Source organism: Tachyglossus aculeatus, chromosome 17 (assembly GCF_015852505.1).
Source record: "Tachyglossus aculeatus isolate mTacAcu1 chromosome 17, mTacAcu1.pri, whole genome shotgun sequence".
NCBI lineage: Eukaryota > Metazoa > Chordata > Mammalia > Monotremata > Tachyglossidae > Tachyglossus > Tachyglossus aculeatus.
This window is the reverse complement of record NC_052082.1, coordinates 48,608,791-48,671,827: the sequence shown is the minus strand read 5'-3', so window position 1 is coordinate 48,671,827 and position 63,037 is coordinate 48,608,791. Positions and strand designations below refer to the sequence as shown.

Genomic DNA, 63,037 nt, shown 5'->3' with positions numbered 1-63,037 from the left:
CGTCTCTATATGTTGCCGGCTTGGACTTCCCGAGCGCTTAGTACAGTGCTCTGCATGCAGTAAGAGCTCAATAAATGTGATTGAATGAATGAATGATGGCATGCCTGAGCCGTGTGAATCTCTGGGTATGAATGATGAGAGTGTGTGCCAGGAGAGCCGTACGTGCCGGGGGCGGGGGCCGGTGGGAGAGGCGAGAAGGGGGAGGGGGTCAGCCTGAAGTCACCCCCTGACTCATGCCAAGTGCGGTGACTTCTCCCCTCCCCTGGCTGGCTTGGCTGCCCTGCTCGGGGGGTTTCTGATAGGGAGATCCTGACTGAGGGACCCCACTTGCCGCCCTGCCCTGCCCTGGCCGGGGGCTTCCTTTCCATTAGAGCCCTTGGACATGACCACTGGCCAGTCCTCCCCCAGCCTGGGAGCCATTCCTACCTTCATGCACCATGAGGGGCTCAGACAAATTCAACTGCAGCAGGAGGGATCGGTGGGGACGCAGTGAAGGACTCACCGACCCTCAGAGTGGCAAGGGGGATTCCTGGAGAGGGCTAATGTTGGGGTTGGCATCCCAACTGGGAGAGAATTTGGAGTTAGGACAGCTGGGGCTTGGAAACGAATGGTTGGAGGGCTTGTTGAGCGTGTATGGTGCTGTGGCGGTGGTGGAAATCCTCCCTGGAGTCTAAGCTCAATCCCTCCTGCTTCAGGGGCTTGCTTGGGAGGTGGCCTCCATGGCCCTGAGGAAGAAACAGGGCTTGGTTGGGTGGCCCTGTATCTTAGGGGTGAAGCCAGAGGCGGGAAGCCAGGCCCTCAGCTGAGCCTCCCTTTCCCTCCCTCCCTCCCTCCTTAAAGCATCTCTTCTCCAGTGAGGATGGGATCTACCTAGGGAGGTTCCGTGATCCATTCCCCAGCTTCAGGCTCAGCCCCGGGACCCCCCCCCACCTCCCCTATCCCCTCTGCTCATGACTCAGAAATCTTCAAAGACAAGATCGGTCACTGGGTCAATTCAGGAAGTGCCTCCTGCGGCGGCGGCTTCACCTCAATCCCTCCTCCACCTCATCCTCGGCCGCCTGGGAGGACACCAGACCAGAGGGGCACAGAACCCCTAAGTCTGAAAGGTGCAGGGCATAGAAAGTTGCCCACAAAGGCTGAGGATGGGGTGGTCCTGAGGAGGGAGGAAGGGACCGCCCTGGGCCCACTGGGACACCTTTCACCCAGGCGAGGTCGCCGCCACAGGGCTCCAGCTGATTCAGTGCGCACGGTGGCAGCAGCCGACTTCTCTCCCCGCAAATCGTTCGCTCGCCCAAGAGACTCTCCGTTTCTTCCAAACCCCAGTGCCACGGGGAGGGCTGCCGTGGCATCTGGGCACAGGAAGGGACAGCCCCTTCTCTGACCATGTGGCAGAGCCCTGCTCCAGTTCCAACCGGTTCTACCAGCCCGGCATTGGGCACAGGAGGCTGGGGGAGGGGGCCCGGTAATGGTGAGCCAGTCTGAGCTGGCAAGGAAGCCGATGCGGGGCAGGTTTTATGTAAATGGGCAGGGAGTGCTCTGGGAACTGAAGGACTGATTTTCCCAAAGGCAGGCAGGGACTGGCAGCTCCCAATTAGCAGTGGTGGAGTGATGTCAGCCTTGTTTCCCTTGGGTGGCGGCACCTCCTGCAGTGCCCTGGCAACAGTGCCAGGCGATTACCTGCTCCCCACGTGGTGGTGCCAGCCGGGGACCCTGGCACGAGGGGTGGGAGAGCTGGGAGGGGAGAAGCGGGCTCCTTCTGAGGAGATGGGGAGGCTCGAGCCAGCAGCAGGCGGATGAGATGGTTCAAGCTGGAGGAGGATTGTGGGTCTCCGATGCCCAGAACTGCCTCCAGTTTCCCATCCTCCGGCCCGTAAGGGGACTCCAAGTTCGAACCGCCTCCTCCCAGCAGTCCAGGCAATTTCCCGTGATGCCATGCTTCCGGACGGAGCTTCCAGGAACGGGCCTTCCAGGGATTGGCGATGGCACGGGCCGTCACTGGGGCGGGAAGGCCGCCAGCCAGTCGCCATGACCTCTCCCGTCTCACTGCTTAGAATAAATCTGGGCTACCTCATGGGCAAATGCCCCAAGTCCCTCGGGGGTGGGTTAACCCCGGGAACAGCCTCGATAGGAAGAGTGGAGTAGCCACCTTTCCAGTGGCCCTGCTTCCCTCCTTCCCTCTGCTGCGTTCTGGGGCAGAACCCACCCATCAGCCTTTCCATTTCCCCATCCAGGCTTCCGGAGTGGAGCCATCCTGGGCCTGGCCCCAGGGAATTCTAGGCCAGGGAGGGAACACAGGGCTGCCTGGTTTCTGCCCCTGGCTGAGCTGGGAGCACCCTCTTGGGGAAAGACTCCAGGAAGGCCCACAGGACACAAGGGGAGAGGGGGCTACTGGGACCTATTTCCCTCTTCTCTTCCCCTCCTAAATACACTCCCTCTCCTGCCAGCTGAACTGCAGGGGCCGGGGGTGGCACAGGGGAGCGGGGGGCCCTGGGGGTGGAGATGCCAGTGGTAGCAGGCTCCTGTATTTCCCTGGCCAACCCTTCCGGCTCCTGTGTGTCGATCGGACAGCCAGTGGTACTTGTTGACAGCCTACTGTGTGCAGAGCATGATTGTAGGGAGAGTACAGGAGAGTTCGTAGATATAATCCCTGCACCCGAGGAGCTTTCGATCTGATGATTGCAATGTGTAACGTGTATTGATGTGTCTTCCCCTCGTCCCCCAAGCTGTGAGCTTGGGATCTCAGGACCCCGACAAGAAGTTGTCTGTGACCCGGGCCCACCCTAAGCCAGCCAAAGCCCCCCCGAGTCCTGGCCCACGCTACCCTGATCCTCAGAACTCTTCATCTTCCCACCCAACTCTGCCCTTGACTCATCCCTGTAGACAAAACCACCATCCTTCCTGTCTCACAAGCCCGTAACCTGGGTGTCATCCTCGATTCGTATCTCTAAATCAACCAGTATATTCACAGGATCGTCAAATCCTTTACAGCATCTTGAAAATCTGTCTTTTCCTCTCCATTCAAACTATTGTCACACTGAACTGATGTGCTGTCTTTCCTGGTTTGACTACTGCATCAGCCTCCTTGTTGACCTCCCTGCCTCCAGTCTCTCCCAACTCCAGTCCAAATTTCACCCTGCTTCCTGGATCATTTTTCAGAAAAACCATTCAGTCCACGTCTCCCACTCCTCAAAAGCCTCCAGTATCTACCCATCTACCCTCCTCATCAAACAGAAACTCCTCACCGTCGGCTTTAAGACACCAACTCTTCCTTTCCCATCTGACCCCGCTGTTTTTTTACAGTCCGGTCCGCAAACTTCTCTCCTGTAATGCCAACCTTCTCAATGACCCTTGATCTCATTTGTCTCACTCCTTTCCCGTCTATATCTGACAGACCACCCTTCTCCCCACCTCTGAATCCCTCCTAACATCACAACTCGAGAAGTAGCGTGGCCTAATGGAAAAAGCACGGGCCTGTCTGGGAGCGAAAGGACCTGGGTTCTAATCCTGACTCCGCCATTTCCCTGCTTTGTGACCTTGGGCAAATCACTTAACTTCTCTTTGCTTGTTTCCACATTGCCCTGACAGATAAGGAATTAGCCGCAGCAGCTACTTTCCATCGCATCCCTGCTCCTTGCTCCTGTCCTTCTCTACAGCTTCCCACAGGAAAGGGTCCCTGGAAGCCACTCCTGGGCCCGCAGGCCCTGCAGGAGAAGGGAATCTCATCCCAGAAAGCAGCTGGAGAAACTGGCCCTACCCCCTGGGAACAGGCCCATAATCTCCAGCAAATAAATTGAGTGTTTGGTCAAGGATTAACTGTCTGGGGCTTAATGGATAGAAACCCTACATTGTCCCAGGGATCAACTGCCTGCTAAGATGGGAGCCCTGCCCATCGGGATCTGGTCTGACTGGGAAGACAGTGCCCCGCTGCTGGCCAGCTTCCCGGCTTCCAGACCAGGCTATCTTCCAGGGACTTGGAGGCCCCGGGGGCCAATCCTGGGGCTCTGGACCCACCTCGTTGAGGAGAAGATGCTTTGTGGGCTAGTCGCTCCAGGAGAGAGGCCTTGGGCAAGGAAGACCAAGGCATCCTGGGGCCTACCTTGCCCTCACTGAAGGAAAGACGCTTCCACACCCAAAGCTCAAAAGACTGCGAGCACTTAAAGCCTGTGTCTGTGGCCTCAGCTGAATGCCCCCGCCAGCTGGGTTCAGTGCTCTGAAAGGAGAGGGTGATCATTAAATGCCAATGACCATGACAGTGAGACGGGCAGCATCATCCAATGGTGGCTCAGGGGATTGGGCATCCAGAGATCTGGATTCTGATCCTGGTGGGACCTAAAGCAAGTCCCATTTCCTCTCTTCAAGGGAAGACCCTACCCTGTCCCTCCTGAGGTAGGGCCCAGGCTGGGGTAGGGAGCTGCCAAGCTGTTTTTCCTTTAGAAGGAAGTTACAGGCCCCTAGCCATCGAATCTTCAACCCATCCAGATGATAGGATCTGTCATTTGATTAACGGGAAGGCCAGATGAGGAGGAGCAGGGGAGACAAACTCCTTGCCTTTCTGTGGCCTTCCTAGCCAGGCCTGTGGGAGAAAACTCCTTGCCTATCTGTGGCCTCCCTAGCCAGGCCTGTGGGAGAAAACACCTTGCCTTCCTGTGGCCTTCCTAGCCAGGACTATGGGAGAAAACTCCTTGCCTTTCTAGCCAGGATTGTGGGAGACAAACTCCTTGCCTTCCTGTGGCCTTCCTAGCCAGGCCTGTGAGAGGCAAACTCCTTGCCTTCCTGTGACCTTCCTAGCCAGGCCTGTGGGAGAAAACTCCTTGCCTTCCTGTGGCCTTCCTAGCCAGGCCTATGGGAGAAAACTCCTTGCCTTACTCCTGTGAGAGGCAAACTCCTTGCCTTCCTGTGTCCTTCCTAACCAGGCCTGTGGGAGACAAACTCCTTGCCTTCCTGTGGCCTTCCTAGCCAGGCCTGTGAGAGGCAAACTCCTTGCCTTTCTGTGGCCTTCCTAGCCAGGCCTGTGGGAGAAAACTCCTTGCCTTTCTCCTGTGAGAGGCAAACTCCTTGCCTTCCTGTGACCTTCCTAGCCAGGCCTGTGGGAGAAAACTCCTAGCCAGGCCTGTGGGAGAAAACTCCTAGCCAGGTCTGTGGGAGAAAATTCCTTGCCTTCCTGTGGCCTTCCTAGCCAGGCCTGGGGGAGAAAACTACTTGTCTATCTGTGGCCTTCCTAGCCAGGCCTGTGGGAGAAAACTCCTTGCCTATCTGTGGCCTTCCTAGCCAGGCCTGTGGGAGAAAACTCCTTGCCTATCTGTGGCCTTCATAGCAGGCATGTGGGAGACAAACTCCTTGCCTTCCTGTGGCCTTCCTAGCCAGGCCTGTGGGAGAAAACTCCTTGCCTATCTGTGGCCTTCATAGCAGGCATGTGGGAGACAAATTCCTTGCCTTCCTGTGGCCTTCCTAGCCAGGCCTGTGGGAGAAAACTCCTTGCCTATCTGTGGCCTGCCTAGCCAGGCCAATGGGAGAAAACTCCTTGCCTATCTGTGGCCTTCCTAGCCAGGCCTGTGGGAGACAACTCCTTGCCTATCTGTGGCCTTCATAGCAGGCATGTGGGAGACAAACTCCTTGCCTTCCTGTGGCCTTCCTAGCCAGGCCTGTGGGAGAAAACTCCTTGCCTATCTGTGACCATCCTAGCCAGGCCTGGGGGAGAAAATTCCTTGCCTTCCTGTGGCCTTCCTAGCCAGGCCTGTGGGAGAAAACTCCTTGCCTATCTGTGGCCTTCCTAGCCAGGCCAATGGGAGAAAATTCCTTGCCTTTCTGCTGTGAGAGGCAAACTCCTTGCCTTCCTGTGACCTTCCTAGCCAGGCCTGTGGGAGACAAACTCCTTGCCTTTCTGTGGCTTTCCTAGCCAGGCCTGTGGGAGCCAAAATGTAGGGAGGCAGCCCCCTCTAGTGCTCCTTGGAGCCCGTGCCAGCTCCACAGTCCACCCAAGGGAGTCCATCCTCAGCCTTGACAACGGGAGGGATGCCAGTCAGAGAGGCAGAGGGCTTCCGTGATCAGCGACGACACGGGCGGCTAACTTCTCCTCCGCAGGGGCCTGAACACCTGTCTCCCGGTATTGACATCTGTCTACTTGCTTTGTTTTGTTGCCTGTCTCCCCCTTCTAGACCGTGAGCCCGTTGTTGGGTAGGGACCGTCTCTATATGTTGCCGATTAGTACTGCCCAAGCGCTTAGTACAGTGCTCTGCACACAGTAAGCGCTCAATAAATACGATTGAATGAATGAATGTGAGCCTGTTGTTGGGTAGGGACTGTCTCTATATATTCCCGGCTTGTACTTCCCAAGCGCTTAGTACAGTGCTCTGCACACAGTAAGTGCTCAATAAATACGATTGAAAGAATGAATGTGAGCCCGTTGTTGGGTAGGGACTGTATATATTGCCGGCTTGTACTTCCCAAGCGCTTAGTACAGTGCTCTGCACACAGTAAGTGCTCAAAAAATACAACTGAATGCATGAATGAAGAAAAGGGACCAGGCGGAGCTAACAGCAGGAAGGATTAAGATTAGACGTAAGGAAGAAGTACCCAGAGGTGGGTTGGGGCCTCTAAGATGATAATAATAATAATGGTATTTGTTAAATCTTTAATTTCACAAATTCGTCAGGCCCCAAGCCATGCGGTGGCCTTGGAAGAGGTCGCTCCATTGGAGGCCTGGGCTGGGCCGGCCCCCGGGCCCCGAGGAACGTCCGGGCTTCCTCCCCGTCCGGTCGCGGGCCCCCTGAGTTTTCAATAAATACAGTGCAAAGGATGGGGGTGGAGCCAGTGGTGTCTCTCGCCATCCAGAAGGGGCCGAAGTGCTGCCCGCAGAGGGCACAGGCACAGCGGACACCTGTCACGCCGGGACCGAGCGAGCTAAAGGCCTCCACCTCCCCCCACCCCACGTTGTGGGCTGGCCAAAAGTCAGTGGGTCCTCTTCAGTCCACTGTCAGGCACACACGCACAGATACACGCACACACAAACGCACACGACCCCAGCACTCCACCGCAATGCCCTCTGACCCTTAAGAGGTTCCCACATACTCACACTCACCTAGCCACTCTCCCCTCCTCACACCCAAACATGCAAACAGACACATCATGCGCCCTGGGATGTGCTCACACACAACACACACACACAAAATATCACCTACCCTCCACTTGCCCTTCACCTCCTCCCATCCCACCATTAACAAATGCCAGGCGGGCAAGCAGACCACTCTCGGGGCAACCAACCGGCACTCCCTCCTCTCCGGGGCTCAGTCTGGGCCGACTGGGATGCGCGGGTGGTCTTCCGGATCCTACATCCCGACTCCAGGGGCCAGCCCACTGAGGGGCTAGAAATGTCCGGCGCCATTGAGTTCAGCTCTGTGGGCGGGCCAGGGTGATGGGGGTGGGGATAAGGGCACCGTTCCCTGGACCGCCGTGGCCGGAGCCAGGAGGGCACAGAGAGAGCCGGGGGCCGAGTCTCCTCGGTGCCCGCTTCAACGCTACAAGGTCGAGTTGGTTCCATTGTTAAAGCATTGAGCTGTGCCGTTGTTCATGGCCCAGGATGGAAACGAGTCCAGGCTGAAGATGGGGTAAGCCCAGCTATTGATGGCCAGGGAGATTACCAGCACGCCGAGGATGTTCAGCAGGAAGCCTGCCTTGGCCTGGACAGAGAGAGAGAAAAGCCAAGGTGGGATTTGGGGGGACAGGCCTTAAGCGGGCTCCAACTCTAGGGTGGTCCATCCCTCTAACTCAGGATGCGTAATGGCCCCGACACTCCCCAGTTTCGGTCGGGGAAGTAAACGTCGCCCCCAACCCGTCTTGATAGTCAGGAAGTCTCTATTACGTATCACCCAAATCCCTGCAGCTGCACTGACGGACCCTTCCTTCTTCTCCTAACTCCAGGGGAGAAGAACAGCTGGTCCGTCCTATAATAGGATTTCCCAGACGTGAGAACGGTTATTAAGGCATCCCTCAACCTTCTCTTCTCCAGGCTAAACAGCTCCGAATCCTTTGACCTTTTCATACGGGTCATATTTTCCAACCCTTTAATCACGGCCTCTGAAGTCTGTCCAAGTTGTCCCCGGATTTGACGGGAGCTGGGGCTCTAATGAAGGCCGGATTTGAGCGCCATGTGTCAGGGTTCACCCCAGAGTGATATTGGCTCTTCTACCCGCTCCCCGGAAGCCCCAGGGGTCTGAAACTTTCCCCAGAGCCCTGGGGCAGGGAGGAGTGGAGGGGGAGAGGGAGGGGAAGGTGAACCAGGGTCTGCTTACCATGTCGGATACCTTGAGCTGCCCAAAGGAGAAGACGATGGCATTGGGTGGCGTGGCCACAGGCAGCATGAAGGCCAGGGAAGCGGAGAGGGTGCAGGGCAGCATGACGTAGAGAGGATTGAGACAGATGGCTTGGGACTGCAAATCAGAGGAGGAAGAGGTGAGCAGAGCAACTGCGGGGGCTCTCCTCTCCTCCTCCATGACGGACCCCTGCAACTCCTGCAGCACCTAGGCCGGCCCGGCTGAGTCAGACAGTGGTCCCAGACGCACCGTGTGACCCCGGGAGAGCCCTCGGCCTCCACTTCCTCCCTCTGAAGTCGAATGACCGCAGTGACCTGACCCCTGGACTGCCGGCTGGGCAGGGCGGACCATAAACTGGTGCTCAAAGGCCCGACGGATGCCACAGGGCAGCGGGGTCAGGGCTGCCGTCAAAGCCGGTTGAGAAATCAGGTCTGGCTGCTTTGAGCTGGGGGGTGGCAGGGGAGGAGGGGGCAAGGATCGGCCAGGGTGGCTCGCTCCGTCGTGTGTACTTTCTCTCTGTGAACTCGCCCAGCCTGGCGGGTGAGCGACAGACGGGGGAGGCTGGCATCCTGCGGCCTGCAGCCATCCGGCTGCACCGGGCCCTAGGGCACAGGCTGGCAGTGAGGTCCCCCAGTCAGGCACCAAGTGGTGGCCACTGGTTCCATCCCCTTGGCCAGTATACAGACTTCTAGACTGTGAGCCCGTTGTTGGGCAGGGACCGTCTCTATATGTCCCCGACTTGTACTTCCCAAGCGGTTAGTACAGTGCTCTGTACACAGTAAGCGCTCGATAAATAGGAATGAATGAATGACTGAATGAAATGCCAGTTTGTCCTAACCACGCACATCCCCTACCACCAGCATAGGCATGCGATGGGCATCACCAGCTCGTACAGATGGTATTTATTAAGTACTTACTACATGCCAGGCACTGCTCTAAGTGCTGGGGTGGATACAAGCCAATTGGGATGGACACAGTCCCCGTCCCACTTTGGGCTCACAGTCTCAATCCCCATTTTACGGTGAGGTAACTGAGGCACAGAGGAGTGAAGTGAAATGCCCAAGGTCACGCAGCAGCGGTGTGGCTTAAGGGATAGACCACAGGCCTGGGAGTTAGAAGGACCTGGGTTCTGATCCTGGCCCTGCCACGTGTCTGCTGTATCACCTTGGGCAAGTCACTTCACTTCTCCCCCCACACCTCCTGCTTCTAGACTGTGAGCCCGTTGCTGGGTAGGGACCGTCTCTATATGTCGCCAACTTATAATAATAATAATAATAATGATGGCATTTATTAAGCGCTTACTATGTGCAAAGCACTGTTCTAAGCGCTGGGGAAGTTACAAGGTGATCAGTTTGTCCCACGGGGGGCTCACAGTCTTCATCCCCATTTTACAGATGAGGTAACTGAAGCGCTTAGTACAGTGCTCTGCACCCAGTAAACACTCAATAAATACGATTGAATGAATGAATGAATGAAATCCCTGGGCATCAGTCACCTCATCTGTAAAATGGGGTTCCCCTAGGAGAAGCAGCGTGGCTCAGTGGAAAGAGCATGGGCTTTGGAGTCAGAAGTCATGGGTTCAAATCCCGGCTCCGCCAATTGTCAGCTGTGTGACTTTGGGCAAGTCACTTCACTTCTCTGGGCCTCAGTGCCTTCATTTGTTAAATGGGGATGAAGACTGTGAGCCCCCTGTGGGACAACCTGATCACCTTGTAACCTCCCCAGCGCTTAGAACAGTGCTTTGCACATAGTAAGCGCTTAATAAATGCCATTATTATTATTATTACAAACAAGGGGTGGGGTCAGCCCTGAAGGAACTCCCCAGGGGCTCCCTGGCCTCCTCAGAGGGGCTGCTTGGCCATGAGTTCTTAGATGGGCCAAGAGCCTCAGTTTCTCCTGCCATAGAAACCCAGGGGAGTCAGCCCAGAGGGGAGTAACAAGCTCAGAATTGGCCAGAAACAGTACAGGCCTGGGAGTTGGGGACTTGGGTTCAAATCCCAGCCTTGCCACGGGCTGCTGCATGACCTTGGACAAGTCACCTATCTGGTCTTTGTCTCAATTTCCTCATGTGTAAAATTAATACACATTAATACACTCTTCTAGACTGTGAGCCCGCTGTTGGGTAGGGACCGTCTCTGTATGTTGCCAACTTGTACTTCCCAAGCGCTTAGTACAGTGCTCTGCACACAGTAAGCGCTCAATAAATACGACTGAATGAATGAATGAATAATACCTGTTCTTAATAATAATAATAATAATGATGGCATTTATTAAGCGCTTACTATGTGCAAAGCACTGTTCTAAGCACTGGGGGGGATACAAGGTGATCAGTTTGTCCCACGGGGTGCTCACAGTCAATCCCCATTTTACAGATGAGGGAACTGAGGCACAGAGAAGTGAAGTGACTTGCCCAAAGTCACACAGCTGACAATTGGCGGAGCTGCCCTTCCCCTTTCATTCATTCATTCATTCAATCGTATTTATTGAGCGCTTACTGTGTGCAGAGCACTGTACTAAGCGTTTGGGAAGTACAAATTGGCAACATATAGAGACGGTCCCTACCCAACAGTGGGCTCACAGTCTAGATGGTCTAGACTAGTCTAGTTCCCCTTAGATGGTGAACCCCATCTGCCTCAATAATAATAATAATGATTGCATTTATTAAGCGCTTACTAAGTGCAGAGCACCGTTCTAAGCGCTGGGGAGGTTACAAGGGGATCAGGTTGTCCCACAGGGAGCTCACAGTCTTAATCCCCATTTTACAGATGAGGGAACTGAGGCCCAGAGAAGTGAAGTGACTTTGCCCAAAGTCACAGAGCTGACAAGTGGCGGAGCCGGGATTTGAACCCATGACCACTGACTCCAAAGCCCGGGCTCTTTCCACCGAGCCACGCTGTTTCTGCTTAATACAGTGCCTGGTGCTTAGCAATCACTTAAGAAATATTATCGTTATTATTATTAGGAACTTGAGGGAGCCCGGAGAGGACGGACAAGTCTCGGTGGGATGGAGGCGGGGCGGGGACGCTTACCAAGGAGGCCAGGATGGGGAGGAAAAGAGTGGTGGTGGCCACGTTACTGGTGCACTCGGTGAAGGTGGCCACGAGGAGACACAGGATCAGGGCGATGGACGATGGGGAGATGTTCTGCAGGGGTGTCAGCTTGTTTCCCAGCCAGAGCGACAGGCCAGATGCCTGGATAAATACGACATGGGGCGAGGGGAGGGAAATATAGGAAAGGTCAGCATTCCTACTTCCAGACTCAACAGTCCGGGGACTGCCCCGGAGTCTTCCCTGGACAGGGCCGGGACAAGGAACAGAGCTTGGGCTGGGCCAGGGTGACCTATCCAACCTGTAATAGAACCCATGAAGTTCCTAAACCTTTAGGGAACGTTACAGATAATAATAATAATAATGATGGCATTTATTAAGCGCTTACTATAAGCAAAGCACTGTTCTAAGCGCTGGGGAGGTTACAAAGTGATCAGGTTGTCCTATGGGGGGCTCACAGTCTTAGTCCCCATTTTACAGATGAGGTAACTGAGGCCCAGAGACGTGAAGTGACTTGCCCAAAGTCACACAGCTGACAATCAGTGGAGCCGGGATTCGAACCCCTGACCTCTGACTCCAAAGCCCGGGCTCTTTCCACTGAGCCACGCTGCTTCCCCAGATCCCACGGGGAGCTGGCGAGGACCCCTGAACGCGAGAGGAGCCTCCCTAAAGGAATTGTTTCTGTCCAGGAGAGTCCAGCAAGCTTCCCCGGCCCCGAGAAGCACAGCATGGCTTAGAGGAAAGAGCCCAGGTGCTTAGTCCAGGGCTCTGCATTCATTCATTGTTGCCAACTTGTACTTCCCAAGCGCTTAGTCCAGTGCTCTGCACACAGTAAGCTCTCAATAAATACGATTGAATGAAGGAATGAACGAATAGGGAAGACTGACTCTGGGTGCGAATCCAGCACCCCCGGATAGCCGCGGGGAAAACAACCTGGGAACCGAGGCAGGCCTGCGAGCCTCCCGGCAACGTGGGCCGTTAACCCGGAAGAGACCTCGAGAGGTCAAGCAGTCCATCCCCCTGCCTTCTGCCTCTTCCTTTAAAATTCCCTCTGCCGGAATGGAAGCCCGTTCCTTCTTCCCCCATCCAGGTTCCTCCGGTTCCAGTCCCGATCAGGCCCACCCAGGGGTACTCACCTCACTGCCCTTGGCCAAGGCAAAGCCCCCACCCAGCAGCAGTACAATGTTCCAGGGCATCTTGTCGTTCACCATCTTCCAGTTGAGCAGCGCTTGGGGAGCCCGGCTTTTCTCCCGGCTTCCTGGTCACCGAGAAGAGAACTGAAGCCCCCATCCCGAGCCCCTTCCGCCTCTCTCCCAGGCAGGGAGGACAAGGCGGGAATTCTGACCCTTTGGGAGCCACCTCGGGTAAATCACTGCAGTTCCCTGCCTCCTCCCTCTCAAACAACCGGTGGGAGGGGGCAACGGCTTCCTCTCCCTCTCCTCCCCCTCCCCATCCAGCGTGGCTCAGTGGAAAGAGCCCGGGCTTTGCAGTCAGAGGTCATGGGTTCAAATCCCGGCTCCGTCAACCGTCAGCTGTGTGACTTTGGGCAAGTCACTTCACTTCTCTGGGCCTCAGTTACCTCATCTGGAAAATGGGGATGAAGACTGTGAGCCCCCCGTGGGGCAACCTGATCACCTTGTATCCTCCCCAGCACTTAGAACAGTGCCTTGCATATAGTAAGCACTTAATAAATGCCATTATTATTATTATTATTATTATTATTATCCCCCCTGCCTTACCTCCTTCCACTCCCCATAGCACCTGTATATATGTATATATGTTTGTACGGATTTATTACTCTATTTTATTTTGTTAATATGTTTTGTTTTGTTGTCCATCTCCCCCTTCTAGACTGTGAGCCTGCTGTTGGGTAGGAACCGTCTCTAGATGTTGCCGACTTGGACTTCCCAAGCGCTTAGTACGGTGCTCTGCACACAGTAAGCGCTCAATAAATACTACTGAATGAATGAATGAATGAATGTGAGCCCGCTGTTGGGTAGGGACCGTCTCTAGATGTTGCCGACTTGGACTTCCCAAGCGCTTAGTACGGTGCTCTGCACACAGTAAGCGCTCAATGAATACTACTGAATGAATGAATGAATGTGAGCCTGCTGTTGGGTAGGGACCGTCTCTAGATGTTGCCGACTTGGACTTCCCAAGCGCTTAGTCCAGTGTTCTGCACATAGTAAGTGCTCAATAAATACTACTGAATGAATGAGTGAATGCGAGCCTGCTGTTGGGTAGGGACTGTCTCTAGATGTTGCCGACTTGGACTTTCCAAGCGCTTAGTATGGTGCTCTGCACACAGTGAGCGCTCAATAAATACTATTGATTGAATGAATGAATGAAAGGGGAACTGAAACCACCCCTCCAGGACCAGTGCCCCCCGGGGCCGGAAAAGAGACTCAGGAGACTCAAAGCATTAGGTGGGTTGGGTCCCACTAAAGTTTCACCCAACTAGTCAGGGAAGCAAGCTTGGAGAAGCAGTGTGGACTAGTGGAAAGCGCCGGGGTGTTCTCATCCCAACTCTGCCACCAGCCTGCTGTGTGACCTTGGGCAAGTCATTTAACTTCCCTGGGCCTCAGTTTCCTCCTGTATCAGATGGGGATTCAATGCCCCAGACTGAGCCCCCTCCTTCCTCTCCCCCTACCCCTGCCTTACCTCCTTCCCCTCCCCACAGCACCTGTATATATGTATATATGTTTGTACGGATTTATTACTCTATTTTACTTGTACATATTTATTCTATTTATTTTATTAGGTTTCTATGTTTTGTTTTGTTGTCTGTCTCCCCCTTCTAGACTGTGAGCCCACTGTTGGGTAGAGATCGGCTCTAGTATTCAATAGTATTCAATAAATACTATTGAATGAATGAATGAATGTGAGTCCGCTGTTGGGTAGGGACCATCTCTAGATGTTGCCGACTTGGACTTCCCAAGCGCTTAGTACAGTGCTCTGCACACAGTAAGCAGCGTGGCTCAGTGGAAAGAGCCCGGGCTTTGGAGTCAGAGGTCATGGGTTCAAATCCCGGCTCTGCCACTGGTCAGCTGTGTGACTTTGGGCAAGTCACACAGCACCTGTATATATATATATATATTTGTACGTATTTATTACTCTATTCATTTTACTTGTACATATCTATTCTATTAATTTTATTTTGTTAATATGTTTTGTTTTGTTCTCTGTCTCCCCCTTCTAGACTGTGAGCCCGCTGTTGGGTAGGGACCGTCTCTAGATGTTGCCCACTTGTACTTCCCAAGCGCTGAGCCCAGTGCTCTGCACACAGTAAGCACTCAATAAATACGATTGATTGATTGATTGAAGTCACTTCACTTCTCTGGGCCTCAGTTCCCTCATCTGTAAAATGGGGATTAAGCCGTGAGCCTTACGTAGGACAACTTGATCACCTTGTATCCCCCCGCAGTGCTTAGAACAGTGCTCTGCACATAGTAAGTGCTTAACAAATGCCATAATTATTATTATTATTATTATTATAAGTGCCATTGATTGATTGATTGGTTGACGCGGAAACAGACTGGCTGTCAGGGTGGCCACTCCCGGCCCCCCACCCTCCGACCCCAGATAGACAGCTGCTTACCCTCCTGCTGTCTTCTCCGGGTCCTACTACATAGACAGCACGGGATCTCTGATGGCACGATGAAGAGGATGACGCCGATGAAGATGGCCACGGTGGCATCAGTGGCCATGCTGCAGGAAAGAGTGGCATGGGGGGGGGGGGGTTTCAACCCAGGGGTCTCGCTTAGTACAGTGCTCTGCACACAGTAAGCGCTCACTATATGTTGCCAACTTGTACTTCCCAAGCACTTAGTACAGTGCTCTGCACACAGTAAGCGCTCAATAAATACGAATGAATGAATGAATGAATGGGGAGGGGAGGTGGCACCGTGCATCGGCTCAGTTCTGGAACTGCTAAGCCTTGAGAGAGTACTGATTGTTTGTACGTTCATTCAGTCGTATTTATTGAGCTCTTACTTTGCGCAAAGCACTGTACTAAGTGCTTGGGAGGGCCCAATATGTAAACGTAAACAGACACGTCAACAGTGGAATTTATCGAGCACTTACTATGGGCAGAGTACTATACTAAGAGCTTTAGGAAGGCATTCATTCATTCGATCGTATTTATTGAGCTCTTACTTTGCATAAAGCACTGTACTAAGTGCTTGAGTGGCCCCAATATAACCATAAACAGACACGTCAACAGTGGAATTTATTGAGCACTTACTATGGGCAGAGTGCTATACTCAGAGCTTTGGGAAAGCATTCATTTATTCGATAGTATTTATTGATCTCGTACTTTGCTCAAAGCACTGTACTAAGTGCTTGGGAGGGCTCAATGTAACCATAAACAGACACATCAACAGAGGAATTTATCGAGCACTTCCTATGGGCAGAGTGCTATACTAAGAGCTTTGGGAAGGCATTCATTTATTCGATAGTATTTATTGAGCTCTTTCTTTGCGCAAAGCACTGTACTAAGTGCTTGGGAGGGCCCAATATGTAGCCATAAACAGACACGTCAACAGTGGAATTTATCGAGCACTTACTATGGGCAGAGTGTTATACTAAGGGCTTTGGGAAAGCATTCATTCATTTGATTGTATTTATTGAGCTCTTATTTTGTGCAAAGCACTGTACTAAGTGCTTGGGAGGGCCCAATGTAACCATAAACAGACACGTCAACAGTGGAATTTACCAAGCACTAACTATGGGCAGAGTGTTATACTAAGAGCTTTGGGAAAGCAGCATGGCTCAGTGGAAAGAGCCGGGGCTTTGGAGTCAGAGGTCATGGGTTCAAATCCCGCTCCGCCACTTGTCAGCTGTGTGACTTTGGGCAAGTCACTTAACTTCTCTGGGCCTCGGTTACCTCATCTGTAAAATGGGAATGAAGACTGTGAGCCCCACGTGGGACAACCTCATCACCTTGTAACCTCCCCAGTGCTTAGAACAGTGCTTTGCACATAGTAAGTGCTTAATAAATGCCATCATTATTATTATTATTTGTTTTGATAGTATTTATTGAGCTCTTACTTTGCGCAAAGCACTGTACTAAGTGCTTGGGAGGGCCCAATATAACCATAAACAGACATGTCAACAGTGGAATTTATTGAGCACTTAATATGGGCAGAGTGGTATACTAAGAGCTTTGGGAAAGCATTCGTTTATTTGATAGTATTTACTGAGCTCTTACTTTGCGCAAAGCACTGTACTAAGTGCTTGGGAGGGCCCAATATAACCATAAACAGACATGTCAACAGTGGAATTTATTGAGCACTTAATATGGGCAGAGTGGTATACTGAGAGCTTTGGGAAAGCATTCATTCATTTGATAGTATTTATTGAGCTCTTACTTTGTGCAAAGTACTTTGTGCATACAGCAAGCGCTCAATAAATACCATGGATTGATTGATGGTGGGATGGCCCCCAGGACAAGAATCAGATGATTTAGGAAAGCAGCCCGGCCTAATGGAAACCTGGGAGTCCAGAGACTTGGATTCTAATCCTAGGTCTGCCGCTTGCTTGCCGTATGACTGAGGGCAAGTCTCTTCACTTCTCTGTGCCTCAGTTCCTCCTCCGTAAAATGGGGCTTGAATACCTGTCCTCCCTCTTCCTTTGAATGTAAGGCCCATGTGGATAGGGACTGAATCTGATCTGCGGATAATATATCTACTGCAGTGTTTACTACAGTTCTTGGCACATACTAAGTGCTTAGCAAATACCACACTTATTATTATAATTACTCAGGAAGCAGTCTGGAAGAATCTTGGAACGTGGGAAGCCAGCTCACATTATTTGTCCAATCCTCTGCATCAAGGAAAATGGCTCAGTGGAAAGAGCAGAGGTTTTGGAGTCGGGTCATGAGTTCAAATCATGACTCCGCCAAATAGCTGTGTGACTTTGGGCAAGTCACTTCACTTCTCTGTGCCTCAGTTACCTCATCTGTAATATGGGGATGAAGACTGTGAGCCCCCCATGGGACAACCTGATCACCTTGTAACCTCCCCAGTGCTTAGAACAGTGCTTGGCACATAGTAAGCGCTTAATAAATGCCATTTTTCCCCCCTTCTAGACTGTGAGCCCATTGTTGGGTAGGGACCATCTCTATATGTTGCCAACTTGGACTTCCCAAGCGCTTAGTACAGTGTTCTGCACACAGTAAGCGTTCAATAGATATGATTGAATGAATGAATGTTGAAAGGCCCTCCAATCCAATCCCTCTCCCGCCTGTCCGCGGAGCAGGATGAAATACTGCTTTCAGATACCTTTTTCAGGGTCTCACGGAAAGGAAGTTGTTCCCAATCTCTAACCTCAATCCCCGCTGCTCCTGCTGTCCCTGCTCCTATCTACTTGTCTGGAAATGGAGGCAAGCCATGTCTGATCCCTCCCCGAACTCCCGGGCCATCCCTGCCCCTGTCTCCCCACTGAGTCCCCCACCCGGGGTCGGGGGAACCAGCCTCTTACCTCTCCCCTTTCTCGTTGGGGAAGGCCACGGTGCCCCAGCCGGGAATGAAGCCGGGCTCACGGGTGAACCACAGTAGCACCAAAAGGACGAAGATGATGGTGATGGCCACCTCAGCGAAGGTCATGGGGCCCAGCATCCTCTGCTCCTCCTTGATGATGCGGAAGGCAGCCCGCTCCCTCTCCTTCTCTCTGCCGCCGCAGCTGAAATTCTTCCGGAAACTGTGGGGGAAAGGTGGCAAACCGCCGCTTTGAGGGAGAGACCTCCCTCCCTGCCCCGTATTCCGGCACCGGGTTTGTCTCCGGGCCCAGTGTGGGATGGCCAGTCCGCTGGTGGACCCGGGGAATGGCCGGTCCCTCCTGGTTCAGGTTGTAGCTTCCCCATTCATTCAATCGCATTTATTGAGCGCTTACTGTGTGCAGAGCACTGTACTAAGCGCTTGGGAAGTACAACTTCCCCACCCCGGAGCTCCAGAGGCTGGAGGTGTCCTGAGGGCCCCACCCCGAGGTCCGCCCTGCCCACTGGGGACTCCAAGTTGGCATCCTGCCCGGCTAGACTGTAGGCTCTGGAGGCAGGGATCACATCTACTTGCTCTGCTGTACTCTCAAGAACTCAGCACAGAGTAAGCATTCAATCTATCCATCAGTCTATCAGTGGAATTTATCGAGCACTTACTATGGGCAGAGTGCTATACTAAGAGCTTTGGGAAAGCATTCATTCATTCGATCGTATTTATTGAGCTCTTACTTTGTGCAAAGCACTGTACAAAGTGCTTGGGGGGGGCCCAATATAACCATAAACAGACACGTCAACAGCAGAATTTATCGAGCACTTACTATGGGCAGAGTGCTATACTAAGAGCTTTGGGAAAGCATTCATTCATTCAGTCATTTATTGAGCTCTTACTTTGCGCAAAGCACTGTATAAAGTGCTTGGGAAGGCCCAATAAAACCATAAACAGACACGTCAACAGTGGAATTTATCGAGCACTTACTATGGGCAGAGTGCTATACTAAGAGCTTTGGGAAAGCATTCATTCATTCAGTCATTTATTGAGCTCTTACTTTGCGCAAAGCACTGTATAAAGTGCTTGGGAAGGCCCAATAAAACCATAAACAGACACGTCAACAGTGGAATTTATCGAGCACTTACTATGGGCAGAGTGCTATACTAAGAGCTTTGGGAAAGCATTCATTCATTCAGTCATTTATTGAGCTCTTACTTTGTGCAAAGCACTGTACTAAGTGCTTGGGAGGGCCCAATGTAACCATAAACAGACACGTCAACAGTGGAATTTATCGAGCACTTACTATGGGCAGAGTGCTATACTAAGAGCTTTGGGAAGGCATTCATTCATTCGATTGTATTTATTGAGCTCTTACTTTGCACAAAGCACTGTACTAAGTGCTTGGGAGGGCCCAATATGTAACCAGAAACAGATACGTCAACAGTGGAATTTATCGAGCACTTAGTATGGGCAGAGTGCTATACTAAGAGCTTTGGGAAGGCATTCATTCATTTGATTGTACTTATTGAGCTCTTACTTTGTGCAAAGCACTGTACAAAGTGCTTGGGAGGGCCCAATATAATCATAAACAGACACGTCAACAGTGGAATTTATCGAGCACTTACTATGGTCAGAGTGCTATACTAAGAGCTTTGGGAAGGCATTCATTCATTTGATCATATTTATTGAGCTCTTACTTTGTGCAAAGCACTGTACTAAGTGCTTGAGAGGGCTCAATGTAACTATAAACAGACACATCAACAGTGGAATTTATCGAGCACTTACTATGGGTAGAGTGCTATACTAAGAGCTTTGGGAAAACATTCATTCATTCGATCGTATTTATTGAGCTCTTACTTTGTGCAAAGCACCGTACTAAGTGCTTGGGAGGGCCCAATATGTAACCAGAAACAGATACGTCAACAGTGGAATTTATCGAGCACTTACTATGGGCAGAGTGCTATACTAAGAGCTTTGGGAAGGCATTCATTCATTTGATCATATTTATTGAGCTCTTTGTGCAAAGCACTGTACTAAGTGCTTGGGAGGGCTCAATGTAACTATAAACAGACACATCAACAGTGGAATTTATCGAGCACTTACTATGGGCAGAGTGCTATACTAAGAGCTTTGGGAAAGTATTCATTCTTTCAATCGTATTTATTGAGCTCTTACTTTTTGCAAAGCACTGTACAAAGTGCTTGGGAGGGCCCAATATGTAACCAGAAACAGATACGTCAACAGTGGAATTTATTGAGCACTTACTATGGGCAGAGTGCTATACTAAGAGCTTTGGGAAAGTATTCATTCTTTCAATCGTATTTATTGAGCTCTTACTTTGTGCAAAGCATTGTACTAAGTGCTTGGGAGGGCCCAATATAACCATGAACAGACACATTCCCTGACCACAATGAGCTTACAGCCTAGAGGGGGAGGCAGGAATTAATATTAATAAATAAATACATTAGGTATAATTCTATTTATTCTGACAGTTTTGACACCTGTTTACGTTTGGTTTTGTTGTCTGCCTCCCCCTTCTAGACTGTGAGCCCGTTGTTGGGTAGGGACCGTCTCTCTATGTTGCCGACTTGTTCTTCCCAAGCGCTTAGAACAGTGCTCTGCACACGGTAAGCGCTCAGTAAATACGATTGAATGAATGAATGAACGAATATGCGCAACAACGATAATGGGAAGGGTTGCGGACTATGGCAGAGGATAGGACGTTCTGGGGAGGGTATATCCATGGAGTCGCTATGAATTGGAACCGATTGACGGTAATTAATAATAATAATAAGAAGAAGAATAATAATAATAACATAAGTGCCATGGTGCTAGGAGTGGAGAATATATATATGGGAGTTGAAACGGACTGTCCCTGCCCCTTCCCCGTTCTCTTGGCTCCAAACCCAGCCAGTCTCCTCCTGCCTCGACCAGGCTCCCTGTGACTGGGCTAAACTCCAGGGACTACGGTGTGTGTGTTTTGGAGGGAAAAGTGAGGGAAGAGGGAGGTTGAAGAAGCTTACTTGACTCCCAGAAAGAGGACCTGAATCCAGATCCAGGCGAGCAGGAGTAGGATGATCATGGTGGGGAAAGCAAAGATGAACCAGGAAGCAAAATTCACCACATTGGAGTTGTCTGGAAAGATCCTGCGGAGGTGAGTACAGGGTCACTGAACCCCAGTAAAACACATCCTATTTGCCCTCTCACAAAAATGGCACCCGGATCCCCGACCGGATTTTCCAAGGGAGAAAGGATTTTGCCATCCTGCTTCGCTCCTCTGCCCTGAGGCTTCCCTTCACTTGCCAATGGGCGGTTCATCCTCTCCAGTTGTTCTCCAGTGATTTCAATGAACAGTAACCAAGCTCTCTGAGGGATAAAGGCTGAGCAGGTGGGAAAGCCTCAGCCCTCCCCAGTGCGCCTCTACTACGCTGGGGAACGTCCTTTGAAGGCGTGTGGGCGACTAGCTAGACTGCGAGGTGATGGCAGAAGAGACAGTGCTCTTGTGCATCAGTTTTCCTTTATCGCGGGGTTTGTGAGGAACTAGGGGGCCTGTCGGCTCTCAGGGATGCTCCCTCCGCCATCCCCGGACCGGCACCGAACCGGGAGTAAAGGCAAACATTGCAGCCCTGAGTTACATACGAGGAATCCCAAGGACTCACAACATCTCTTTGTGGAAAACTGCAAAACCCAAAGCATTTGTCGGGGGACCCCATGACTCCCCAACTTGCTCCAGAGCTTTCTCATTCCCCTCCCAGATCCCCATAAACATGGATTTGGCTCCTGACCCTTGCAATTCGGAGACAGAGGCTGGGCATTTAAAAAAAATGGAAAAAAAATACAGATGAAGGCATCCGGGGCCTGTGTCCACTCCAGACAGGGGAATGATCAGCTGAAAACTGGACAAATGATCCTCTCCTTCCCCCAGTAAGGGATGCAGACCCCAAATTATGGGAAATCTGAGCATGCCACCATCTTTAGCAAGCAGTTCCACCAACTCTGCAGGCCGCCAAAAATTAATGAGGCCAAAATCGATTTGGACGTCCAAATTGCCGCTCACACAATGCCCCCAACACAGCCCCTCGTGTCTGCCAGTCTGTTGTGGCAGGGTTGGACACCTCACAGGCCTGAGCTGTCTCTTCCTTGCGTGCCTTAGGCCTAGAAGATATTATATTGTTCAGTGGGCTCCTGGAAGTGAAGTGGGGGGGCATGGCCAGTGACCCCCGTGGGGAGCTGCGGGGAGATGGCTCGTACTTACGAGTTAATTTGCCCCTGAAGCACCAGGTTGGGCGTGGTGCCCGTCAGCGTGGCGATGCCCCCAATGCTGGCGGCGTAACAGACGCAGAGGCTTATCCCCTGGGAGAAGCGGTAATGCTCTTCTTTTTTCTGTCGCTGTTGCAGCTGCAGTTGCTGCTGCAGCTGGGAACTGGAGTTGAGGGGGGCTGGCACGAAGCCATTATCTGGGGGAAGAGAGTGGGAGCATATTGTGGGCAGGAAATACGTCTGAATATTGTGGGGCTGTACTCTTCCAAGTGCTTAGTATAGTGCTCGGCAAACGGTGAGCCCTCATTAAATACGACGGACTGGCCGACTGACCGGCTGAGAAGGCGGTCAAGTTACGATGAGCCTGAGGAGGCCCACGGTTCTTCACGAACTCCTTCCCCTTCTTCCTGAGTCTGAAAGCAGACAGAGAAGAGCCCTGAAAGACCAGGCGGGGAGGGCAGCAGCCGCTGGGGGAGGCTGGACTCCTCGGTTGCCGCCACCTTCGCTGGCCTGTGGAGTTCTCTGCTCTCTGGGGAGGCGGTGTGGCCTAGTGGCAAGAACACAGCCCTGGCTGGGCGTCAGAAGACTGGGGTTCTGGTCATGGATCAGCTGCTTGCGTACCGTGAGACCTTGTCCAAGTCACTTAAACGCCTCTGGGCCTCAGTTTCCTCATCTGTCAAATGGGTATTCATACCTGCTCTCCCTCCTACTTAGACCATGAGCCCCGGGTGGGGCCGGTCCTGATTGCCTTGCCTCTATCCCAGTGTTTAGTACAGTGTCTGGTATGTAGCAAGTGCTTAACAGACACCATGATTATTAATGGTTACGGTTACTAGGTCTCTCCCTAGTGGGAGGTTCTCTCAATCAATCAATCGTATTTATTGAGCACTTACTGTGTGCAGAGCACTGTACTAAGCGCTTGAGGCCTGTTTCTGCAAATTCCTGTTGGCCTGCCGCCCATCTTGGTTCATCCCGGCCCCTCTGCCATCTGTCTTAACGTCCTCTTTTCAGGCCTCGGTCCCCCTGGACCCCTGTCCCCCTGCTCACACCCGCCCCGGGACGTGCTGCCCATGCTGCCCCTCACTTTGCCTCTGGCCTCTGGTCCTTCCGTCACCTCCCCCTCTGGCATGGGACAACCTGGTAACTGCTCGTCAGGGCCGGGACGCCCCAGAGAGACGGCGGGCCATTTTCCTGGTGAGCCGGCGGGGAGCTTGCTTTTTTTTTTTAAGATGGCATTTGTGAAGCACCTGCTATTCGTCCAACACTGTCCTAAGCGTCAACCTGGGGACATCCCCGGTGGGCCGAATAGGGTAGAATCCCAGGCACCGGTGCCCTCGTTCTCATCCTCATCACCTTGCTTGGGGGCTCCTTTCTCCGGGGTGGGCTCTACCGGCTCCTGGAGCTCGAAGGAGTGGTTGACGGTCCCCTCTTCGGCCTCCCCGCTGTTGGAATTATAGAGCTGGTCCAGCACCGCGTGAGCGATGGGCACCATCATGGCCGTGGTGGCTGTGTTGCTGATCCACATGGACAGGAAGGCCGTGACGACCATGAAACCCAGGATCAGCCTGCGGGACGGACGAGGAGCCATCACTGGGAGGTCCTGGCTTCATCGTCGACGTCTTCCCGCCCAAGGCCCCCCGCCGCCCCCAATTCCGGCCCGCCGCCTACACTCACAGGGCAGGGCGCACCCCGATGATGAGAAGAACCTGGAGGGCGATGCGTTTATGGAGGTTCCATTGCTCCACCGCCGTGGCCACTAGCAGCCCCCCAATGAAGAGCATGTTGGTGTCCTTTAGGTACTCCATACACACCTGCAGGACCGGGACAGGTTGGAAAGGCTGGTCAGAGGACAGCACCCCCAAGCCAGGCCTGCACCCCGAAGTCCCCCGGCTCCAGACCTCAGCCTCGTCCGCCTTCTAGGATTCTGGACCCACGTTGGCCGCAGGAACCGAGAATCCGGCTATCCCTCTGTTTGTCTTCTAGCAAAAATGGTGGCAGTGGGGTAATTTTGAACCGTAAGACCCGGGGCAAGCGAAAGACAGGGACCGTACCTAATCTCTTTAGCTTGTGTCTATCCCAGTGCTTAGCACAGAAGACGGCACATAGGAAGGAATTAATACCATCATTATGATGACGTTGTGATTTTATGTCACAGTTTTGGCTTCAGGCTCTCCCCCATTGACCCGGAGGGATTAACAGAGGGAGAAGCAGGGTGATTTTTCTCCTTGGATCCTCCCTGGGGAAAGGGTGGGCTGGCTGGCTGGCGTGGCCAGAGAAGCAACGTGGCTCAGTGGAAAGAGCCCGGGCTTGGGAGTCAGAGGTCGTGGGTTCGAATCCCTGCTCCGCCACTTGTCAGCTGTGTGACCTTGGGCAAGCCACTTAAGTTCTCTGGTTCCTCACTTCCCTCATCTGTAAAATGGGGATTAAGACTGTGAGCACCACGTGCGACAACCTGATCACCTTGTATTCCTCCAGTGCTTAGAACAGTGCCTTGCACATAGTAAGCGCTTAGCAAATACCATCATCATTATTATTATTATTATTATGGCTACCAGGCTGGCAAAGGAGCTGTGAGGCTGAACTGGGAGTGAGCGACAATTCCCAGGAACAGAAGGGCAGAGGGATGGAGCTGATTTCACCCTCAGGGAGAGGCCCCTCAATCCCCAGGGTCCTGCCTCCCCCCCCACATCGTGGCTGCCCGGGTCCCAGGATGGCACCATGCGGCCAGCGGGCCACTCACCTTTTCGGACTCCATGATGCCCATGAGAGGGAAGAGGATCACGGGGAGCAGGGCGGTGATGGCCAGGGGCAGGGCCTCGGTACACCAGAAAAGGGCCATGATGATGATGACGTAGGCGCATCGGGCTTCCTGCAATGGGGAGAGATTGTTCCAAATCATCAGCATAAAAATGATGGTATTTGTGAAGTGCTTACTATGTGCCAGGCACTGTTCTAAGCACTGGGGTGGAAGGCCCCAGCCTCCGCCTGTCCGGTTCGTCCGCCTGTCCACCCCCAGTCTCTTCTAGACTGTGAGCCCGTTGTTGGGTAGGGACCCTCTCTATATGTCACCAACTTGTACTTCCCAAGCGCTTAGTACAGTGCTCTGCATACAGTAAGTGCTTAATACGATTGAATGAATCAATCAATCATGAATGAATGAATTCAAGAGGCTTCTCCCAAGGACCTGGGGAAGAGGATCCAGTTGCCAGGGAATCAATTAAAGAGAGGCAGCGTGGCTCAGTGGAAAGAGCCCGGGCTTTGGAGTCAGAGGTCATGGGTTCAAATCCCGGCTCCACCACTTGTCAGCTGGGTGACTTTGGGCAAGTCATTTAACTTCTCTGGGCCTCAGTTACCTCATCTGTAAAATGGGGATTAAGACTGTGAGCCCCACCTGATCACCTTGTAACTTCCCCAGTGCTTAGAACAGTGCTTTTCACATAACACTTAATAAATGCCATTATTATTATTATTATTATTATTATTGTTATTGCTATTATTATTATTATTCTAGACTGTGAGCCCGTTGCTGGGTAGGGACCTTCTCTATATGTCGCCAACTTGTACTTTCCAAGCGATTAGTACAGTGCTCTGCACACAGTAAGTGCTCAATAAATATGATTGAATGAATGAATTCAAGAGGCTTCTCCCAAGGGCCTGGGGAAGAGGACCCAGTTGCCAGGGAATCAATTAATTAAAAAGAAGCAGCGTGGCTCAGTGGAAAGAGCCCGGGCTTTGGAGTCAGAGGTCATGGGTTCAAATTCCGGCTCTGCCAATTGTCAGCTGTGTGACTTTGGGCAAGTCACTTCACTTCTCTGGACCCCAGTTATCTCATCTGTAAAATGGGGATTAAGACTGTGAGCCCCCCTGGGACAACCTGATCACCTTGTAACCTCACCAGCACTTAGAACAGTGCTTTGCACATAGTAAGCACTTAATAAATGCCATTATTATTATTATTATTATTATTATTAAACGGTTCTATAAACACTTGAGAGTTTGCATTCCCTGCCCCCAAGGGAGCTTTCAAGACTAGAAAGGGAGCTTCCAGCCTAGAAGAATTCATTAATGCAGTCAATTCATTCAATCGTATTTATTGAGCGCTTACTGTGTGCAGAGCACTGTACTAAGCGCTTGGAAAGTACGATTCGGCTACAAAATAGAGACAATCCCTACCCAACAACGGGCTCACAGTCTAGAAGCCGGGAGACAGACAAAGAATGGATTGGTACCCAGGGCCAAACCAAAGAGGACGGTACTTCTGGGGTCTGGAGAGCTCGGGGCAGCGTGAGAAACAGTGTGGTTTAGTGGATAGAGCCCGGGATGAACTTGGGAGTCAGGAGGTCATGGGTTCTAATCCTGACTCCTCCACATGCCTGCTGCGTGACCTTGGGCAAGTCGCTTCACTTCTCTTTGTCTCAGTTACCTCATCTGGAAAATGGGGATGAGAGTGTGAGTCCCATGTGGGACAGGGACTGTAACAAACTCAATTAAGTTGTATCTACCCCAGTGCTTAGAGCAGTACTTGGCACATAGGGAGCGCTTAACAAGTACCCTAATTATCATTATTATTAAGAGGCAGGGGGACAGAGAGGGGAGGGGCCGGTCCTAAGAAGAAAAGAACATTTTAGATAAAAATCATGGCTGGAGGCGTGTATGTGTGGTGGGGGGGTTGGCTTAAATGACCTTCCTGCCCTTCGATTCCATGACTGTATGAAAGAAATCCAGGCTGGAGAACACTGGGAAAGCAGGAAGCAGGAGCTGGGTAGGAAAGAGCAGAGACAGGGAATAATAATAATAACAGTAAGCGCTCGATAAATACGATTGATTTTAATAATAGCGAGGGCATTTATTAAGCGAATATATATTTATATGTTTATTTTACTTGTACATATTCACTATTCTATTTATTTTATTTTGTTAATACGTTTTGTTGTGTTGTCTGTCTCCCCCTTCCAGACTGTAAGCCCATTGTTGGGTAGGGACCGTCTCTATATATTGCCGACTTGGACTTCCCAAGCTCTTAGTACAGTGCTCTGCACACAGTAAGCGCTCAATAAATACGATTGAATGAATGAATGAATAATAATAATGATAATGGCATTTATTAAGCGCTTACTATGGGAATACCAAAGGGTCTCAGGGTGCGGAAGCTGAGGGTCATTCGGAGGGAGAGATTTTCAGTCTCGGTGGGAGCGAGTGCAGTGGGCAGCTGGAGTTTGGGGTCTGAGAAATTGTCCAGTGGAAGGAAAAATCAATAGGAATTTACCACCCCCTACCCTGCCCCATCCAGAGCTGGAGCTGAGGAGAGAAGGGCCCCCCAAAACCCAGGGAAGGAGCGCGGTCGAGTGGGTCCAGGAGGCCTTCCCAGACTGAGCCCCCTCCTTCCTCTCCCCCTCCTCCCCCTCTCCATCCCCCCACCGCCTTACCTCCTTCCCTTCCCCACAGCACCTGTATATATGTATATATGTTTTTACGTATTTATTACTCTATTTTACTTGTACATATTCTATTTATTTTATTTTGTTAATATGTTTTGTTTTGATCTCCGTCTCCCCCTTCTAGACTGTGAGCCCACTGTTGGGTAGGGACCGTCTCTCTATGTTGCCAACTTGTACTTCCCAAGCGCTGAGTACAGTGCTCTGCACACAGTAAGCGCTCAATAAATACGACTGAATGAACGCTGTCCATCCCAGCGCAGTGTGGCTCAATGGAAAGAGCCCAGGATTTGGAGTCAGAGGTCATGGGTTCAAATCCCAGCTCCGCCAATTGTCAGCTGCGTGACTGGGCAAGTCACTTCACTTCTCGGTGCCTCGGTTACCTCATCTGTTAAAGGGGTATTAAGATTGTGAGCCCCCCGCGGGACAACCTGATCACCTGGTAACCTCCCCAGTGCTTAGAACAGTGCTTTGCGCATAGTAAGCGCTTAATAAATGCCATTATTGATAAGCAGCGTGGCTCAGTGGAGAAGAGCCCGGGCTTTGGAGTCAGAGGTCATGGGTTCAAATCCCGGCTCTGCCAAATGTCAGCTGTGTGACTTTGGGCAAGTCACTTAACTTCTCCGGGCCTTAGTTCCCTCATCTGTGAAATGGGGATGAAGACTGTGAGCCCCCCGTGGGACAACCTGATCACCTTGTAACCTCCCCAGCGCTTAGAACAGTGCTTCGCACATAGTAAGTGCTTAATAAATGCCATCATTATTATTATTATTATGAATGAATGAATGGGAAGAGCCGGGCCTGGGATCCAGAGGACCTGAGTTCCAACCCCGGCCCTGTCCCTTGACTACTCTGTGACCTTAGTCACTTCTCTTCTCTATGCCTCAGTTTCCTTGACTGCAAAATGGGGATTCCAGGCTTGTTCCCCATGTGGGACAGGGACTATACCGGCCTGCTTAACTTGTACGTACCCCAGTGCTTAGAACAGTGCTTGACACATAGTGAGTGCTTAAAAAATACCATTAAAAAAAAACAACGGGGTGAGTCCAGGAGAGACAGAGGACCACACTGAAGCCCTGACCCTGATCCACCCCTGGGCTGCCAACGTCAGCTCCACCTCCCGAGAAGGGCAACGACCAGACCCCGGGAGCGAGGAACCCACGGACGCACTGGGCCTTTGTTGTCCATCTGTCCGTGTCTCCGCGCACGACCAACGCCATTGTCCGAGGGCGGCTGACATCACCCGGGCCCGCGTGACGGCACTGAGGAGGCTGAGACCGGGCTGGAGACGCAAGGGGAGCAGGGCCAGCAGGGTGGGGATTAGTCAAGGGGTGAGATTGACCAAACAAGAACTGAGCAACGCTGTGCCAAGGCGCTGGTCCTAATAATAATAATAATAATAATCATGGTATTTGTTAGGTACAGTCATTCATTCATTCGATTGTATTTATTCATTCAATCATTCATTCAGTCGTATTTATTGAGCACTTACTGTGTGCAGAGCACTGTACTAAGCGCTTGGGAAGTACAAGTCGGCAACATCAATCAACCAATCAATCGTATTTATTGAGCGCTTACTGTGTGCAGAGCACTGTACTAAGCGCTTGGGAAGTACAAGTCGGCAACATCAATCAACCAATCAATCGTATTTATTGAGCGCTTACTGTGTGCAGAGCACTGTACTAAGCGCTTGGGAAGTACAAGTCAGCAACATCAATCAATCAATCAATCGTATTTATTGAGCGCTTACTGTGTGCAGAGCGCTGTACTAAGCGCTTGGGAAGTACAAGTCAGCAACATATAGAAATGGTCCCTACCCAACAACAGGCTCACAGTCTAGAAGGGGGAGACAGACAACAAAACATTAATAATAATAATAATGGCATTTATTAAGTGCTTACTATGTGCAAAGCACTGTTCTAAGCGCTGGGGAGGTTACAAGGTGATCAGGTTGTCCCACGGGGGGCTCACAGTCTTCATCCCCATTTTACAGATGAGAGAACTGAGGCCCAGAGAAGTGAAGTGACTTGTTCAAAGTCACCCAGCTGACAATTGGTGGAGCTGGGATTTGAACCCCTGACCTCTGACTCCAAAGTCCGGGCTCTTTCCACTGAGCCACGCTGCTTCCCTAAGTACTGTTCTAAGTGCTGGAGTAGATACAAGGTTATCGGTTGGACACAATCCCTGTCCCACATGGGGGTCCCAGTCTTACTCTCCATTCTACAGATGAGGGAACTGAGGCACAGAATTAATTAATAATGGTATTTGTTAGGTGCTTACTATGTGCAAAGCACTGTTCTAAGCGCTGGGGAGGTTACAAGGTGATCAGGTTGCCCCACGGGGGACTCACAGTTTTAATCCCCATTTTACAGACGAGGTAACTGAGGCCCAGAGAAGTGAAGTGACTTGCACAGCAGACAAGTGGCGGAGCCGGGATTAGACCTCACGACCTTCCGACTTCCAAGCCCGTACTTCATTCATTCACTCGTATTTATTGAGAGCTTACTGTGTGCAGAGCACTGTACTAAGCTCTTGGAAAGTCCAAGTTGGCAACATATAGAGACGGTCCCTACCCAACAGTGGGCTCACAGTCTAGAAGGGACTTCTATCCACTGGGCCATGCTGCTTCTGTTCCCGGTCCTGCCTCCCACCCACCCCCGGATCTTGGTTAGGAAGACCCAAAAGGAGCTGGTTGAAGCAGTGTGGCTCAGTGGAAAGAGCCCGGGCTTTGGAGTCAGAGGTCAGGGGTTCAAATCCTGGCTCCACCAATTGTCAGCTGTGTGACTTTGGGCAAGTCACTTCACTTCTCTGAGCCCCCTCCTTCCTCTCCCCCTCCTCCCCGTCTCCACCCCCCCGCCTTACCTCCTTCCCTTCCCCACCGCACCTGTATATATGTATGTACGTATTTATTACTCTATTTATTTATTTATTTTACTTGTACATATCTATTCTATTTATTTTATTTGGTTAATATGTTTGGTTTTGTTCTCCGTCTCCCCCTTCTAGACTGTGAGCCCGCTGTTGGGTAGGGACCGTCTCTCTACGTTGCCAACTTGGACTTCCCAAGCGCTTAGTCCAGTGCTCTGCACACTGTAAGCGCTCAATAAATATGATTGATTTTCTGGGCCTCAGTTACCTCATCTGGAAAATGGGGATGAAGACTGTGAGCCCCCCGTGGGACAACCTGATCACCTTGCAACCTCCCCAGTGGTTAGAACGGTGCTTTGCACATAGTAAGCGCTTAATAAATGCCATTATAAAAAAAAAACCCGCGGTCGGACTCTCCCTCCCTCCACCCCTGGCCGTGCCAGGGTAGCGGGTGCCCGCGGAGGCCTGGAGCCCTTGGCCTGGAACAGCTCCTCTCCCAACCTCCTCCTTTCCCCGCTTGGCCGTGAGGATGGGGCGCTTCTGCCAGCGCAGCAGTTCTTCTGGCTCTCGCCCCATCGGCGATAGCCCCGTCCGGTGCCCGATTGGCTGAACCCCGGCCGCCTCCCCGTCCGGCCCGTCCGCCGTCCTCTGGACCGCGTGCGGGCGGTGGCCCTCCTGGACTCTGGGCTCAACTCTTCCCTCCCCCCGGCCGCGGCTGTTAATCCTCGGGGGCCGTCCGGGTCAGCGGGTCTAAACGGGAGCCGGGTGGGTGCCCCTCGCCGGAGGTGGGTACACGGTGAGCTGAGCTGCCAACCCCCTTCCCCGGGGCAGCGCCAGAGTCCGTCCTTTGGACTTCTGTAAGTTGTAAACTCCCTGTGGGCAGGGATCGCTGCCTAACAACTCTGTTGTGTGTTCCTCCCCGGTGCCTTGAGTACAGAGAAGCAGCGTGGCTCGGTGGAAAGAGCCCGGGCTTTGGAGTCAATCAAGCAATCAATCAATCGTATTTATTGAGCGCTTACTGTGTGCAGAGCACTGGACTAAGCGCTTGGGAAGTACAAGTTGGCAACATATAGAGACAGTCAATCAATCAATCAATCGTATTTATTGAGCGCTTACTGTGTGCAGAGCACTGGACTAAGCACTTGGGAAGTACAAGTTGGCAACATATAGAGACAGTCCCTACCCAACAGTGGGCTCACAGTCTAGAAAGGGGAGACAGAGAACAAAACCAAACATATTAACAAAATAAATAGAATAGATATGTACAAGTAAAATAAATAGATAAATAGAGTAATAAATATCATGGGTTCAAATCTCGGCTCCGCCACTTGTCAGCTGGGTGACTTCGGGCAAGTCACTTCATTCATTCATTCATTCATTCATTCAATCGTATTTATTGAGCGCTTACTGTGTGCAGAGCACCGTACTAAGCGCTTGGGAAGTACAAGTTGGCAACATATAGAGACGGTCCCTACCCAACAGTGGGCTCACAGTTTAAAAGGGGGAGACAGAGAACAAACAAAACATATTAACAGTGGGTTCACAGTCTAGAAGACTTCTCTGGGCCTCAGTTACATGATCTGTAAAATGGAGATGAAGACTGTGAGCCCCCCGTGGGACAACCTGATCACCTTGTAACCTCCCCAGTGCTTAGAACAGTGCTTTGCACATAGGTAGCGCTTAATAAACACCATTATTATTGTTATTATTAAGTGTAGGATAAATACCATTGATTAACTGACTTGGCTTCCCTTGACGCCTCCAGCTAACCAGCCGGGGGTCCGCGAGACCCAGGAGAGAGACGACCGCTGGGAATGATCGCACCAATCCAAGCGTCTGCCGGAGCTCCTTACCCTTTTTTTACGGTATTCATTCAATCGTATTTATTGAGCGCTTACTGTATGCAGAGCACTGTACTAAGCGCTTGGGAAGTACAAGTTGGCAACATATAGGGACGGTCCCTACCCAACAACGGGCTCACAGTCTAGAGTATTCGTTAAGCGCTTACTATGAGCCAGGCACTGTTCAAAGCACTGGGATAGATCAATCAATCAATCAATCATATTTATTGAGTGCTTACTGTGTGCAGAGCACTGTACTAAGCGCTTACAAGCTAATCAGATTGGACACAGCCCGTGTCCAACGTGGAGCTCCCAGTCTTAATCCCCGTTTTACGGATGAGAGAACCGCGGCACAGAGAAGTTGAACGACTTCCCCAAAGTCACACAGCAGACAAGTGGTGGAGCCGGGATTAGAACACAGGTCCTTCTGACTCCCGGGCCTGTGTTGTGTCCATTAAGCCATGTTCTCTATCTCCCCCTTCTAGACTGTGAGCCCACTGTTGGGTAGGTACCGTCTCTATATGTTGCCAACTTGTACTTCCCAAGCGCTTAGTCCAGTGCTCTGCACACAGTAAGCGCTCAGTAAATACGATTGAATGAATGCTGTCTCCCCAAGCTGAAAACTTGCTTTCATGGCTGAAAACAAGAGTTTGGTCCCCAGAAACGTGGACAGAGAGGCCCGGGGGCCACCGCTGATGGTACCACCTTCTCCGGAGACATTTAGCTGGGCTAAAGGGTCAGACTCCAGAGTGGACTTGTCCTGGTTTATTACACCCCTCCCTCAGCTCAATGTTTAACCTCTGTGCATCAGGGCCCAACTCGTGGGAATGTGGCTTTACTTGAAGAGTCTGATAACAAACTGACCAAGAGTAAAGGAGCACCGTCCTGAGGAAAGACAGCTTGACCTCGTGATGCCAGTCCCAAGGAGCCCCAGGGCCCTCCCCCTCCTCGTAGCCCTGGTCAGCCCTTCGCATAGGAGCCCTGGGCCAACTCCGACGTGTCAGCCGAGAGTAACTGTTTGTAAGAGTCATCATAGCTTCATCTTGATGAATTTATTTTGTACTTTCTTTTTAATCTTAGAAAAGACAGTCAGCAACTCATTTAAACCAGTGTACTTGGACAGAGCTTTCAGGAATTGGGTTTCAACCTAAGACTAATCCCCAAATGGAGAGTTAGTGATTGATTCTAAAATTCAAGAAAATCCACCTAACCCAGCCAATTTACAGAATCATCCCCTACTTACAACCTACTTTCTCCTCTATTGCCCTTTCTCGCATCCACAATTTTTTTCCATTGCCACGTCGGAGAGAGGCCGCGGACACCCGGGAAAGGAGACGGAGTGCAGCCCCCGGGATCGTGGGAAAGTCAGAGAACAGATCCCAAGAGGAGAGGTGACTGAGAGCCTCCTGACTGACCTTTTCCAAGGATAAGGCGAGCTCTTAGAGCCCTGGCACAACTGATCTCGCTCTTCACCGAGCCCAGACTATTAGCCATAAGGAAGGGCTATTAGCCATAAAGAAGTCGGCATTTGTCTATAGCTACCTAGTCTGTGGACGAGTCAATCCATTTATAGATATTGCCATGTCTGTCTGCCCCATCGGAGTGTCAGCTCCTTGTGGGCAGGGAACACGTGCCTTGTTTCTGTGGTATGTTCCCAAGCTCTTCCCGCAACGCATTGCATCCAGCAGGCACTTGGCGAATACCCCCCCACTTCCCGCCAGATAGGGTTGTTTCAGTTTAATAATAATAATAATAATAATGGCATTTATTAAGCACTTACTATGTGCAGAGCACTGTTCTAAGCTCTGGGGAATTTACAAGGTGATCAGGTTGTCCCACATGGGGCTCACAGTCTTCATCCCCCTTTTACAGATGAGGGAACTGAGGCCCAGAGAAGTTAAGTGACTTGCCCAAAATCACACAGTTGACAAGTGGTGGAGCCGGGATTTAAACCCATGACTTCTGACTCCAAAGCCCGTGCTTTTTCCACTGAGCCACGCTGTAGACTGTAAACTCACTGTGGGAAGGGAAAATGTCTTCCAAATCTGGTGTATTGTACTCTTCCAATAATAATAATAATAATAATGGTATTTATTAAGTGCTTACTATACACAAAGCGCTGTTCTAAGTGCTGGGGAGGTTACAAGGTGATCAGGTTGCCCCACGGGGGGCTCACAGTTTTAATCCCCATTTTACAGGTGAGGGAACTGAGGCACAGAGAAGTTAAGTGACTTGCCCAAGCACTCAGCACAGTGTTTTGCACACAGTAAGCACTCATTAAATACCACTGGTTGATTAAATCATTGGCTGGAGGTCAAAGAAGGGTGCGAGAACTCTTCTGGGGCCCTTGAAACCCAGAGCCATGTCTCCGCTCACTGGGAACTTGGTGTGGTCCAACCAAAAGACAGGAAAATGATTCCAGGGAAGCAGCAGGGCCTAGGGGATAATAATAATTTTGGGTCTGGGAATCACAGGTTGTGGGTTCCAATCCCGGCTCTGCCACTTATCAGCTGTACGACTTTGGGCCAGTCATTTAACACCTCTGTGCCTCAGTTACCTCATCCGTAAAACGGGGATTAAGACCGAGAGCCTCACGTGGGACAACCTGATTACCTGTATCTACCCTAGCGCTTAGAACAGTGCTTGGCACGTAGTAAGCACCTGACAAATGCCATCATTATTATTATTATTATAGAAGGACCTGGGTTCTAATCCCAGCTCTGCCACTTGTCTGCTGTGTGACCTTGGGCAAATCATTTTATTCGTTCATTCGATCGTATTTATTGAGCACTTACTGTGTGCAGAGCACTGTACTAAGCGCTTGGAATGCTCTCTGGGCCTCAGTTACCTCATTGGTAAAATGGGGATTCAGACTGTGAGCCCCAAGTGGAATAGGAACGGTGTCCAAGCTGACTAGCTTGTATCTACTCCAGTGTTTAGAACAGTGCTTGACACGTGGTAAGCACTTAACAAATACCATCATCATTATTCAACGTCCTCAAGATCACTCCCTGCCCCAGGGAGTCAGAGCAACTTTTAGAACTGTGCTTATCTAGCTGTTAACAAGAGTGAACAAGAGTGAATCACTCCCAGGAGATCTTGGAAAATCAGATCACCTCTCGGCTTTCCAGTCTCTGAACTCCATCTGCCGCTTTCTGTTCAGCGGAAGATTCGTCTTGAAATTTCAGACAAAGACCAAGTCAGGGACCATGTTTTTTCTGGGAGGCTGAGTGGATGCTGTTCCATCATCCTCACACATTTCTGGTCCCTTTCATTGACTCAATCCAGATTTCCCTTGATTCTTTAGCCAAGCCCTCTGTGAGTGCTCGGTAAATACTTATTGACTGGAATCAGCCCTCAACTCTGTCCAGTGGCTAAGGGCTGGGAGGCAGAAGGACCTTGGTTCTAATCCCAGCTCTGTCACTTGTCTGCTAAATCTGCTGAGTGACCTTGGGCACGTCACTTAACTACTCTGTGCCTCAGTTACCTCATCTTTTCTATTTATTCTGATGACACCTGTCCACATGTTTTGTTTTGTTGTCTGTATCCCCCTTCTAGACTGTGAGCCCGTTGTTGGGCAGGGACCGTCTCTATATTTTGCCAACTTGTACTTCCCAAGCGCTTAGTACAGTGCTCTGCACACAGTAAGCGCTCAATAAATACGATTGAATGAATGAATCTGTTCTATTTATTCTGATGAGTTGACACCTGTCCACATGTTTTGTTTTGTTGTCTGTATCCCCCTTCTAGACTGGGAGCCCGTTGTTGGGTAGGGACCGTCTCTATATTTTGCCAACGTGTACTTCCCAAGTGCTTAGTACAGTGCTCTGCACACAGTAAGTGCTCAATAAATACAATTGAATGAATGAATGAATGAATCTGTAAAATGGAGATTAATAATGATGGCATTTGTTAAGCGCCTACTATGTGCAAAGCACTGTTCTAAGCGCTGGGGAGGTTACAAGGTGATCAGGTTGTCCCATAGGGGGCTCACAGTCTTCATCCCCATTTGACAGATGAGGTAACTGAGGCCCAGAGAAGTTAAGTGACTTGCCCAAAGTCACACAGCTGACAATTGGCGGAGCAGGGGTTTGAACCCACGACCTCTGACTCCAAAAACCGGGCTCTTTCCATTGAGCCATACTGCTTACTGTGAGCCCCATGTGGGACAACTTAATTACCTTGTATCTACCCCAGCGCTTAGAATAGTGCTTGGCACATAGTAAGCGCTTAACAGTTACCATCATTATTATTACTACCTGTAAAATGGGGATTAAAATTTTGAGCCCCATGAGGGACATGGACCGTGTCCAATCTGATTAGCTTGCATCTACCTCATGCTTAAGCGCTTAACAAATACCTTAAAAAATAAAACCTCCCCATTTGATAGATGGGGAAGCTAAAGCCCAGAGAAGGGAAGTGATTATTTACCCAAGTTCACTTGGCATTTCCTGCCAAACTCACAGCCCCCAAAAGCCATCTGAGATCTCGGAGACCCAGAAAAAAGTAGAGACACACATCTTCTCGGCGGTGTTTTAAAAATCCACAAGGATTTCTTGAAGCTTTTACAAATAAGAACAGGTCTCATCTGGCCCACAGCTGTGGACTCCAAACCACTCATAGCCCTGCTACACATCTGTACGTATCTTATCCTATTAATTTAGTACTAATATACCTCTCTACATCTCCTTCTTCCTCGCAATCTGTAAGTATTTTTTATGGGATTGTTGAGCACTTATTATGTACTAAGTGCTGGGGTAGATGCAAGATAATCACGTTGGGTACAGCCCCCGTCTCACAAAGGGCTCACAATCTTACTCCCCATTTTACAGATGAGGTGACAGTTTTAGTGTCTGCCTCCCACACTAGAACGTAAGTTCCTTGAGGGTAGGGATCCAGTCTAGTAATTCTTTCTCTTTCATGGTATTTGTTAAGCACTTATTCTGTGTGTGAGGCACCATACTAAGCGCTGGGGTAAATACAAAATAATTGGGTTGGCCACAGTCCAACTTTCCCAAGTCCCCAGTAGAGTGGTCTGCTCACAATCAGTGCTCAGTAAATCATCATCATCATCAATCGTATTTATTGAGCGCTTACTGTGTGCAGAGCACTGTACTAAGCGCTTGGGAAGTACAAGTTGGCAACATATAGAGACAGTCCCTACCCAACAGTGGGCTCACAGTCTAAAATCCTAACATTTGGCCTGGGGAGATGCAGTTCTATCTGAAGGAGTGAGAAAGCAGCGTTTTACTGTTCATCAGGAGGGCTGAGGGGTTATTTTGGTTTACCTCAAATGGCTAAAAACCTCAAATCCAGACCAACCTCTTGTATTAATGTGAGCCACGGAGGCACCAGGGGAAGGGAGAGAACAGAGCTTGGAAATCTTCTCTGTCTTGATCAAATTCTGTGTGGGGAGTATGTGATCACAACATAGTGTGGTCAACCTGATTAAAAACCTAGAAAATTTAGCAATCGACAAGAATTATCGAAAGAGCACGAGCTTTGGAGTCAGAGGTCATGGGTTTGAATCCCGGCTCCGCCAATTGTCAGCTGGGTGACTTTGGGCAAGTCACTTAACTTCTTTGTGCCTCAGTTACCTCATCTGTAAAATAGGGATGAAGACTATGAGCTCCCAGTGGGACAACCTGATCGCCTTGTAACCTCCCCAGCACTTAGAATAGTGTTTTGCACATAGTAAGTGCTTAATAAATGCCATTTAAAAAAATATTACAGAAAATCCAAGTGTGTCCGCGGATCAGGGAACCTGGCCTGCAAATTGCCTGGCTTTTCCTCGGTTGACAGTTGGGGGAAAATAAATAAATTACACTCTTCCTTATACTCTCCTGTTTTCCTTATCTTTTATTTATTTTACTGTGTCTCCTCCACTAGACTATAAGCTTGAGGTCAGACATCTACCAACGCTATTGTTTTGAACTCTCCCAAGCGTTTGGTAGAGTGTTCCGCACAGTAAGCACTCAGTAAATAGCAATGATGGACTGATCCAGAGCGAATAGACAAATCAGAACCCAGGAAGCTTATTCTATTCTCTGGACTGTACACTTCTTGTGGGCAGACAGGGAGCGTGTCTACCAACTCCGTTATACTGTACTCTCCCAAGCCCAGTGCTCTGCACACGGTAAGTGCTCAATAAATATGATTTGATTGATCGATCCTATCCTGTTGCCAAGGCAACAAGATTGCAGTCAGGGGAAAGATGAAGAATGCCTCCGCTTTCCTGACGGAAACTAGAACGCTAAAAACCGGTGATGTTCCTCCGATTAGGGAATAGGGGACCGGAGAGAACACACTGGATGGGGGTTGGAGTTCTTTCCAGGTCTTCCCTTAGTTTACTTTGGGTCAATCCCTCATGTCTATCTCCCTGACACCTCACTTTCACCCATCTAGACCGAGAAGAGGCTAAGCTCTGCTTCTGGGCAGGGGTTGAGTGAGATAATAACAATCTGTGGGGAGAGTTAGAGACTCCAGGAAGAAAAGTGGGAGATATCCAAGGGGGAATTGTTCGTCTAATGCTTATGCCCACCTGCCATACTTCGTAAGCTCCTGGAGAGCAGGATTAGGGCTGCCATGGAGATTTCAAGTGATGAGGAAATATCGTGTTTACACTACTATACCAGAACCAGTCGCCCGGCATTCTACTGTGAATCAAAAGGGTGTGGGGCCGGGGCATCTGCCGAGGAGAGGAAAAGGACCAGTCTTGAACTCTGTGTCCCTGGAGATGAAAGGATGGGGGGGGGGGTGGGGGGGGGGGGGAATGGAGGAGGCCATGAAAGGGAACAGCAGTGGAGCAAAGTGGAATCTGATGACTTGACACCTGTCCACATGTTTTGTTTTGTTGTCTGTCTCCCCCTTCTAGACTGTGAGCCCGTGGTTGGGTAGGGACCGTCTCTATATGTTGCCCACTTGTACTTTCCAAGTGCTTAGTACAGTGCTCTGCACACAGTAGGAACTCAATAAATTCGATTGAATGAATGAATGAATGAATGAATGGAACCAGAGCCTGGTTGAGAGAGGGCTATGGGTGGCAGGAGAAGTGATGAGACCGGCCTGTCCTAAAGATTTGGAGGAGCAGTGTGGCCTAGTGGAAGGAGCACCTGACTGGGAATGCTGGGTGCTAATCCGGGCTCTGCCACTTGCTTGCTGTGTGAAGTTGGGCAAGTCACTGTACCTCTCTGTGCCTCACTTTTCCTCATCTGTACAGTGAGGCTTAAATGCCTGTTCTCCCTCCCCAAGCTTGAGGACAGGGATGGTGTCTGATCAGAAACAGCATCCCCAGGGTGGTCTTGAGGGGATCCTGGAGCATTCGGGATAATAATATCCTAGAGCATTCTGGGTAGACCCAAGGCAATGGTGCGGTAAGGTGAGGAGGACCTGCTTCATTCATTCATTCATTCATTCATTCATTCATTCATTCATATTTATTGAGCGCTTACTGTGTGCAGAACACTGTACTAAGCGCTTGGGAAGCACAAGTTGGCAACATATAGAGACGGTCCCTACCCAACAGCGGGCTCACAGTCTAGAAGGGGGAGACAGACAACAAAACAGATTAACAAAATAAAATAAATAGAAGAAATATGTACATGTAAAATAAATAAATAAATAGAGTAATAAATCTGTACAAACATATATACATATATACAGGTGCTGTGGGGAGGGGAAGGAGGTAAAGCCGGGGGGACGCAGCCCAACTCCGAACAGGGAGTCAACTTGGCCGGCCAGCTCTGGGTGCCAGCAGCCCACAGCGGGACCCCAAGGCCACCCCAAAATTAGGGCAGACCCTCAGTGCTCAGGGCACCCTCAAGCTACCCAGGGCCCAACCTCAGTGCCTTTTTCCCTTTGCCACATATTTGCCAGCAAGGGGGTTGGGCCAGATGGCATCACCCAATAATAATAATAATAATGATGGCATTTGTTAAGCGCTTACTATGTGCAAAGCACTGTTCTAAGTGCTGGGGAGGTTACAAGGTGATCGGGTTGTCCCATGGGGGGCTCACAGTTTTAATCCCCACTTTGCAGATGAGGTAACTGAGGCACAGAGAAGTTAAGTGACTTGCCCAAAGTCACACAGCTGACAGTTGGTGGAGCCGGGATTTGAACCCACGACCTCTGACTCCAAAGCCCGGGCTCTTTCCACTGAGCCACGCTGCTTCTCAAGCAGTCTCCGCAGGCAGATCTCTGGATCGTGGCTCCTAGGGTGTCAGGAAGCTCTGTCTGGGTGGCCAGGAGCTTGGATGGGGCACGGATGCCCTGATCCTATGATCCTATGAGTTCCAGCTTGAGACATTTCTCCCTCCCTGAGAAGACCTGGAAGGTTCCCAGGGGCTGTGGGCCCCACGACGGTGTGAAAACTGGCCCCGAGTGATCCTTATTATTATTATCACTATTATTAAAATAATGATAATAGTGATAATAATAGCATTTGTTAAGCATTTACTTAACTTAGAGAAGCAGCATGGCTCAGTGGAAAGAGCACAGACTTTGGAGTCAGAGGGCATGGGTTCAAATCCCGGCTCCGCCAATTGTCAGCTGTGTGACTTTGGGCAAGTCACTTCACTTCTCTGTGCCTCAGTTACCTCATCTGTAAAATGGGGATTAAGAGTGTGAGCCCCCCATGGGACAACATGATCACCTTGTAACCTCCCCAGTGCTTAGAACAGTGCTTTGCACATAGTAAGCGCTTAATAAATGCCATCATTATTATTATTATTATTTACTCTGCGACAGGCACGGAACTAAGTACTGAGTTAGGTACAAGAGCCCACCCAGGGCTCACAGGCTAAGTAGGAGGGAGTACAGGTATTGAATTCCTATTTTGCAGATGAGGAAACTCCCTCACAGAGAAGTGAAGAGACTTGCTTAAGTCCTACAGAAGGAAGTAGTGGAGTCAAGATTAGGACCCACATCCTCTGATTCCCCATCCCATGCTCTTTTCGAGGCCACGTTTGTTAACACGGAGAATCAGCGTGGAAAGAGCACAGGCCTGGGCATGAGAAGATGGAGAAGCAGCGTGGCTCAGTGGAAAGAGCCCGGGCTTTGGAGTCAGAGGTCATGGGTTCAAATCCGGCTCTGCCAGTTGTCAGCTGTGTGACTTTGGGCAAGTCACTTCACTTCTCTGGGCCTCAGTTACTTCATCAGTAAAATGGGGATGAAGACTGTGAGCCCCACCATGGGACAACCTGATCATCTTGTAACCTCCCCAGTGCTTAGAACAGTGCTTTGCACATAGTAAGCGCTTAATAAATGCCATCATTATTATTATCTGCTGTATGACCTTGGGTAAGTAAAATGGGGGCAAAATGCTTGTCCTCTCTCTCCCTAAGACTGTGAGCACCGGGAGGGACCTGGACTGGACTAGGTTTAACCAAGTAACTGGCCCATAGTCAACACTTAAAACAAATACTACAGTTATGATTACTATTAGCACCTAGAGTTCCCATTTAATGGCCCTCTAAAGCCCAAGCCCCAGACTTCAGTGCTGGGGAATGTCCCTTATCTCAGAATTATTGACTCTAAGCACCCAAAATGGGCCTTCCGGGAACCCATGAGGTCTACCAGCCTACCAGCAGGCCTCCCTCAGTTTCCCTTGAGTTTAAAAGGAATTCATTCATGTAGTCGTATTTATTGAGCGCTTACTGTGTGCACAGCACTGTACTAAAAGCTTGGGAGAGTAAAGTACAACAATAAACAGACACGTTCTTTATTAAGTGCTTACTCAGAGCCAAGTACTCAGAGAAGCAGCGTGGCTCAGTGGAAAGAGCCCGGGCTTGGAGTCAGAGGTCATGGGTTCAAATCCCAGCTCTGCCAATTATCAGCTGGGTGACTTGGGGCAAGTCACTTCACTTCTCTGTGCCTCAGTTCTCTCATCTGGAAAATGGGGGTGAAGACTGTGAGCCCCCAGTGGGACAACCTGATCACCTTGTAACCTCCCCAGTGCTTAGAACAGTGCTTTGCACATAGTAAGCACTTAATGAACACCATCATTATTATTATTATAAGCACTGGGGTAAACACAAGGCCATCAGACCAGACAGTTTTTATCCACATGGGGCTCACTTTCCAGAGTGGGAATTTAATCGTTTTACTTAACGTGTCTTGCCTCAGTTTCCTCAACTGTAAAATGGGCATTGAATACTTGTTTTCCCAATTACATAGATTAGGAGTCCCAGTGGGACAGGGAATGAGTACAACACGATTAATTTGTATCTACCCCAGATCTTAGACTGTGAGCCCACTGTTGGGTAGGGACTGTCTCTATATGTTGCCAACTTGGACTTCCCAAGCGCTTAGTACAGTGCTCTGCACACAGTAAGCGCTCAATAAATACGATTGATTGATCTTAGTTAGAACACTACTTGACACATAGTAAGCCCTTAACAAATACCATTATTATTATCTACAGATGAGGGAAGTGAGATAAAGAGCAGTGAAGTGACTTGTCCAAGGTCACACAGCAGGCGAGCAGGATTAGAGAACCCAGGACTCTTGACTCCCTGCCCTGTAGGTTTATTTCCACTAAGCCCCCCTGCTTCTTGGAGTTCCCAGTAAAGCAATTAACAGGTGATAAACGTCCAATCTCTTTCCCTTTGAGTCTTAACCTTTACTCTTCAGCTCCAGTCTGTTTAGTTCTTTGGGCGTGGGGAATGTGTCTACTAAAAACACTGCTGCATTGTCTTTTCCGAAGCGCTCAGTACAGTGCTTTGCACGCGGCAAACGCTCAATAAACACCTTTGAGATTGACTTGGGTCCAATTCGGTGGCCCCATCCTACCAACCGGATTCCCAAGATTATGGGCGAATTTGGCCCATCAGGATGTCATCTCTCTAGGCTGGAGCTGGGGGTAACAGGCCCGAACCCCTTCCTTCCCCCCTCCGTCCTTCACTTTCATTCACTCATTCAATCGTATTTATTGAGCGCTTACAGTGTGCAGAGCACTGTACTAAGCACTTGGGAAGTCCAAGTTGGCAACCTATAGAGATGGTCCCTTCCCAACAGCGGGCTCACAGTCTAGAAGGGGCTTCACCCCACTGGTCCCCCTCCTTTCTGGGAGATCAACCAATCAGTGATATTTATTGAGCGCTCACTTCGTACAGAGCACTGTACTGAGCGCGTGGGAGAGTACACAACAGAGCGAGCGGCGTGTTCCCTGCCTCCAAAGAGTTTACAATCTACAGGGGGAAACAGACATGAATATAGGTTAGTCATTTATTTAAGAAGCAGCGTGGCTCAGTGGAAAGAGCCCGGGCTTTGGAGTCGGAGGTCATGGGTTCAACTCCCGGCTCCACCACTTGTCAGCTGTGTGACTTTGGGCAAGTCACTTCACTTCTCTGGGCCCCAGTTACCTCATCCGGAAAATGGGGATGAAGACTGTGAGCCCCCCGTGGGACAACCTGATCACCTTGTAACCTCCTCAGCGCTTAGAACAGTGCTTTGCACATAGTAAGTGCTTAATAAATGCCATCAAAAAAAAATTATAGCATATAATTCCAAGGTATGTTCACAAGTGCTGTGGGGTTGAGGATGGGGGGAATGCCAAATGCTCCCAAATCAATCAATCCATCAATCAATCAATCGTATTTATTGAGCGCTTACTGTGTGCAGAGCACTGTACTAAGCGCTTGGGAAGTACAAGTTGGCAACATATACAGACAGTCCCTACCCAACAGTGGGCTCACAGTCTAAAAGGGGGAGACAGAGAACAAAACCAATCATACTAACAGAATAAAATAGACTAGATATGTACAAGTAAAAAAAATAAATAAATAGAGTAATAAATCACATATCCAAGGTCAGAGATGATGCAGAAGGGAAGCAAGGATAATAATGATGGTATCTGTTAAGCGCTTACTATGTGCCAAGCACTGTTCTAAGCGCTGGGGGGGATACAAGGTAATACAAGGTAACAGGATAAAAGGGTTTAGTCAGGGAAGGCCTTTTGGAGGAAATGTGAGTTTAAGGAAGGGTCCAGAGTCTTTAAGGGAGAGTCTTGTCCCAAATTGGGGAAGCAAGAAGAGGGCAGAGATTCCTACCTTTGCGGACACGATGATGGGCAAGGGCAACAGTAGCACTGGCACCAGGATGACAAACAGGTAATTCCAATAGGCCATGACGGATTTCCAGGCCCCAGCCATGGTCCTGGAGAGAGAGACGGGCACCGGACAGAGCCCGGAGCTGATCTGGGGGAGTATATAAAGGGAGCGAAGTGTTAACCATTGACTCTGCCAATCAGGGTGTTGTTTTTGGCATTACCGAGGTGAGAGTGTACAGAGTAGGGAAGGAGGAGGAGACAGGAAAGAAGGGCAGGCCTGAAAGACTTTGAAAAAAAAAAGCTTTCAGGTTGTTAGTGAATGGTTTGGGATTAACTCTTTGGACACTCAACAGGTGTTTTTCCCCAGTTTTTTTCCCCAACAGGACCAGGGAATAGTGGGTCCTGGAATGATGATGATGATGATGATGGCATTTGTTAAGCGCTTACTACGTGCAGAGCACTGTTCTAAGCCCTGGAGGGGGGGAATACAAGGTGATCAAGTTGTCCCACATGGGGCTCACAGGCTTAATCCCCATTTTCCAGATGAAGGAACCGAGGCTCAGAGAAGTGAAGTGACGCCCAAGGTCAATCAGTCAATCAATCGTATTTATTGAGCGCTTACTGTGTGCAGAGCACTGTACTAAGCACTTGGGAGTACAAGTTGGCAACATATAGAGACAGTCCCTACCCGACAGTGGGCTCACAGTCTAAAAGGGGGAGACAGAGAACAAAACCAAACATACTAACAAAATAAAATAAATAGAATAGATATGTACAAGTAAAATAAATAAATAAATGTCACACAGCAGACATGTGGCAGAGCTGGGATTTGAACCCGTGACCTCTGACTCCAAAGCCTGGGCTCTTTCCACTAAGCCACGCTGCTTTGGGAGTGCTATTGGCTGTGTGACCTGGGGCAAGTCACTTCACTTCTCTGTGCCCTCTGGGAAATTATCATCATAATCACAACAATATTAACAAATAACGATGGTGGCATTTAATTCATTCATTCAATGGTATTTATTGAGCACTTGCTGTGTGCAGAGCACTGGACTGAGCGCTTGGGAAGGACAAGTTGGCAACATATAAATGTTTGTACATATTTATTACTCTATTTTACTTGTACATGTTTATTATTCTATTTTATTTTGTTAATCTGTTTTGTTTTGTTGTCTGTCTCCCCCTTCTAGACTGTGAGCCCGCTGTTGGGTAGGGACCGTCTCTAGATGTTGCCCACTTGTACTTCCCAAGCGCTTGGTACAGTGCTCTGCACACAGTAAGCACTCAATAAATATGATTGAAAGAATGAATGAATGTGCTGCAGTTACCTCATCTGAAAAATGGGGATCGAGACTATGAGCCCCATGTGGGACAGGGACTGTGTCCAACCTGATTACCTCGAATCTACCCCAGGGCTTACAGCAAGGCTCGGCACATAGTAAGCGCTTAACAAATTCATAATAGAGAAGCAGCATGGCTTAGTGGAAAGAGCCCGGGCTTGAGAGTCAGAAGTCGTGGGTTCTAATTCAGGCTCTGCCACTTGTCAGCTGTGTGACTTTGTCACTTCACTTCTGTGTGCCTCAGTTCCCTCATCTGTAAAATGTAAAGTGTGCGAGCCCCACGTGGGACAACCTGATTACCTTGTATCTACCCCAGTGCTTAGAATAATAATAATAATGGTATTTGTTAAGCGCTTACTATGTGCTGAGCACTGTTCTAAGCACTGGGGTAGATACAATCCATCAATCAATCAATCATATTTATTGAGCGCTTACTGTGTGCAGAGCACTGTACTAAGCGGTTGGGAAGTACAAGTTGGCAACATATAGAGACAGTCCCTACCCAACAGTGGGCTCACAGTCTAAAAGGGAGAGACAGAGAACAAAACCAAACATACTAACAAAATAAAATAAATAGATATGTACAAGTAAAATAAATAAATAAATAAATAAATAAATAGAGTAATAAATATGTACAAACATATATACAGGTGCTGTGGGGAAGGGAAGGAGGTAAGATGGGGGGGATGGAGAGGGGGACGAGGGGGAGAGGAAGGAAGGGGCTCAGTCTGGGAAGGTTGTCCCACATGGAGCTTGCAGTCTCAATCCCCATTTTACAGATGAGGTAACAGAGGCACAGAGAAGCTAAGTGGCTTGCCCAAGGTTACACAGCAGACAAGTGGCAGAGGCGGGATTAGAACTCAGGTCCTCCTGATTTCCAGGCCCATGCTCTATCCACTGAGCCATGCTGCTTCCCTACTAGAGTAGTGCTTGGCACATAGTAAGTGCTTAACAAATACCATTATTATTATTGTTATTATTATGATGATTATTAAAGACAGACTCTCCCAGGGACAGTCAGGCTACAGCTAGAACTCCTTGGCTGGCTCTTGCGAGGGTTCAGGTTTCCAGGGAGAAACCAAGAAGAAGTTGGGGATTCAGCCCCAGTTCTCCTCAGTTTTAGGTCTTGCTGTACACTTCACTATTGCCAAATGCCCTCAGTTTCCCCGTGCCCCCTCCCTCCGGAGTGGGAAGGAATTACTGTAAATACACAGGGTTGTGGCAGGGGGAAATACCACAGCTTGTTGTGATTCTGGTTGGAATTGCTTCCCTCTTCCTCCAAACCTGCTTGGCTAACTGGTATTAGCACATCTGTGAAATAAAATCATTCCGCTTCTAGTGAGGCAATGGTTACGTTCCCATTTTAAAGATGGGGCAAATGAGACCGGGAATGGTGCTATTCAAGGCCCTTTTGTGAGTTGGGGTAGAGGGAAAACGTAAGTAATTCTTCTCCCAAGGAGGCTGTCCCTGGGGGGAACCTCAGAATTTAGTTTTGTTTTGTTTTTTCCTTCCAGAAGATGTATAGGTCGTAGAAAAGGTAAAACTCACCTGTGGCATAAACTTCCTTAAAGAAGACACTGAGAAACAGCGTGAACTAGTGGACTGAGCCCAGGTCTGGGAATCGGAGGACTTGGGTTCTAATCCCGGCTCCGCCTCTTGTCTGCTATGTGATCTTGGGCAAGTCACTTCACTTCTGTGCCTCGGTTACCTCATCTGTAAAATGGAGTTTAAAATGGTGAGTTTCATGTGAGACATAGACTGTGTCCAACCTGATTAGCTTGTATTTACCCCAGTGCTTAGTACTGTGTCTGGCACGTAGTAAGCGCTTAAGAAATACCATAAAAAAATTAATAGCCTCTCTCTGCTCCTCTCCTCCCCAACCTAACTTGTATTTCCCAAGCGCTTAGTACAGTTTTCTGCACACAGTAAGCGCTCAATAAATACGATTGATTGATTTTAACTCTCCTCCTCTGGCCCCCAGTGCTTTTTTCAATCAAACAATAGAATTTATTGCACTTACTCTCTGCAAAGCACCTTCCTCAGCTTTTGGGAGACCACAATAGTTTTTACATCTCCTCCCAGAAAAGCAAGGGACCTAAAGTTTTAAAAGTCTGGAAAACCAGGGATGAACTCCAGGGCCAGGGAAAGGAGGGATAAGGCATCTCAGCTGTAATTTTGACTAATACTACAAGTCTTGAATTTCGAAGGTAGTTTGGGAAGTTACCACTGTGAGCTTGCCACTGGTCTGTGGTCTGTTTTTAGACTGTGAGCCCACTGTTGGGTAGGGACTGTCTCTATATGTTGCCAACTTGTACTTCCCAAGCGCTTAGTACAGTGCTCTGCACACAGTAAGCGCTCAATAAATATGATTGATTGTGCAAGCTCCAAGTCCCTTAATCTTCTCTGGGCCTCAGTTTCTCCACCTCATCCATTCCTCCTCTAGACTGTAAACTCCTTGTGGGCTGGGAACATCTCTACCCACCGTTATATTGTACTTTCCCAAGCGCCTAATACAGTGCTCTGCACACACTAAGCGCTTAATTAATACAAATGATCATAAAATAGGAACACTGTTCCTACCATCCAAGAATGCTGTGAGGAAAAAACGCGAAAAGTGCTTTGGAAAAGAAAAGTCATTCAAACCTAAGGTGCTACGATTTAAATCTCGACCCAAAGTCCCCCTCCTCCAGGCAGTGCTCCCTGATTACCGTCATCCATTCACTAATAAGAGTAAGAATAATGATCGGGCCGATTGAGAAAAGGTGTGAGGGGCCCTCAGTCATGTAAGATAGATAAATTACTGCCTCAGATGGGGTGTTTGGGAAGTTTTACGTACCACCTTGAAAGTCTCATGGTTAGGAAAGTGCACAATTACATAGTAGTACGCTTCTCACTCTATCTCAACCTAATAATAATAATAATAATGGCATTTGTTAAGCTCTTCTATGTGCCAGGCACTGTTCTAAGCGCTGGGGTACATACAAGGTAATCAGGTTACCCCATGTTCTAATCCTGGCTCCGCCACTTGTCAGTTGTGTGACTTTGGGCAAGTCACTTCACTTCTCTGTGCCTCAGTTCCCTCATCTGTAAAATAGGGATGAAGACTGTGAGCCCCACTTGGGACAACCTGGTTACCTTGTATCCTCCTCAGTGCTTTTAGAACAGTGCTTGGTACATAGTAAGTGCTTAACGAACAGTGCTTGGCACATAGTAAGCGCTTAACAAATACCACAATTATTATGATTATTATTACGTGGGGTTTACAGTCTTAAATTACAGTACCGCCTTACCTCCTTCCCTTCCCCACAGCACCTGTATGTATGTCCATATGTTTGTACATATTTATCACTCTATTTATTTTACTTGTACATATCTATTCTATTTATTTTATTTTGTTAATATGTTTGGTTTTGTTCTCTGTCTCCCTCTTCTAGACTGTGAGCCCACTGTTGGGTAGGGACCGTCTCTATATGTTGCCAACTTGGACTTCCCAAGCGCTTAGTACAGTGCTCTGCACACAGTAAGTGCTCAATAAATACGATTGATTGATTGATTAATCCCCATTTAGACCTCATCTAGACCTCATCTATCTAGCCCACATCCTGCCTCTGGTCTAGAACGCCCTCCCACCTCAAATCCGACAATGACTCTCCCCTCCTTCAAAGCCTTATTGAAGGCCCATCTCCTCCAAGGGGCCTTCCCTAACTAATCCCCACTTTTCCTTATCTCCCACTCCCTTCTGCTTCTTCCTAACTTGCTCCCTTTGCTCTTCCCCCATCCCAGACCCACACCACTTAAGTACATATCTGTCATTTATTCCTTTATATTAATGTCTGTCTCCTCCTCTAGACTGTGGGCAGAGAATTTGTCCGTTTATTGTTATATCGTGCTCTCCCAAGCTTTTAGAGAAGCAGCGAGGCTCAGTGAAGAGAGCACGGGCTGTGGAGCCACAGGTCATGGGTTCAAATCCCGGCTCCGCCAATTGTCTGCTGTGTGACTTTGGGCAAGTCACTTCACTTCTCTGGGCCTCAGTTTCCTTATCTGTAAAATATGGATGAAGTCTGTGAACCCCACGTGGTACAACCTGGTTACCTTGTATCCCCCTCAGCGCTCAGAGCCCCCCGTGGGACAACCTGAGCACCTTGCAGAACAGTACTTTGCACATAGAAAGGGCTTAATAAATGCCATCATTATTATTATTATTTTAGTGTAGTGCTCTGCACACAGTAAGCGCTCAATAAATATGATTGAATGAATTAATTAATTGCCCTTAGGGGGTCCCCGGAACAGCAGCGCCCCAAGCCAGAATGAGAGGGTCTCAGGCACAAACTTCTCCCTTTTCTATGCTCTCTGTCCTTTGTCATACAAGCAGTCGTCATTAGCACCTCCTTTCTCTGCCCATTGGAAATGGGCAGTGCCCCCCACCCAGGCCTTTCCCACCTTTTTACTTGACCAAAGACCATAAATCAATCAATCAGTGGTATTTATTGAGCACTCCCTGGGCGCAGAGCCCAGGCCTTTCCCACCTTTTTACTTGACCAAAGACCATAAATCAATCAATCAGTGGTATTTATTGAGCACTCCCTGGGTGAAGAGCACTGTATTAAGTGCTCGGGAGAGTACAATACAGCTGGAAAACGACATGGCCTAGTGCGCAGAACGCTGACCCCCAGGTGTCAGAGGACCTGGATTATAATAATAATAATAGTAATAACATTTATTAAGCACTTACTATGTGCAAATCACTGTTCTAAGCACTGGGGAGGTTACAAGGTGATCAATGTGATCTGATCTTCTAGACTGTGAGCCCTCTGTTGGGTAGGGACCGTCTCTATATGTTGCCAACTTGTACTTCCCAAGCACTTAGTACAGTGCTCTGCACACAGTAAGTGCTCAATAAATACGATTGAATGAATCAATGTTGGTATTGGCTAAGCACTATGTGCCAAGCATTGTTCTAAGCACTGGGCAGCGTGGCTCAGTGGAAAGAGCCCGGGCTTTGGAGTCAGAGGTCATGGGTTCAAATCCCAGCTCTGCCAATTGTCACCTGTGTGACTTTGGGCAAGGTCTCTGTGCCCCCGTTCCCTCATCTGTAAAATGGGGATTAAGACTGTGAGCCCCCCGTGGGACAACCTGATCACCTTGCAACCTCCCCAGTGCTTAGAACAGTGCTTTGCACATAGTAAGTGCTTAATAATGCCATTATTATTATTATTACAGGGCAATCAGGTTGTCCCACGTGGGACTCACAGTCTTCATCATTAACTTCACTTAACTTCACTCGTTAAGTGCTTACTATGTTCTAAGCACTATTCTAAGCACTGAGGTAGACACCAGGTAACCAAGCCCCACAAAGAGCTTACAGTCTAAGTAGGAGGGAGAACAGATATTGAATTCCCATCTTGCAGATGAGGGAACTGAGGCCCAGAGAAGTGAAGTGAAGAGAAGCGCTTAGTACAGTGCTCTGCACATAGTAAGCGCTCAATAAATACGATTGATTGATTGATTGATTGAAGTGACTTGCCCATGGTCACACAGGAGACGAGTGGCAGAGCCAGCATTAGAACCCAGGTCCTCTGACTCCAGGCCTGTTGCTTTTCACGTTGCTTTTCGGTAAATAAGCAATAAATACCACTGATCGACCGATAGAATGATAGGCACATTCCCTCCCCTCAAGGAGCTTACCATCGCGAGTCATAAACACCAATCTTACTCAGCCTCTATCTCCCAGGGATGGACAGTCCAAGGGCTCTCTGCAGGACCAAAGGGCAAGGACCTCTACAACCAAGTCTTCCAGAGCCGACTGAGGCAGAGAGGGAAACTGAGGTGGAGACTGTGGGCCCCTCCCAGGGGTCTGCTCTAGCTTGTAACGAATCACACAAAACATTAACAGAGCTTTTTCTGGGTGTATCTGTATGTGGTTTCAGGGGTCTTCACTGGGCCATTGGCGGTCTGTTTTCTCCTCCTCTTGCATGACAAAGGACAGACTGTCTCCTCCAAGCACACCCACGTACACACACTCCATTCACACACCCAAGCCACCCACAATGGGTCATTTCTGTGAGACGCCCTTCATATTCCAAGGTGCTGCCGTGGGACGCCGAGGTTTGCCTATTATTATGGTATTTGTTGGGGAAAATACAAGATAATCAAGTCGGACACAATTCCTTCAAAGCCCTGCTGTATATATGTTTGTACCTATTTGTTACTCTATTTATTTTACTTGTACATATTTATTCTATTTATTTTGTTTGGTTTATGTGTTTTGTTGTCTGTTTCCCCCTTCTAGACTGTGAGCCCGCTGTTGGGTAGGGACCGTCTCTATATCTTGCTAACTTGTACTTCCCAAGCGCTTAGTACAGTGCTCTGCACACAGTAAGCGCTCAATAAATACGATTGAATGAATGAATGAATAAATGCTGAAGGCTCACCTCTTCCAAGAGGCTTTCCCAGACTCAACCCCAATTTTCCACAGCTCTCCCTCCCCTCCACGTCTCCCCAACTCTCTCCCTTTTCTCTATTCCCCCCTGCCCCACAGCGCTTGTGTATATATCTATAGTTGTATTTATTTATATTGATGCCTGTTTACTTGTTTTAATTAATGATGGCCTTTAATAAGCGCTTACTATGTGCAAAGCACTGTTCTAAGCGCTGGGGAGGTTATAAGGTGATCAGGTTGCCCCACGGAGGGGCTCACAGTCCTAATCCCCATTTTACAGAGGTGGTAACTGAGGCCCAGAGAAGTGAAGTGACTTGCCCAAAGTCACCCAGCTGACAAGTGGCGGAGTAGGGATTCGAACCCATGACCTCTGACTCCAAAGCCCGGGCTCTTTCCACTAAGCCATGCTGCTTCTCATATGTTGCAAATCGGCAACATATAGAGACTGTCCCTACCCAACAACGGGCTCATAGTCTAGAGGGGGGAGACAGACAACAAGACAAAACATGTAGACAGGTGTCAAAACTGTCAGAATAAATAGAATCACAGCTATAAGCACATCATTAACAAAATAAATAGAATGGTAAATAATAATAATAATAATAATGATGGCATTTATTAAGCGCTTACTATGTGCAAAGCACTGTTCTAAGCGCTGGGAAGGTTACAAGGTGATCAGGTTGTCCCACAGGGGGCTCACAGCCTTAATCCCCATTTTACAGATGAGGTAACTGAGGCCCAGAGAAGTTAAGCAACTTGCCCAAAGTCACACAGCTGGCAGTTGGCGGAGCCGGGATTTGAACCCATGACCTCTGACTCCAAAGCCCGTGTTCTTTTCCACTGAGCCACGCTGCTTATCTAAATATGTACAAGTAAAATAAATAGAGTAATAAATCTGTACAAATATATACAAGCGATGTGGGGAGGGGGAGGGGGGAGGGCGGGGGGTGGGGAGAAAGAGAGAAAAAGGGGGGCTCAGTCTGGTGCTTAACAAATGCCATTGCCATTATAATTTTACAGATGATGAAACTGAGGCATGGAGAAGTTAAGTGACTTGTCCAAGGTCACCCAGCAGGGAAGTGGAATCCTAGAGAGTCATGTTTTCTTACATTGGTAAATTCCCTTTGTTTCCCAAAGCCTCACTCTCAACACAGGAGGTACATTCAAGGGAGCACTGGAATGTTGTAGCCGTTGCTACAACATTCTCTTTCCATCAATCACTCAGTGGTATTTATTGAGCGCCTACAGTGAGCAGATCATTCTACTAAGTGTTTGGGAGAGTACAATACAGCAGGAACTTGCAATCTACAGGAAGAGGCAAAGATGTTCAGATACCGTTTTTATGGCAGAATAGCTTCTTAAGTGTTGTGAAAATACATCTATATATGTCCTTGGTTTGGTGGCCTAGAAATCTCACCACTTATCTCACCAATCCCTTTCCTTGATTTACATGTTACAAACAGTTTCTCTAAACCTCCCTGTGTTAGGGTCATAGGGGGCTACAACAAGTTGTCCATCTGTTTATTTTGCTACAGGTAAAATAATCTTTTACCTTTAATCTCTGACTCATTTGCACTGAACAGTCCTGGCTCAACTGGCTTTTTCTTTTAAGGGTATCCGTTAAGTACTTACTATGTCCCAGGCACTGTACAATTCATTCATTCAATAGTATTTATTGAGCACTTACGTATTGAGAGCACTGTAGTAAGCGCTTGGGAAAGTACTCTACAATAATAAACAGTGACATTCATTCATTCAATCGTATTTATTGAGCACTTACTGTGTGCAGAGCACTGTACTAAGCACTTGGGAAGTACAAGCTGGCAACATATAGAGACGGTCCCTACCCAACAGTGGGCTCACAGTCTAGAAGGGGGAGACAGAGAACAAAACAAAACATATTAACAAAATAAAATAAATAGAGTAAATGTACACAAATAAAATAAATAAATATTCCCTGCCCACAACAAGCTTCTAGACTGTAGAGGGGACTGTACTACTAAGCACTGGGGTAGATCAACCAATCAAATTTATTGAGCACTTACTGTATGATAAGCGCTGCACTAAGAGCTTGGAAGAGTAGGCTGTAATAATGTAACAGGCACATTCCCTGCCTACAGCGAGCTTACAGTCTAGAGAGTAGGACAAAATGCAAGCTAATCAGGTTGGACACAAGGGGTTCTTGTTCTGAATCCCCCTTTGACGGATGGGGTAACTGAGGCTCAGAGAAGTGAAGTGACTTGCCCAAGATCACACAGCAGACAAGTGGCGGAGCCAGGATTAGAACTCAAGTCCTTCTGATTTCTGACCTCTGGGTGATTACTCTATTTATTTTACTTGTACATATTTACTATTCTATTTATTTTGTTAATGGTGTGCATTTAGCTTTAATTCTATTTGTTCTGACGACTTTGACACCTGTCCACATGCTTTGTTTCGTTGTCTGTCTCCCCCTTCTAGACTGGGAGCCCGGTGTTGGGTAGGGACCGTCTCTAGATGTTGTCTACTTGTACTTTCCAAGCGCTTAGTACAGTGCTCTGCACACAGTAAGTGCTCAATAAATACGATTGAATGAATGAATGAATGGTAGGTCTGTACCGTATCATCAGGCCGGTCCATTATTCCAACAGGGCTGCCGGACTCCAACAGTGCTGGATCTCCCTCCCTCCTCATAGATGACAGTTACTCTCCCGACAATCAAAGCCTTACTCAAAGGCACATCTCCTCCAGGAGGCTTTTCCTGACTAATCCCTCTTTTCTTCTTTTCTCACTCCCTTCTGCATCGGCTCCCTTTATTCATCCCCCTTCCCAGCTCCACAGCGCTTATGTCCATATCCGAAATGTATTTATTTATATTAATGTCTGTCTCCCCACCCCCTCTAGACCGTAAACTCATTGTGAGCAGGGAATATGTCTGTTTATTGTTATATTGGACTCTCCCAGGCATTTAGTACAGTCCTCTGTGCACAGTAAGCACTCAATAAATAGGATTGATGACTGAGTGCAACTGCAGCAGTCCTCATTGATGACTCCGTTCTCCAGAAGCCTCCGTTGAGTCATATTTGTGGGCTGGAAGTCATTTTCCAGTACATTGACCATTGGTCGATGTGAACTTGGAGACCTGTGAGCCGGAGGTCACTCCTGTCCTTTGTTCCACCCACAACTGCTTGAACCTCTGCCACACTATCATTTACAGTATATGATTCTCTTCAGGGTGGGGATTTAGGCAACAACAACAAAAAAATCAATGGTTTTTTTTATAATATTTGTAAAGTGCTTACTGTGCGTTAGGTACTGTACTAAGCTCTGGGGTAGATGAAAGCTAATCAGGTTGGGCAGAGTTCCTGTCCCATGGGGCTCACAGTCTTAATCCCCATTTTACAGATGAGATAACTGAGGCATGGAGAAGTGAAGTGACTTGCCCAGGGTCACACCACAGACAAGTGGCGGAGCCTGGACCAGAACCCAGGTCTGACTCAAGGGCCCGTCCTCTTATCCACTAGTCCGCACTACTTCTCTTTAGTGAGTGTTTACTGTGTGAAGAGCACTGTACTAAACATTTGGAGGAGTACAATATGAGCTGGCAGACCTGATCCCTGCCCACAAGGAACTTTCACTCTAGAGTGGGAGAGAGACATTAAAATAGATTACAGAGGAAATGGCAGAGGGTTTGGAAACGTAAGCACTGTGGGGCTGAGAGTCTGGTGAATATCAAGGGTTTAAGGGATACAGATTCAAATGCTTAGGCGATACAGAAGGGAGGAAATGAGGGGTTATTCTTGGAAGGCCTCCTGGAGGAGATGTGATTTTAATAGGGCTTCGAAGATGGGGAGAGTGGTGGTCTGTCGAATTTGAAGAGGGAGGGGATCGACTTACAGTGGATTAGATAAATGAAACATTGGGCTGGGTTGTAGTAAGAGAACCACGAGGTAAGGTATTTGTTTGGTATTTGTTAAGCACTTACTATGTACCAGACACTGTTCTACGTGCTAGAGTAGATACAAGCTAGTCATGTAGGACACAGTCCGTAACCCACAGTGGACTCAAAGTCCCCATTTTAAAGATGAGGTAACCGAGGCACAAAGAAGTAAAGCGACCCATCCGAGGTCTCACAGCAGAGAAACGGTAGAGCTGGGATTAGAACCCAGGTCCTCTGACTCCCGTGTCCATGCTTTTTTCAATAGGCCAAGCTTCTTCTCTAGGTGGGGGGGGGGGGGGGGGAGAGTTGATTGAATACCCTAAAGCTGATGATAAAGTTTCTGTTGGAATCCCATAATAACACTCATGATAATAGTAATAATAATGATGGCATTCGTTAAACACTTACTTTGAGCCAAGCACAAAGTGGGGTAAATACAATACCAGGGCTCACAATCTAAGAGGGAGAGAGAGCAGGTATTGAATCCCCATTTTACATATGAGGAAAGTGAGACACAAAGAAGTTAAATGACTTGCCCAAGGCCACACAACAGGCAAGTAATTGCGGTACTTGTTAAGCACTTAGTATGAACCAAGCACATGGAAGTGGTATGGCCTCGAGTCAGAAGACCTGAGCTCTAGTGTGACTCCACATCATTCCTGTGTGATGTTGGTCAGGACACAACTTCTCTGGGCTTCAGTTTCCTCCTCAGTAAAATAGGGATTCAGGATCTGTTCTCCCTTCTGTTTAAACCAGGAGCCCTGTGTGGGACAGGGATTTTGTATGAGTCGATGGCATTGTATTTACTCAGCACTTAGTACAGTGCTTGACGCTCAGTGAACACTTAATGAGTACCTCAATGATTATTACATAGTGCTGTGGCTCAGTGGAAAGAGCCAGGGCTTGGGAGTCAGAAGTCGTGGATTCTAATCCCGCCTCTGCCACTTGTCAGCTGTGTGACTTTGGGCAAATCACTTAACTTCTCTGGGCCTCAGTTGCCTCATCTATAAAATGGGGATTCAGACTGTGAGCCCTACGTGGAACAACCTGATTACCTTGCATCTCCCCCAGTGCTTAGAACAGTGCTTGGCTCATAGTAAGTGCTTAACAAATATCATTCTTATTGTAGATCTGACATAATCGTATTGGATTTGAAGTATCTTGACATAGTGGAAGGAGCTCAGGCCTAGAAGTCAGAGGATCTGGGTTCCAATTTTTACTTCACTTCTTGCCTGCTGTGTGATTTAAATTCTCCGTACCTCAGTTACACATAAAATGGAGATTAAATCCTCTTCCCTCCAATTTAGACTATGGGCTCCATGTGGGACAGGGATTGTGTCCAACCTGATTATCTTGCACCTAACTGTGAGCTTGTTGCGGATAGGGAATGTGTCTGTTGTTGTACCGTCCTCTCCTGAGTGCTTAGTACAGTGCTTTGCATGTAGTAAGCGCTCAAGAAATACGATTGAATGAACTACCCAGCACTTAGTACAGTACCTGGCAAACGGTAAGCACTTAACAAATGACATAAAAAGAAAATCAGCATGGCTCAGTGGAAAGAGCCCGGGCTTTGGAGTCAGAGGTCACGGGTTCAAATTCCAGCTCTGCCAATTGTCAGCTGTGTGACTTTGGACCAGTCACTTCACTTCTCTGGACCCCAGTGACCTCATCTGTAAAATGGGGATGAATACTGGGAGACACCCCCCCGCCCCCCGGGGGACCACCTGATCACTTTGAACAGTGCTTGGCACAGAGTAAGCACTTAATAAATGCCATCATCATCATCATCATCATCAAATCTGACAAGGGTCTCAGTTTAAAACACATTCCTTTCCCCTTTCCCAACCCGCTCCCCCAGGATCAGAGAGCCCAGCTCACTTGGTGAACTGTGTTTTTAGGAGGACCCCTCATAGAAGGCTGCACTGCAGCCCCCTCCAGCCCACCTCCTCCAAGAGGCCTTCCCAGACTAAGCCCCCTTTTCCTCAGCTCCCCTTCCCTTCTGCATCCCCTCAACTGGCTCTCTTTGCTCTCCCCTCCTCCTGCCCCACAGCACTTATGCCTATATGTATATGTCTATAATTCTGTTTCTTCATATTGATGGCTGTTTACTTGTTTCGATGTCTGTTTTCCCTCCTTCTAGACTGTAAGTCCGTTGTGTGCAGGGATTGTCTCTCTTTATTGCAATATAGCATGCTTTCCAAGGGCTTAGTACCGTGCTCTGCACCGAGTAAGTGCTCAATAAATACGATGAAATGAGTGAATCAGGGTCAGAAGCTCCAGTCATCCCAAACAGAAGCTTATCTGGTTTTTTACACTGGTCCATTCACTCTGCCTGAACCCCACCTATCCTATTCCCAGAAGAGTCCAGAGAGAAAACTCTCTACCGAGCAGGGTACTGGTCAATTATTGGCAAGATGGGCAAACATCTAATTTGGATAATAAACAATAAAACAATAAAATTTGATAATAGTTAACCTTGCTCTTCCCCCTTCCTGTCCCTTCCCCAGCCCCTCCCAGCCTTGCACTTGGACATGACAGAGCAACTCCAAGGTTGTGATAAAGATATTGGGAGGGTGAAATATGTGCCAAGCAGTAAGAGCCTGGGGTGGGGATGGGGATGCTGACAGGAATCTCCTTCTGGGGAAGCGGGTGGTTCTGAGGGAGACAGCAATATCACAGGTAAGACTAGGCCCAAGAGGGACCGCAAGATGGGATGGGCCAAACTGCTGACCCTGACAGAGCTCACCAGCGAAGGGAAAGATGGCCATGGAACTTTTTATTTTGTTAATATGTTTTGTTTTGTTCTCTGTCTCCCCCTTCTAGACTGTGAGCCCACTGTTGGGTAGGGACCGTCTCTATGTGTTGCCAACTTGTACTTCCCAAGTGCTTAGTACAGTGCTCTGCACACAGTAAGCGCTCAATAAATACGATTAAATGAGAAAATAAGGGCCATCTTAGTGCTGAGTTCAGTCACTTGGCAGTGAAAACCGTAATGACAAGAATGGGGAAACAAAATGTCCAAACAGAGAACAGGGATTCAGGCCATCCTGTGAGATAGAGCGGGGACTTTCTCCCTGGACAATGGCGACGGAAGGGCAAGCCGCAACAGGGAAGCAGAAAGACACGACAGAGTGCAGAAAATTAGATCAGTCAGCTTTCCCAGTGGATGGGCCGCCTCCTCCAGACACCCTGCCTGGATTAGGACTGTGTGGAGGCAACCAAATCCTGGCTCTCTTGAGAGAAACTGAAACAGAGACTCACAGGCAGAGCCAGTGAGGCAGGGGTACAGAAACAGAGAGACAGAGAGATGGAGACAGAGACAGAGACAGAGAAAAACTGGGAGGGAGACATACAGGGAGAGGGAGGGAGGCAGGAAGAGAGAGAGAGAGAGTGAGGGAGAGACATAAAGAGAGACAAAGAGAGAGAGTAGGAGGGAGCGAAGGTCAAAGTCGGAGGGATATGGGCTCTGTGGTGTCTCTTTGGAATGGAAGCCCTGTCAGGGCAGGGTCTCTGGTAAAATCATACCATACAACCTCATCCTTGGGTTGTAGAAAGCAGGCTGCTGGCGATAATTGTTGTCCTGGGGCTCAGTGAGGCTGGAAACAGCGACAGACATCCAAAGATCCCTTCCACAGTGCGCAAGTATAAACTCAGCTTAGGTATTACCGTTCACAGAACCGTCGGCTGCGGTTTTGCCTCACAGAATAATGTTCCGCCTTTGCTAAGACGGGGGAGCCCAGGGAACCCAGCCTGTCCACAACGCCAGCCCGCCCGCCACCGGGCTTTGCTTGTCTAGCAAACCGGCAGTTGGGCCATATTGTTTGCTGTCGCAGCAACTTTGTCACACCATTTGAAGTTGTATACGCTGAAGGTTTTTGTACAGACTGTACTTACGATATGTACTGTACTGCGGGCAGTTTAGAAGTTCTGAAAAATATCCCCAGGGCCTTTTCTGGTAGGGCAGTGATTAGCCCAGTCTTATGACTTGGTTCAAGGAATGTTCAGGTTGGGAAGATTTTTTTTCCCCGTTCTGCAAAATCGGCTTTGGTTCCTTCCGTCCACTGTTAGCAATTACCCACCCTTTCTTACCGCATTGAGTCACTAGTCTTGGAGGACGCCAGTGACAACCTGCAGTTCAGACACTTGAAAGTCCCAGCTCCCTGAGAAACAGCAGGGATTAGTGACTAGAGCATAAGCTGGGAGTCAAAAGGACCACATGTCTGCTGTGTGATCTTGGGGAAGTCACTTCACTTCTTTGGGCCTCAGTTACCTCATCCATAAAATGGGGATTAAGGGTGTGAGCCCCATGTGGGACAGGGACTGTGTCCGACCTGCTTAACTTGTATCTACCCCAGTGCTTGGCACATAGTAGGTGCTTACAAGTACCATAATTATTATTATTAAAGAGAACTAAGTGTTGATGAGCAGGAATTGGGACCCAAGACCAGTAATAATAATAATAATAATAATAATAATAATAATAATAATGGCATTTATTAAGTGCTTACTATGTGCAAAGCACTGTTCTAAGCACTGGGGGAGATACAAGGTGATCAGATTGTCCCACGGGGGGCTCACAGTCTTCATCCCCATTTTACAGATGAGGGAACTGAGGCCCAGAGAAGTTAAGTGACTTGCCCAAAGTCACACAGCTGACAAGTGGCAGAGCTGGGATTTGAACCTATGACCTCTGACTCCAAAGCCCGGGCTCTTTCCTTTGAGCCATGCTGCTTCTCAATAATAATAATGATAATAATATTTGTTCTATTTTTTTCTAGACTGTGAGACTGTTGTTGGGTAGGGACTGTCTCTGTTGCTAACTTGTACTTCCCAAGCGCTTAGTACAGTGCTCTGCACACAGTAAGCGCTCAATAAATACTATTGAATGAATGAATGAATTTAGCTTTAATTCTATTTGTTCTTGACTATTTGACACCTGTCCACATGTTTTGTTTTGTTGTCTGACTCCCCCTTCTAGACTGTGAGCCCGCTGTTGGGTAGGTACTGTCTCTATATGTTGCCGACTTGTACTTCCCAAGTGCTTAGTACAGTGCTGTGCACACGGTAAGTGCTCAATAAATACAATTGAATGAAGTCATGCTGCTTCTTCCCAGCACTCTTCCCTTGTTTCTGGGTTCCAACATCATCGATTTGCTTGTAAACTCCCCAGTGCTTAGCACAGTGCCAGGCACATAGTAAGCACTTAACAAATACCACAATTATTATGTTGAAATAGAGGAGCTTAATGAACCAATCCTTACCTCCAACCCTGAAGTAACCCACCTTGGGGTGCTCAATAGAGCCCCTTTCCCAGAAAATTACTCCTCATCAGTAGTAATAATAATATTTATTGAGCAGCCACTGTTTTGGGAGCTGGGGAAGTATGCAACATACTGTTATGATTCCTGCCATCAAGGAGCTTACACTTTAATGGGGGAAGCAGGCCAAAGCAGGTCCAGATCCGCAAAGGTTCATTCGCCCTTAAGGTGTGAGCCCCATATTTTTCGGTGGCATCCAGATGGAAAGAAGGAGAAGTGAAGGGAGGGTGGAAGAGGCCCTTACACTGCGGAGGGAACTTCCTCTTAGTGGAAAGAGGATCTGGGTTCTAATCCCTGCTCTGCCACTTGCCTGCTGTGTGCTTTTGGGCAAATCACTTAACTTCTCTGGGCTTCAGCTCCCCTATCCATAAAATGGGGACTCAATAGCTGTTCTCCCTCCTGCATAGATTGGGGGCCCCATGTGGGTCAGAGAATGTGTTGAACTTGGATCTTGTATCCACCCCAGGGCTTAGTACAATGGTTGGCACAGAGGAAGCATTTGCCATCTGCCATTTAAAAAGGACTTTCCCTTTCTCGGTGAATTGAGGTGGGAAATTTCAAGTCACCGCCTGGCAGCACTTGAAAGATTTTCCTTCCCCCACTTTGATCTTTTGATTTATTCCAGGGAAATCTCCCTGACTTCCCCGGTGGTCCAAAGTACTGAAGGGGAGGCCCTCCCACCTCTCTGCCTTCTTCTTATCATTTGTGTTCCATCAGCCTCTGTTTCAGAGCATCTGGACTGATGGTCCCGTGGTCATGGCTGCAATAACTCTGAGCTAACAGATGGATGACTGCACTTTTCAGGTTAGAGGGGAAGACAACTAGAATAAGGATATCCTTAGCCTCTGAGCTTCAGGGCTCAGAGCTCATCAAGAGACAGCAGGCCAGACAGCTCCTGGGCTGTTTCATGCCTTAGAGCTGAGGCCTGGATGCTGCTAAGATTGGTTCCTGAGCTGGCCCCATGACATTCTTTGTTTCCACAGCCTGTCCCGTTTCCAGGAGGTCTCTGAGAGGCAGCAGGGATGATAAAATCAAGAAACCAAAAAATGCATGGACTGCCACTCATTCATTCGTACTGAGCACTTACTGTGCGCAGAGCACTGTACTAAGCGCTTAGGAGAGTGCACTATAACAATAAACAGACATATTCCCCACCCACAATGAGCTTATATCTTATTGTCTGTTTCTTTTCCGAGTGAATGGAAACACCACAGGTCTGTAGTGTGACCTTGGGCAAGTCGCTTAACTTGTCTGGGCCTTGATTGCCTCAACTGTAAAAGGGGGATTAAGACTGTGAGCCCCATACGGGACGTGGATGTGTCCACTCTGTTAGGCTCGCGTCTACCCCGGCACTTAGTACGGTGCCTGACACATAGTAAACTCTTAACAAATACCATTTTTAAAAAAGGCCACTAGATTGGAAGCTCCTTGAGGTCCGGGATCGTATCTACTGGCTGTATTGTATTGTCCTTTCCCAAGCGCTTAGCACAGTGCTCCACACAGGAGATGTTTGAATGAAACTTCACTGTACCTCAGTGTCATCAATCTCACCACTGTCCTCTTGCCCACATTCTGCCTCTGGCCTGGAAGGCTCTACCCCTCCATATCGGACAGGCAATTACTCTCCCACCTTCAAAACCTTACAGAAGACACATCTCCTCCAAGAGGCCTTCCCTGACTAAGCCCTCATTTCCTTTTTACCCACTCCCTTCTGTTTCACCCTGACTTGC

At 49.0% G+C, this 63,037-nt stretch overlaps 1 protein-coding gene across 1 annotated transcript; it reads right to left on the bottom strand.

Moving 5' to 3' along the window:
* Window positions 1-6,628: 6,628 nt before the first annotated feature.
* On the bottom strand, window positions 6,629-47,240 carry SLC13A2 (solute carrier family 13 member 2). Its single transcript, XM_038759274.1, has 13 exons — window positions 47,180-47,240; window positions 44,293-44,439; window positions 24,842-24,970; window positions 23,776-23,912; window positions 23,455-23,666; window positions 22,097-22,298; window positions 20,865-20,987; window positions 17,837-18,055; window positions 14,955-15,064; window positions 12,493-12,614; window positions 11,339-11,500; window positions 8,289-8,426; window positions 6,629-7,676 (listed from the first exon to the last, which is right to left on the bottom strand). Exons 1-13 carry the CDS (start codon window positions 47,186-47,188, stop codon window positions 7,515-7,517), a joined length of 1,872 nt encoding a protein of 623 aa, XP_038615202.1. The 5' UTR covers window positions 47,189-47,240; the 3' UTR covers window positions 6,629-7,514.
* Between the last annotated feature and the right edge of the window lie 15,797 nt (window positions 47,241-63,037).

Excerpts from the sequence above, each read along its gene's own strand:
- SLC13A2 (XM_038759274.1), bottom strand. Across the intron at positions 23,667-23,775 it reads ATCGGGGTGCGCCCTGCCCT|GCTGATCCTGGGTTTCATGG; the intron begins GTGAGTGTAGGC and ends TCCGTCCCGCAG. Across the intron at positions 8,427-11,338 it reads TCCCCATCCTGGCCTCCTTG|TCCCAAGCCATCTGTCTCAA; the intron begins GTAAGCGTCCCC and ends TCTGATTTGCAG.